The 70404-nt window shown below is 53.1% G+C and overlaps 1 protein-coding gene across 1 annotated transcript; it reads left to right on the forward strand.

Annotated features, from left to right (window-relative positions):
* Positions 1-207: 207 nt before the first annotated feature.
* On the forward strand, positions 208-30326 carry SLX9 (SLX9 ribosome biogenesis factor). The gene is made up of 6 exons (XM_084871917.1): positions 208-451; positions 8526-8634; positions 18477-18545; positions 26611-26761; positions 27750-27815; positions 29087-30326. Exons 1-6 carry the CDS (start codon positions 323-325, stop codon positions 29208-29210), a joined length of 648 nt encoding a protein of 215 aa, XP_084728043.1. The 5' UTR covers positions 208-322; the 3' UTR covers positions 29211-30326.
* The last annotated feature ends 40078 nt before the right edge of the window (positions 30327-70404 follow it).

Consider the following 70404-nt stretch of genomic DNA (forward strand, 5'->3'; position numbering starts at 1 on the left):
ACAAGCTTGCTCCATCCAGCTCCATATTCATCATCCTCTGATCACAATGAGGCTGCCAGGATTCCGGCATTTAGACCGCATCTGCCTGGGAGGCGGGGCGTCCCAGGAGGCGGGGACAGGGCGGGACTAGGACACGAGGCCCCGCCCCTCACCAGCCACACCCTTCTGCGGCCCCGCCCCTCCCAAGAGACTGCGCATCCGCTGCAGGGGGGGATAGCGGAACCCAGCTGCCGGGGCTCCAGTTTCCACCCGGGCCTCTTTTCGCAGGCGCGGTCTCCTGCGCCCCGCGGCTTCCGGTCCACTGTGGGTCTCAACCAGAGACATGGGGAAAGTCAGGGGGCTGCGGGCCCGCGTGCACCAGGCTGCTGTGAGGCTCACGGCTGAGTCCGCGCCCGGCATCGCGCCTCCGGCCCAGGAGGGGGCCCCTCCGCAGACCTCGGCTGGCGGAAAGGTAAACTAGGAGCCAGGAGGCGGTCGGGATGCGAGTAGGGTCGGCGGGGGTTGGTTGGGTTGCCGCACGGTGCGGCTTTGGGGGGGGGGGGGGTCCTGTGTTGGCTTCGGCCCTGTGGTTCCCCAGGCGGGTCTCCTGCGACCCGGGTGCTGCCCTCGCGGTGTTTGCTGTGCGATCTGCGCGCCTTCTCCGCCGGCGAGGTGTGGGGGCCTCCTCCCACGTTGAGATGGCTGGTAGGTTGACTCGTCCCACGCCTTGAGCTGTGTGAGAACCAGACACCCCCCACTGAGACAGGCCAGTAAGCCAGGACAAGTGGATCAGGGAAACGGAGACAGCAATTTGCAGCCATTTAGAAAGCACTGTCAGCTCTCTAGTAAATTGTTTTCCTTAAACCAGGACACTTAGGAGAATACTAGAGGCCCAGTGTACGAAATTCATGCACTGGTAGTGACTCTAGCAGCTGCCAGCTGCCGCCTGGGACCTCCCTTCCTGCTGTTGGCAGGCCAGCCCAGTCTGCCCCCTGGTTGAACTTCCTTCAACTCCTCGTAGAGGGGACAATTTGCATATTAGGATTTTATTATGTAGGACTTGAGGCCCAAGTGCAGGAAAATCACTACAAATTGCAGAACCTTTTCATCACTCTAAAAAGCAATCCCTATTATCAATAATTGAGACTTTCTGTCTCAAAGGATTACCTGTTCTGCACATTTTATATAAAAGGAATATACAATATGTGGCCTTTTATATCTGGGTTCTTTCACTTAGCATACTTTTGAGGGTCCTCATAGTATTATTTTTGTAATATTCATTTCTTTGTCTTTTTTATTAAAGGCTGAAAAATATGCCATTGTATGGGTGTAGTGTACCATACCCACTACATTTTGTCTGATGGATACTTAGGTTGATGGATACTTAGGTTGTTTCTAATTTTTGGCTATTGGGAGTGAACATTCCTGGACAGAGCTTCCAGTGGATTTATGGAGTGGAATTGCTGGGTGGTACAGAATGCTGAGTTTTACTTTTAAACGAATTGCTTGACTATTTCCCACAGTGACTACACTGTTTTACATTCCCACCAGCAATACATGAGGGTTCCGATTCTTCCACATCCTCACCAACGCTTGTTATTGTCTGTCTTTTTATTTTTTATTTTTTATAGCCATCCTAGTGGGTGTGACGTGGTATTTCATTGATTTGCATTTGATGTTGAGTATCTTTTCATGAGCTTGTTGGTTATTTGTATATCTTTAGAGAAATGTGTGTTCATGTCCTTTGCCCATTTTTTAAGTGTTTGTTTTTTTGTTGAGTTTTAACAGTTCTTTATATATTCGGGATGGCAAGCCCTTATCAAATAGGTATGGTTTGCAAATATTTTTTTGGATTTTGTGAGTTGTCTTTTTATTTTCTTGATATTGTCCTTGGAAGCACAAAGGCTTTAATTTTGATGAGGTCTAATTTATCTTGTTTTCTTCTGTTGCTTGTGCTTTTGGTGTTATGAAAAGTTGAGGAAATTGCAGGGGAGCTTGGGCAGTGTTTGGTCCTGGAGAGACTCTTTGATAAAGGTTATCCTCTAGGGGTTGATATAGGCCCTCAATATATTTCAGTATTTATGTCTTAATTCCAGTAAAAGATAGAATCTGTACTGCTCCATTCCCTGCCACCCCTTGTCCTGCTATATTGTTATGCAAATTGTATCTATATATGGGTGGACAAAAGTAGGTTTACAGTGGTGAGTACAGGGAACACAGTTATTGTATTGCTTATTAATTATTGCATTATTTATTTGTATTATTTATCTTCTTGATTTTACCTCGTAGTCTTATGATTCTTGGCAATTTAACCTACTTGTGCCCACTCCTCTATATGTTACGCCCAGCCTGAAGTTGTTATGATTATTCTTTTATAATTACCTACATGTTTACCTTTTCTAGACTCCCTGTTTTGTTTTTGTGGATTTGAACTGTTTGGTATTATTTGCTTTCAGCCTAAAAAATGTCCTTAGTATTTCTTAGAAGGCAAATCTATGAACAATGCATTCTCTCAGCTTTGCTTTTTTTTTTTTTTTTTTTTTTTTTTTTTAATATATTTTATTGATTTTTCACAGAGAGGAAGAGAGAGGGATAGAGAGTCAGAAACATCGATGAGAGAGAATCATCGATCAGCTGCCTCTTGCACACCCCCTACTGGGGATGTGCCCACAACCAAGGTACATGCCCTTGACCGGAATCGAACCTGGGACCTTTCAGTTCGTAGACTGACGCTCTATCCACTGAGCCAAACCGGTCTCCGCTCAGCTTTGCTTTATTTGGGACTGTATTTGTTCTACTTTCATTCTTGAAAGATTGAATGCTTCGAATATGCCATACCACTGCCTCTTGACCTCTATTGTTCCTGATGAGGAGTCAGCTGTTAATCATCACTTCATTGTGATGAATCAATCATCTTCTGTTGGGGTGTGTCTGTGTGTGTGTGTTTTATTGCTTTCAAGGTTATCTCTTTGCCTTGAAGTATTTTGACTAATGTGCCTTGATGTAGTAGTAGATCTCTTTGTGTTTGTTCTGTCTGGAGTTTATTGAGCTTCTTGGATGCGTAGGTTAGTATTCTCCATAAAATTTGGCAAGTTTTCCACCATTGTTTTCTATGAATATTTTATCTCCCTCTCTGTCTCTTCATCTGGTACTTCCATTACTTATGTTGTCATGCTTAAAGGTACTCTAAGAAGCCGTTCATTTTCCCACATTGCCCTTAAGTATAGAAGTTATCTTACTGGCAAAAATGGCTTAATTTGGGAATAGCAAAGCATTGAAATTTGGGAGAGCCAGCTATAGCAAAAACTGCAGGCATGTCTAACAAAGTAGAAGAGTTGTTTTTTGGAGAAAAAGGAGAAAACTGGAAGGGTTTTGAATGAAAGGCCATTAGAGGAAAGAGAGAGTTCAGGGAGGTGATGTTTCTTATAGGCTGAGATGCTAGGGAGTCAATTTCTTGAAGGACAGGGATGGGGAAAGTGCAGCCAGTCCCCCCTGCCAAGGCACTAGGGGTGAGTTAATTAAATGATTTTAATTAACAGGATAACTTTTAAGTTGGTAATTTTGATGTTATAAATATCCAAATGTCCCTTGCACAGAAAAAAGGTTCCCCACCCCTGTTTTAGGAGGGGCAGTGTACAGCAGCGTTTCTTGTTGGGCCTGTAATTGGTGATTCCTTCCTGTGGAGGATTCTTCTGTGGAGTCTCTCATTGACTCTTTTTCTGTAATTGATGTCAGGTGGGTACTGGCTGGATCTCCCTCCCCTTCTGGCCTGGTCACTCCATTTCAGTCAGGTTTTCCCTTCTGAAAGCCTATTCTATAAATTTATTTCTATTGATTTCTCTGTCATGCTCTGTTCTTTTCCTCTCTTTTCTTCAGATGGCATCATCTCTATCAATCTTTCTTTAAATTTGCTGATCCCTTCCTCTGCCAGTTCAAATATAGTTTTGAATCTCTCAAGTGAAATTATTCATTTTGATCACTGCTCTTTGACTCCAGGATTTTATTTTATGTTTTACTAGAGTCTTGGTGCATGAAATTTGTGCACAGATGAGGGGTGGGGGTGGGGGAATCCCCTCAGCCCAGCCTGTACCCTCTCCAATCTGGGATCCCTCGGGGGATGTCTGACCCCCTGATTGGACCTAAACTGGTAGTGAGACATCCCTCTCACAATCCTGGACTGCTAGCTCCTAATCTCTCACCTGACTGTCTGCCTGGTTGCCCCTAATTGCCCCCCTACCCCCTGCCAGCCTAATCACTCCTCACTGGCTCCGTGTGCAGGCCTGATCACCCCTAACTGCCCCCCTGCTGGTCTGGTCACCCCTAACTGCCTCCCGCTGCCAGCCAGGTTGCCCCCAACTGCCCCCTCCCTGCTGGCCTGGTTGCCCCCAACTGCCTCCTCTGCCGACCTGGTTGCCCCACGCAGCCTGCTGTTCAGTCATTTGGTCATCCTTCACTAACTCCCCTGCTGGCCTGGTTGCTCAACACAGCCTGCTATTTAGTTACTGGGTCATCCCTCACTAACCTCCGTGCTGGCCTGGTGGCCCCACTCAGCCTGCTGTTCAGTCATTGGGTTGTTCCTCACTTACTCCCCTGCCGGCCTGGTTGTCCTATGCAGCCTACTTGTTCAGTCGTTTGGTCATCCCTCACTAACCCCTCTGCCAACCTGGTCATAGGCAGCCATCTTGTGAGGGCATGATGGTTAATTTGCATATTACCTCTTTATTATATAGGATAATTATTTTAATCTTTTTGCCTGGCTTCCTGGATCAGCATAAGTCACTTACTATTCAGATTGTGTGAAATCCCTTTTGGTCTCATTAGGTTTTGTGCCCCTCTCCACTGGATGCGTGTAGGGCTCATAGGCTGCTATTACCTTTGGGAGTTTACATTTTTGACTCACCTTCAGTCAGGGACTAGCAGCTTTTCCTCTGATCGTCCTGAACCATCATGGCCTGCCCTGCACTCCTGGGGGCGTTCCTGGGCTAGAGCACGTGACCTTCAGCCAGTGCTAGCTCAGAGCTATGACTATGTCCTTCTGCCCGGGGCCTTCTGCCCTGCATTGTATTTGCTTGGGGCATGCTTTCCGTTGTGCCCATCCAGAGGTGGTTGTAATGGGCAAGGGCTTGCAGTAGATTGCTCCTGAGGGGGTGCAGCTTGGACCCCAGAGGGCTCTTGGCTGTCTCTGTGGTGTTCTCACTGTTACACTATGCTTTCTCTGACATGTGGCTGGTTGCTGCCAGTATTGTGCACTGTGAGCTGCACAGCCTGCACAGATCCCTAGTGTCCCCCTATCAGGGACAGCCAGAGCTTGCATGGTGCTCCAAGTCGTTCTGAGTGGCTGTGAGTCTATATTCTTCTAAATTCTTCTATATTCTTCTAAATTCTCCTATCCAACTGTGCCGGGGCTGGTTCTTCTCGAACCCTGCCCACTGTACTAACTATTGGGGACTTAGTCCAAGTTCCTCCTTTATCCTCTGCCGGCACACTAGTAACAGGTGTTGGGTCTGAGCGCCTCTGCCTGGGGCTGGACCTCCTAGGACGCCAGGTCGTAGACGGGGAAGCCATGATAAGTTGTGGGTGTAAAGAATGAGTCTTTATTGCTGAAGCCAGTGGCCATATAACCATCAGACAAGAACAGTCCTCACAGCAAAGTCCATACAGGCAGGCAGCCGGACACCGGCTAGTGAACATGTATCTTTCCCATAAAGCAGCATCAGTCTCTGTACCCACAGCTACCTGAGCAGCCACGTGCTGCATCCTAGACTCACTGCCTCACATCATAGGGTACCTGAGCTCTCCGGCTCAGCAGCTTCTCCTGTCTCCTGCCCGGCTGCTCTCTGGCAGACTTCTTCACGCACTCCCTTCTAGCTGCTCTCTTCCATACTCCCGCAGACTTCTCACTGCCGCCTCAGCCGACTGGACTGGTCATAGCCTACTTTTATACCATTTAGACAGAGAAGGCTTCATGCCAATAGTTACATCAGTCATATTGGTTACTGAGGGGCACAGTATACCATGTGTCCTTACACCCATCATGGTATCTTGGCCTGATGAGGATTCCCAGGCTTTGGCCATTCGGGTGTACTGATAACAAGGCCTCTGTGCTCCCACCGGCCTTGACTCTCTGGGGACCTGGCATGGTTCCTACACCCATAACACCCTTAGGCATGGGCTTCTCATTCTGTCCTGATAGGGGCAGTTCCCTCCTTGGAGCCTGTCCGTCCCCTGGGCAGGACCTCTGTGCCCACCCTAGAGAAGGGGGCAGGGACAACTCAGCTTCTCCCTGGTGACGGCCCCTCCATGGTGCAGCTGGAGGGTGGCCCCTAATCTCCTTGGCTTGTAAGTAGCTCCACCCTGCAGAGCTGGGTCAGGACCCAGTATTCTAGATCAGCGTTTTTCAACCTGTTGCCTGGTGTGCCGTAGGTGCAGACAAGACAAGAATTTTATAATTTTTCACTATTTTGTTTACTTAATATTTCATAATAAAGTAATTATAAAATACTTTCTTTGTGTTTATTTGATTCCTATTCAAGAGAATTACTTTATATATAGTCAATATAGGCACAGAGTTAAATTTTTTAACATTTTCTAATGGTGGTGTGCCTCATGATTTTTTTCATGAAACAAGTGTGCCTTTGCCCAAAAAAGGTTGAAAAACACTGTTCTAGATCAAGCATGTCACACTCTCAGCCCACGGCTGCATGCGGCCCACAACGAATATTTTTGCAGCCCAGCCAATATAACGATATGTAAGTAACGTCTTAATAAAAATTTCGTAACTTAATTTTTACAGTATCCTGTTATACATGATTATTAAAATAACAAACTACACTGTTCGTTAATGAGTGACTACTATAATTGTGTTGCACTCACTTCCCTTATGCGCCTTATATGCAGGCACACCATTTCTCTCCGCTAATAACACACCTGGGAGAGACAGTGCTGAGGGGCAGGAAGGGATGTGACACAGGAGGGGGCTGTATAAGTAAGAAGAAGTGAGGTTTGGAAGGAGATCCTGAATCTGGTCTAAGATGGCTCTTAGACCAGGAGCACGGCCCACCTGGTGACTTGAGTATTTTAGCAGCTGATTGCCATGGCATTAGTCTTGTACTCATTTGTTTGGTGAGTACAACAGGAAATATTTCGCTTTTGGAGAACAAGAAAAATTGTTTTATTTGCGTTACGCTTATTAATTTGTGTGATTATTCAATGTCTGGTAAGTTAATGTTCAAGAAAAACGACTAATTTTTATTAAAATGTTCTATTATTTTATGTTAACGATTACTCATTTATTTCAGTCCTTTGTATTCAGCATGTCTCTATCAAAATAAACCTTCCTGAAAATTGAAGCTTTTGGTTTTTTGCAGTGCACATTTTGTTTTTTTGCAGGGTCTTGTTCATTTGGCCCGTGTTAGCCTTTGAGTTTGACATGCTTGTTCTGGACTTTCCCTGCCAAGGGTGGAGTGTCTGCTCAACAAGAGGGGCTGGGGGGCAGGGGAAGGAAGTCCTGGTTTTCTGCCCTCACCTTCTTGAAAGGTGGGGAGGGGATTGGGGCCAGGGGGGTTTGGTCATTGAACTTTAACATGGAATAGACAAACAATTCTGATTTCTAGTCACATAATGACATTGTTATTCATGGAAACGGTCGATGTGTCATCAATATTTTTATATTAAGCTCCAAAATGTGAAGTTATGAGAGAGAAATTACCACTGCAGAAAATGTCCAAGTGACAGAGTAGAGAGAAGTTGAGCATCAATGTGTACAGACTTATGTATGTGACCTGGGCTCCCCTTTGCTGGGAGGTGTCAGTTGATACGGACTTCCTCCCCGCCCTGCGTCCCCCAGGGCGCACTATTTCCATGTTGGGTTCTCTGAGGTCTCTTATTTATGGCTCCTGGGTGGTCCTGAGGAGCCAGCCAGCGCTGCTCTGTCAGGTGGTAGGTGGGCGCACTCAGCCAAACACCTTCTTGGCACTTAGATGAGTATCTGCATCATCCCCATTCTGCCCATCGGTGTGTGACTCCGCTGGGCATGGATGCTGAGTCCCTCCCAAGGCCCCTGTCCTGGACATTGGCCCTGGGATGAGCCAGATGGGCATGGGGAGTGGGTTCTGGGTGAGCACGGTGCGATGGGTAGAGTGACATGGAGGGTTTTAAAACTTCGATGTAGGGATGAATGCAGGTCAGAAACACGCCTAGGAGAGAGAGTGCTGAGGTGCAGGAAGGGATGTGACCCAGGAGAGGGCTGTACAAGTAAGAAGATGTGAGGTTTGGAAGGAGATCCTGAATCCGGTCTAAGATGGTTCTTAGACCAGGAGCACGGCCACTTGGTGACTTGAAGCGGGCAGGAGGTGCTGCCCTAGGGCTCTGGAGTCTGAGCTCCCGGGTCCTGGGCTTCCTCGCTGGGGAGTGGGCTGGTTTCTCCAGGTCCTCCTCCTCATAGCCAGTCCTCTCACCCAGGGGTCTCCCTGCCGTGTGACGGGCCTTGCATTTCGCCACAAAGACATGGAGCAAGTCTTACATGGTCTTCTCTCTTTCCTTCGTAGGAGTGGGCGTTTGTGAACACTGACATCTTTGCCAGGACCAAGATAGATCCCAGTGCCTTGGTGCAGAAGCTGGACTTGGACACAAGGAGTGTTGCTTCCATCAGGGGAGGTGAGAGGGAGTGAGGCGGACCTTACGGTTTGCATGCTTCCAGTGCCTGGCTGGCTTTGAGTTGTTCAAGAGCAAATTTCAGTTAACTACATTAAAAAAAAAAATCCTCACTCGAGGATATTTTTTCCATTGATTTTTTAGGGAGAGTAGAAGAGAGAGGGAAATAGAGAGAGAAACATTGATGTGAGAGAAACACATTGATTGGTTGCCTCCTGCATGAGTTTGACCAGGGCCTGTGCCGGGAGGAACCTGCAACCAAGGTTCGTCCTTGATGGGAATCGAACCCGGGACCCTTTGGTCCACAGGCTGATGCTCTATCCACTGAGCCAAACTGGCTAGGACTAACTGTTTATTTTTAAAATGTTTTTACTAATGGAAAAATTAAAAATATACTATAATAGAAAGAATGGTATAAAGAAAATCCTTGTGCCCAGCTCCCATCTTCAATACACACAGACTGCATTATTTTGAAGCAAATGGTTTCTCTCCTGAATTCTATAGTATCTATTTCTAAGAGCTCTTTCTTTCTTTCTTTCTTTTTTTTTTTTTTTTTAAATATATTTTATTGATTTTGTAAAGAGAGGAAGGGAGAGAGATAGTCAGAAACATCGATGAGAGAGAGTCATCGATCAGCTGCCTCTTGCACACCCCCTACTGGGGATATGCCCGCAACCAAGGTACATGCCCTTGACCGGAATTGAACCTGGGACCCTTCAGTCCCCAAGCCTACGCTCTATCCATTGAGCCAAACTGGTCCCGGCTCTAAGGGCTCTTTCTTAAATAGCATACTTACAGTGCCGTCATCACATCTAAACAAATTAGCAGTAATTTTTTTATCAAATATACATCCATTGTTCACCCATTTTTGATTGCCTCATCAAGTTTTTGTAAAGATCAGGGTGCAAACAAGTGCCTTGCTGTGTTGCAGCCCCCGCCCATTTTTTTATGGTGTGGGGCGGGCATTTTTCTGACTGCACTTCCCCCATTTTGGATTTTGCTGGTTGCCTTCTCCTGGTGTCTTTACCATGTTTCTCTGCTCCAGCCCAGTTCGTGGCCAGAGCTTTTCGGCTGAGCTTCCCTAGAAGAGGAGAGCAGCTCTGCTCCCTGTCGCATTGCCCTGGAGGTGGAGTGAGCTCCCAAGGCCTGGCGGGTGCCCCGCCACCGTGTCCGGAGAGAAGCCTCAGTGCTGGTAGCTGTGAGCTGCACAGGCAGCTGAGCATTTGAAATAAGAGAGGAGTGTAACCTTGTGAGGAGCACTCAGGCCTCCAGGGCAGGGCTGTTTGCCTCAGTCTCTGTAATCCTTCTGTACTTTATTTACCTGCACATCGACTTCCATTGGTTTAATTGACCGTACGTTCTCATCTTTAAAGTTGTAAGTAGTTGTCCTTTTTGTCTTACTGCTTTCACAGTCTTTGTGTTCCCGGGGCTCTTACTGCTTTCACAGTCTTTGTGTCCCCGGGGCTCTCTAGTGGATTGATATACAGATTTTTAAAATTATTTCTTGTTGGAGGATTCAGCAGCATCCAGGTTTAGTATCATTTTCCAGGTTTTCACCTGTAGTTTGTAAACAGCTCAGGCTGTAAGAAGTGATTAGTTCGCAGGTCTGACTTACATCAAGTGTCTTCTGTGGGGTTATGTTGTTTGCATTGTTGCTCTGGACATTTTCATGTCACGGGAGATGCACGTACTTCTCCTTGCCGTTCTTCGTGCATTGAAACTGCAGGGAGCAGACACTCTCCCCTCCCCTCCTAGGGATCCTGCAAATTAGGTTCACTGAAGACAGATCAAGAGAAACGCAGCTTCTTAATGTGTGCAGTGCAGTCCACCCAGGAGAGAGGGGAGTGGTGAGAAACTCAGAGGGGTGGTGAGAACTTGGCTTCTGTAGCATCTTAGCAACAAACAGCACGTTTGTAGCCCTGCAGGGCGCAAACCGTGGGAAGGTAGGTCATGGGGGAACGAATGGAGGAAGGTGTTTGTGAGGGTCCATTTTGGCTGCGACCTTCCCTCGCCTTCACAATCCAAGGTTTCCTCCGAGAGGGAATTCCTAGTAGTCCTCGTTTTTCAGAAGTTTCTTTCTTTCTTTTTTTGAAAATAATTCTTTATTGTTGAAAGTATTACATACATCCCCTTCCCTCCCCCCCCCAATTGATCCTCTCCAGCCCACCCTTCCCCCTCTGTTCATAAATTTCTTGATCAACCGTTTTGTATGTTCACTGATGCTCTTAATGCTTGTCTGTGCATTTGGGGCAGTTCTGATCACCGTTCTTAACCTTGGGTGAGTGCTTTGCCTATTATAGAGGCTAGCTGTTTGTCATTTCATACAAAAAACTCTTCTAGGATTTTAAAAATTGCTGAGGAAGTTATTCCCCCAGAGAGCTGACAGATGCTGTTTTCTGACAGTTCCCTATGGCGGCTACTCTCTAGCCTCCTGCCAGTCACCTTGGCGACCTTCCTCTCCTTGGTTGTGGGGCCAAGTTTGCTTTCTGTCCACAGAACGGGCTCTGCCTTCTTGGTCCCGGTTGGCATGCTGCCCTGCCTGTTGGTGGTGCACACACCCTGAGGGAGAAGCTGTCTGTGCTACAGCTGGTATCCCCGAGCAGCGTGGAGGGAGTGGAGGGGACAAAGCGTTAGCTTGCAGTCAGAGGAGCCATGCTGAGGTCCTGGTGCTCTACTTTGTTGGCCGTTGGATTTGGGCATCTGTGTAGCTTCCCAGGACTGTTCATTCCTCATGCATCAAAGGAGCATGGCATCTGCTGGGCAATGTGCTTCGTGGACCTGCCTGGCCTTTAATCATGCCCACTACTGGTGGTAGCTGGGGGTCATCTCCAGGGGGAGCGGGGCTGGTGGTGGCTGGGGTCATCCCAGCGGTATTCCTATGTCAGTGAGGGGCTGGCCCACTCTGTCCCCTTTCATGGGCAAGGATGCGGTGCAGGGGGCGGGCAAGCCCCATCGTGGGTGCCAGCCCCTCCCTTTGCTGAGCTCAGAGCTTTGAAGCCCATCTGGGGTTGGGGGTCCTGATGCCCTCCCTCCAGCACTGCTGGATGGTTCTCTGTGGACATTGTCACAGCTGTTGCAGCTCCCGATGGAGCCCCCAAGGATCAAGATGCCCCAGGTTCCTGGTGGCAGGTGACTGATTATCTCAGTCTCTCCTCCCCCAGAGCCGCCCTCTTCAGCATCTCTTCTGATTTAGGTTGTTCCTCAGCCTGTTTCCTCCTTATTGGCCAGTGCCTGGATCCTGCAGGGGAACAGTGGGTCTTGTAGTCTCCAGGCCTGAGCTGGGCTGGTGGCCTGGGACAGGTCATGTGGAAAGTGGTACCGATGACTCATACCCTGGCTGCTCAGTGTCCTGCTGGGCTGTGAAGGTGAGGACACCTGTCGGCCTGGATTAGCTCAGAGGCTTCCTTTTGCATCTTTGTCCTGGGCTGAGTCACAAATAGAACTATGCCTGTGTCTCAGCCGCTGTGCCGCTGCCTTGTGGGCGGTATGGACTGGAAGAGCTGAGCCCGCTCAGGGGAGCCTGGCCTGGCTGTGGTCCATCACCCTGATGGATGAATGTGCGGCTCCCATGTGCTTGTGTGTGTTCCTCCTTCAGGCAGATGTGCTCTCACACTCCCTGCAGCCTTAGACCTTGTGGACCTGCTTTGCTGGCGGCATTGTGCCAGGGGTTCTGCACAGAGCCCCTGGAGCCCTGCGGCCTTTCGAGTCCAGTCTGCCCCAGTTTCCCTTCAGTCCCCCCCTGCAGGCAGGGGCTCCATACTTCCTGTGGGGAACCACTAAGCTAGAGGCTGTCTCCCACCACTCCCCCTGCAGATGGACCCCAGCCACCACCACCCAGCTCCCCCTGCAGATGGACCCCAGCCACCACCACCCAGCTCCCCCTTCCACCAACACCCAGCTCCCCCTGTGGACGGACCTCACCCACCACCATTCAGCTTCCCCTTCTACCACCAGCCAGCTTGGCTTTGCCTTGAGAGTCAGGGTCCCTGGGCTCAGGGACTGCATTGTGAAGCAGCTTCCTCGCTCCTCTGTGTCCTCTCCTATATGGGGACGTGTGGCTGTGCGTTCCTCCCCCACCCAGATTGCTGCTCTTCCCATCTTCTTCTAGTCCGATGTTCCTTTATGCTGGAAGGGTGCAGAGAATAAGCCCATTCTGTTCTCAGACAAGCACCGGGGGTATAGGGCCAGCACTCCATCTGTGGCCTCAACTGGGCATCACAAGTCCCAGACTCATGCCCAGAGAGGTGGGCAGGGTGGGGTGGGACTGGAGGAGGATAGGCCTGGTTAGGGAGGCAGGAGCAGGAGTATGGGAGGAGAGCCTCAGCATTGCCACCATGCTGGTGGGCAGTATGTTGACGGTCAGCACGCTGGACAACTTGGAGGCCACCAAGGGGCGGCGGTGGAAGCATGTCTGCTGGGCTCTGTGGCAGGAGAGCTCGGGGAAGTGTCAGTGGTGAGTGGATGCCACATTGGAGGGACTTTGTTGTAGGGGCACCTGGAGTGTGTGTACCCGCCTTCTGTGTCTCCGGGACTGCTGCTGAGACCCCTTTGTCCCCTATCAGAGAGCGCTCTGGGCCTCACGGCCATGCAGTTCACAGTGGCCATGCAGACCACAGTGCTGAGCCTGCCTGCATTTTCCCTGTGCCACGCTGGAGCCTCCCCCCTCTGTGCCTCTGACCCACCACAGGGGTTCCCTCTGAAACCAGAGTCCGAAGCAGGTGCAGAACCAGGACTGCTCGGCAGAGGGCGGCAAAGCTGCATCCTCTCTACAGCCCAGCTCAGGTTGGAGAGGCTGGCCCTGCTCTGGAGAGGAGCTGGGGAAGCTCCAGCGCCCAGGGAACCCTCAGGCTTTCCGGGGGTTCAGGAGTTTTCCACTTTCCTCCAGCCTTGCAGTCAGGGGTAGTACAGACCCTCAGACCACTTCCCTTCCCCGCCTCCACCCCTCCCCCAGCTGTAAAAGGGAACCAACAAAGAGGGGCTACGGAGGGGGGATGACTGCCTCAGAGGAGCCAGTTTCTGGACAGACCACCTGGCGGTGCTTGTAGCGTGTGTGGGTCCCTGAGGACAGTGGGTGGCATTTGGAGCCTGTTCCTGCCATGTTTGGGCTGCCAGCCGTCAGAGAGGGCTATGTCCTCTGTGGTTGCGGCTGCTGGTTGTGAGCTCTTGCATGGCTCCTGGCCCTGGTGTCTGCTTGGGGGAGTAGGGCCTCGGTGGGAATGCCTCCACCAGGCCCTGAGGAGGTTAGCCACTGTCTCCAAGGCCATCCTGAAGGCCTGTGTGCTTGGCCGAGTGCAGGACCGGAGGCGAGGACGTGCTGTGGCTCTGACCCCGCAGGGGCATAGCGGGAAGTAGGGAGGGGCCCTGCTGCTGGGTTGCTCTCGCCTGCTCTGCGTGGAGCCCGTTCTTTTTAACAGACAGAAGCAGGGAAGGGCAAGGGCAAGGAAGGAACCCCGGGAGGACTCTGCCTGGGCATTTTGAGAGGGAAGGGGTTGGAGCAGGATGAATGGCTGTGGGGCTGGGCCCGATTGAACCCAGCCCCATTGCAGATAAAACCATAGGGGTGGAATTGCTGAGGCAAATGGGTGGCCATTGAAAATGCCAGTAGATGGTGGCAGTTTGCCTTGTGAAGGCGCTGCCCATGGAGCTTCTACCCATTGCTCACAAGTCTGCCACTGGTTTGTGCCAGCCGGTTCCAGACTCGGTTCTCTGCCATATGAAGGGTGGACAGTGGGGTCTGGTTTGTAAAATGTATTCTTACTGGTAGAATGAGCTTTTTTTGTTGTTAATCCTCACCCAAGGACATTTTTCCATTGATTTTTAGAGAGAGTGGAAGGGACTGGGTGAAACATCGATGTGAGAGAGACACACCAATTGGTGGCCTCCTGTACTTGCCGCCTGCACATGTCCTTGACCAGAATTGAACCTGGGACCCTTCAGTCTGTGTATGCTGACACTTCATCCCTAGTGTAGGGCGTGTCAGAGGCAGCCAGTGGTTCTCTCTTATCACTGATGCTTCAGTCTCTCTCTCCTTTTCCTTTCCTCTCTGATCTCAATAAAAATATGTATATAATTAAATAAAAATTGTGTGTAGCCAAATCTGTGTTTTTTGTAGTACTTTTGTGGCCTTATTTTTTTATTTACATATTAATCTATTGGGACCGTACAGAGGGAGGTAAATGATTCCTGCTTAATTTTCCTCCCAAACCTGTGTCTTAGGTTGTGTTTACCACTGTGGTGAGGAGACCGTGGGCATCACAGATGCCTTTGCATTTTGTGACTTCGGTCACATCAGCTATAACCTGTAGTTGTCTCTCATCGCCTGTGCCCAGGTCCTTTCCCACAGCCTTGTTGATGTCGTTGGTAGAAAGGCTGATTACAAACTGATTTTCCTTATTGTTCCATTAGAGTATGCTCCTGTGATATCCTGTTAACCATATCCTCCCGAAATGCAACACCTGTGAAACCGTATCCTGTCCTGACTATCTCCACTGGTGGCGGCTGTGGTGACTGGACAAGGACTGGGAGTAGGGGTGGGCCTCCCTAGTACAGGGGTGGCACTGGGGCAGGCAGACGGGCATCTCCTTTGAACTTGAACTTTGCATTCCGTTCCTCAAGGCTCCTTTATGAGAACAGAGCAGAAGGTTATTGACCTCATCAACACTGCTGTAGTTGCACTCCTGTTTTCTGGATGCGAAGACTGAGGCTCTTCTAGCTGTCTAAGTTGAGTCTCTACAATCAAAGCTCCAAAGTTCACTCTTTTGTTATGTACAGCAGCATCTTACTTTCTACTTTTCTTGTGAAAGCAACCTGTGCCTGAGTTTGCACCGGCCTTCTCTGTGGGCTGCTGGGTGCCTTTTGGGTCTACACCCAGGGTTCCTGCTGCAGCCAGAGGCCGTGGAGGCACCTCTGGCGGGCTCAGGGCAGGCTCTGGCGCTGGAGAAGCCTGCCGTGCTAAGCAGGAGGCCCAGGGTGGCCAGCCCGCCCTCCCTGCCTGTGCTCAGCTTGGTTGGGTGGTGGTTTTAAATGTTTTTATATTAGGTTCTGGAGAATGTTACTCATCTTTAAGATAAGAACAAACTGCTCGCTGGGTCACATGCACACTGCCGGTACCCGCCCGGCATTCCCGGTACCCGCCCAGGTTCAGGTTGAGCCCTCAGGCTGGGTGACCTGCCCCAGAGTGTGGGGTCACTCTCACTCTGTCATTCAGATGCCTCATCCCCCTCCCCTGTGGCCAGTGCCAACTTGGGGCGTGTCCTGAAGGTGCCATGGGACCTGACACGTAGCGCCTGGCTCCTGGAAAAGGGCGTAATTCCCATGAAGTCATGTGCCCCGGGCTTATTCCCGAGCAGGATCTCCGCCTGGCTCTCCACAGAACTTGTTTCTTTGTTGTCATGGATCTGTTGTAACAGCCAAGCTCATCTGCGGGAAGTAAAGCTGTCAGGATGTGCATCTCATGTAGAACGTCCTGGGCTTAAGCCACCTTATCGCTGGGGACCAAGTTAAGGCCAAAGAAGTGCAGCAGACTGGCGTTTGCTCCATTTTTAGAGCGGGAAGCAGAGAAGCTGTCAGTAGGCCCAGCGTCTCTGACCTTCCGCCCTCCCACGTGCGTGCCCTCATGCCACAGCCCTGACGTCGGGAGAAAGTCGTTGGACTGCATCGTCTTCGTGCTCCAATGGTGCACCTGCCAGCCTGGCACCGTCCGCTCCCCCAGCGCGCATTCCCCCGGGGGGGGGTGGGGGGGTGGGGTGGGGAGACACTGTCTGGGTGCTCCAGCCTGTCCAAACAGAACCCAGTGCCACCTGACATGCCAGCTGGCACAATCGGGCTGTCTTGAGGCCCCACGGCTTCAGACACACTGACTGTCTTTGTTCAGCTGGGACTCCGGTCTGGCCAGCATGGGGCAGTGGCTCGCACGCAGTGCAGCGGGCACCATGCTGCATGTTGGTGGGTCTCCCACCCCGAATGTGCCTGTTGGGAAAAGGACTCTGTATCTCGCTCCCCACCCCCTGCCTGCCAGGGAGGAGATGGCAGTCTGGGGACCAGCGAGGCAGACCTGAGACACTGCGTGCCCTGCAGTTGGGCCATGTGCATTATCTGGGTGCTCTGAGGAGCTGCACCTACGTACACTCCTTGGATCATAGTTTCTTTGGGGGAATAAACCCCCAAATCCCATGGCCCCAGTACTTCCCCAGTGACCTGGTCCCAGGGGTGCTGGTGACGCTTCAGCGGGGTCTAGCCAAGGACATGGTGCTGCGGAGGCCTGATGGCTGTGGGCCCACCTCACACTCTGTTCCAGGCCGGAGCCACAGCAGTTCCCGTGACCTGGCCCCCCTCTAAGCTTTGCTTTTCTCATCTGTAAAATGGGACTAGTCACGGGGTCACTGGCATAAATGTGCTCAGTGCTCCTAACGGTCATCGGGTTTCTCCAGGTAGTTAGCATGTCATATGCTAGTGAGTGTGACGGGGTCTTTGCACCTGGTAGCTGAGTGGGCAAATGAGGGTCACAGGTGGCTGCTTAGGGGAGGTGAAGCTCGGGCCTGCCTGGATGTGGGGAGCACAGTGCTCTGAGTTACTCGAGAGAAGCTGGTGTCTTCGTTAGCTCCGGTGGCCATGACAAAGCACCGTAGCCCAGTGGCTCACACACCAGGAGGGCTGGTTCCTCCTGAGGCCTCTCTCCTTGGTGTACAGACAGCCGTCTCCTTCCTGTGTCCTCACATGGTCATCGCTCTGTGCATGTCTGTGTTCTCATCTGCTCTTGCTATAGGAACACCAGTCTTACTGGGTTAGAGCCCACCCATGTGACCTCGTTTCAACTTAATTACCTCATGATCTGAGGTACTGGGATGAGGTCTTCCACATGTACATTTGGGGAACACAGTTCAGCCCATAACAGTGGAGGTGCACAGACAGCCATGGTGGGGAGGACAGGGTCACGAAGGAAGGGGAGGCCACACACCTGGGCGTTTGAAGTCATCACAAAGGAAGAGCAGACAGCGCTGCGGGACGGGACAGGAGCCGAGGGGAGTAGGGTGGGCAGTGGGAGGTCAGCTATGTGGCCAGTGTTTAACGACAGAGCTGGGAACAAAGGAGAAGGTGTGTGTTGTACCCCACACATGCTGGGGGTGAGGCCGGGGCCATCCCCACATGGCAGGCGAGATGGACAGAGGGCTCTGGGGGAAGGCACCTCTGGTGGGAGTGGGTTTTACTCTCCTGGTTGATTCGGTGACAAGATGTGGGACCACCACTTGCTTAGACTGGGCTCACCTGCGTCCTCGGCTTCCCGAAGCACCTGTGCAGAGGAGTTCCAAGCAGTCGGGGACTGTGCTCAGGTCCTGGGCTCAGCAGAAGGGGAGTGTGGTGCTCTGAGGTGCTCACCGTTTTCGATAGCTTGTGGGTCCTCCTTGAGTAGTGTGGCCCTCTCTTGTCAGCATGCTTAAGCCCTCCAGAAGGTCATACTGGGTTGGGGTGGCGAGGAGGTGGGTGAAGGCCTGCCTGGCGTCCTGGGGCAGCCCCGTGTTAGTGCCAGGCTGTTGTCTCACAGGGACCCCTGTGCTTAGGGCACCCTCCTGACATTGTGCTGATGTGCAGTGTCGTGTCCCCAGCACTGCAGGAGCCGCTGCTCCATCTTTCCCTGGGGGCTGTGAGAGGCTGGGGCTGGCCTCGCCTCTGGGTGCAACCCAGCTGCTGTGGGCACCGTGGTCTGTGGGGGGGGGGGGGCAGTGCTGCCTGGCACTGTCAGAACCTGCCCAGTTCTGTTCCCAGGCTTTGTGGGTGGGGAACTTTAGACTTTATCCTGCGGGAACGGGGACGCTCCTCCACTCACTGCACGTGTGCTCTGTCCTCAGGTGCCGAGGCGAAGACGATTTTGCCCAAGAAGGAGAAACGGAAGCTGAGGCGTGAGCGGTGGCTGCAGAGTAAGTACATCTCCCCCTGGCGGTGACATGGCTCCCTCATCGCCAGGGGCACAGGCTTCCTCGCCCTCTGCACCTTTCGAGGACTGGGGTTGGGACTCATGTTCAACGGCTGGCTCGGAACCCCTTTAAGGGGACTGGGTCTCAGCAGCATGCCTGCCGATGGCCTGTGATGTGACAGGCAGAGGGCCCCAGAGGAGGTGGCTCTGTATGAGTTTCTGCAAAGCCTTGGCTTACTTCTCCCTCAGAAAATAGTCTCAGGAAGGTGCTGCACCCAGCTTCTTGCATGTAAAAATGGTTGCTTTTAGTTCTATGATGAATTTGTAGTTAGAGAAGGACACATGTTGGTCGTGAGTCCTTTAGGACACAGTTCTATCTAAAGTGGTAGATAGCTGAAACCGGTTTGGCTCAGTGGATAGAGCGTCGACCTGCGTACTGAAAGGTCCCAGGTTTGATTCCGGTCAAGGGCATGTACATTGTACCCCAGTAGGGGGGGTGTGCAGGAGGCAGCTGGTCGATGTTCCTCTCTCATCGATGTTTCTAGATTTCTATCCCTCTCCCTTCCTCTCTGTAAAAAATCACTAAAATATATAAAAATAAATAAATAAATAAATAAATAAATAAAGTGGTAGATGGAGTCATGTTCCTTTGGCGAGTGTCCTTTCAGACCTCCAGGCACGCACCCGTGCAGGGCATCTGGGCGGGGCATCCTGCGTGATCCCAGGACTCCTGGGTCCCGGGTCTTCTGGGATCAGCGGGCCTTTCTCTCCCAGCACCTGTCTCTAACGGTGGGTTTCCTTCATGCATTGCTGGCTAAACGTCTTGTGACAGGTCGAATGCCACTCTTCGCACTAATTTTGTTTTGGAAAATATAGTAGTTATTTTTCATGATGCTGAGTATTTGCTAATGTTTTTCTAAGTACTTTCTTGTGAAGATTGTTTGTAATTTTCTTCCTTACTGTTTTTGGTATGATTCTGCTGACTTTCTGTATCCGGGATCTGCATCCTTTGATTCAACCCACCTTGATTGAAAATTCAGTCACATGCCACTTGATGGGACAGGTCAGAGAAAAGCCTCATTAGGGAGAACATCACAGAGGCAGTTATTCACATTTAATGGCGCAGACTGTACTTGCTCCTGGACTTCAAGCCCGTATAGGAGATTACTGTACAGAACTAGGTTAAATCAAGCACAGAGAGATGACATAATTGAGATGAGATAAACACCTCATGTATGAGGCTCCTGCAATGTGACACAGCTACTGCTTTACAGGAAACTTGTTATTAATCCTCACCCAAGGAAATTTTTTCCATTGATCTTTTTTTAGAGAGAGTGGAAGGGAGGGGGGAAGAGAGAGAGAGAAACATTAATATGAGAGACACATTGGTTGCCTCCTGCATGCACCCGGACTGGGGCCGGGGATCGAACCTGCAACCAGTGTATGCTCCCTTAACCAGAAATTGAACCCAAGACCTTCTGGTGCCTGTGTTGATATTCTAACCACTGAACACACTTATTTATTTATTTATTTATTTATTTATTTATTTATTTATTTATTTATTTGAAGTAGAAAGAGATACTTCTAAAGTAATGTAGTAGCCCTAGCTGGTTTGGCTCAGTGGAGAGAGTGTTGGCCTCCAGTCCAAAGGGTCCTGGGTTTGATTCTGGTCAAGGGCACATGCCTCTGTTGCAGGCTCCTCTCAGGCCCGGCCCTGGGCAGGGCACATGCAGGAGGCAACCAATTGATGTTTCTCTCACATCGATATTTCTCTCTTTCTTTCCCCCTCTCTTCCATTTTCTCTGAAAAATCAATGGAAAAATATCTTTGGGTGAGGATTAAAAACAAAACCATAAAAGAATTAGTAAATGCATACTGTAGTAACAGTTGTTTATTGTCATGATCAGGTATTAAGTACTATACGCAATTGTATGTGCTGTAATTTTTAACACTCTTTGTCATATATCTGTTCATCTGTTCAGTCATGTCTGCCTATCCATCTTCCAATCCATGTTTTATCTTTACATTCCTAAGTAAGTGCAGACATCAGTACACTTTCTCCCAAATAATGTGGCTAGAATTCAGTATATGTTTATGGTCTTTTTTATTTTTAGATAAAACTTACAATTCAATGCAGATCTTAAGTGTGCCATTGAGAGATTTATGACAATTGTACACGACCAGTTTAGCCATAATCTCTTCCACTTCAGAACCTCCCACCCCATTATGAAATCCCATGACTGCCCAGGGGTGACCTCTGCGACTCTTTCTGGGTCGCAGTTAGGGTTCACTGCTCCGGACCTCCTGTGAATGGAGCCATGTAGGATATGCTCTTTCTGTGTTTTTAAAATCCATCCGTGCTGCATGTGGCTGAGGTCCATGCTGGTCTGTTGCTGAGAAGCGTTTCTTTATATGGACATAGTATTCGGTGCCCACTTTCCTGTTGATGGACACCTGGTCTTTTTTCTCTCTTAGCTGCTATGACTAAGGCTGCTATGAACATTCTTTACAAGTCTTTTTGTGGACATATGTTTTCATTTCTCTTGGGTAAATACTTGGGAATGGAACGCTGGGTCATAGGGTAGTTGTATGTTTAGTTTTACAAGCAACTACCAGATGTTTCTCTAAAGTGGTTGTACATTTACACTTCCACCAACGACGTGGGAGCTCCGGCTGTGGCATGGCTTTGCCGGCATGTGGTGGTGGCTGTCTGCTCAGCACAAAATGGTAGCTCATGGTGGGATTCATGCTCATTGCCAAGAAACAGCCTCTTCAAGTCTTAGCTGCCCGTTGATGCATCCTTTTCCCTTGAGTGTTCCCTGGGGCTCTTTGCCTTTTTATTACTGAGCTCTAAGGATCCTAATGTCCTACACACCAGTCCTTGGTCACCTGTGTTTCACAAATAATTTTCTCTCTGACTGTGACTTCCTATTCTTCTAAAAACTTCATCATTTTGGCTTTTATATTTAGGTTTTTGATCCATCTTGAATATTTGTCTGTGGTAGATCTCCCTCCCCCCAATGTGGATATTCAATTGCTTTGGTGTCTTTCTGACAGACAATTGCTGGGCAGTCTGAATGGCTGTACCTCAGAGTAAGTCTTGGACTTAGATATGGAAGTCCTTCTGTCTTAAGATTGCTTTGAATATTCCAGGTCTTTGGCATTTCTGTATAAATCTTAGCATTGGCTAATCAATTTTAAAAACCACTATCCCCACCGAAACCGGTTTGGCTCAGTGGTAGAGCGTCGATCTGCGGACTGAAAGGTCCCAGGTTCGATTCTGGTCAAGGGCATGTACATTGGTTGCGGGCACATCCCCGGTAGGGGTTGTACAAGAGGCAGTTGGTCGATGTTTCTCTCTCATCAACATTTCTAGCTCTCTATCTCTCTCCCTTCCTCTCTGTAAAAAAATCAATAAAATATATTAAAAAAATAAAAATAAAAACCACTATCCCCAACAAAAATTTAGTTGGTATTATGATTGAGATTGCTTTAAATCTATTGGTTAACTTTGGGAGGATTTTTGTCTTAACAATATTGACTCTTTGAGTCCATGGACATGGTATATCTCCCCAGTTACTGAGATTTTTCTTTAGTTTTTGTCATCAGTGTTATATGGGTAAAGATCTCACATGTTTTTTTTTTTGTTGTTGTTTTTAAATATAAGGTTTTTGCTGTTTCATAATTTAAATCTATTATAAATGGAATCTACATTTTCCAGTTTTTGGTTAGTACGTAAAACTACTTTTTCATACTAATCTTGTATCCTTTGACCTTGCTAAAATCATATTAGTTCTGGTAGTAGCTTCTTTAGAATTTCTTACACTAATACTCATGTGACTTAAAATAGAGACAGTGTTATATCTTCCTCCCAAGCTTTGTTTCAGAGTTTTCTTGACCTCTGACTGCTTTGATCAGACCTTTGGTGCAGTGATAAAAGCCGTGAGGTTCGTTCCTGATCTTCCTGGTTTTGGGGGCCAGGGGCTGAGGCCATGCTGGAGTCCTACCAGCCTGCTTTGCTCAGGAGGAGGAATCCCAGGCACGTGTTGCATAAGTGCTTTGTTTCAGGCCCTATTTACATGGAACTTCCCTTCAGTCATTTGTAAATTAGCAAACATGGGCTGGGGAGTTGGGAGGAATGACCGGGATGTTCTGTTGTCGCCTATCTTCTGAATTCTGTTATGGGCATGGCTGGGCTTTCAGGGAGCTGGTGCCAGCCATCCTGGGCACCATATCAAAATGCAGGTTCCAGCCCATAAAATTTTTCCATGTTCAACAGAGCCAATGTGGTTGGTTTTAGAGACCTGATTTGCATATGTTTGCTTCCCCCAACCCCTTTTTTTGTTGTTGTTAATCCGTGAGGGTAGTTTTTCCATGGATTTTTTTTTTTAGAGAGAGTTGAAGGGAGGGAGGTAGAAAAGAGGGAGAAAGAGAGAGAGACAGAGAGAAACACACATGTGGGAGACACAACGATTGGTTGCCTCCCCTGGCCAGGGCCTGGGATGGAACCTGCAACCCAGGTACATGCCCTTGACGGGGAACGAATCCGTGACCCTTCGGTGCGTGGGCTGACACTCTAACCACTGAACCACACCGGCCAGGGCCCTGTTAAGCTTTCTTCTTTGCACCTCCAGCTAGTTTTAAATTAAACCTCTTAGGATGAACGGCGTTGTCAGTCAGTGGGAACCTTCCTGCACTGTCTTAGGGGAGAGAATGCAGGGGCAGGACACAGTGCCCCAGCCAAGCCCCCGCAGATGCTCCCCACTGTCACTGCCTCAGATCTTGCTGCTTTAGACCACAAAGTTGACAGGAGGCACTTTTTCTTGTCCCCCTTTGCTCTCGGGTGGGCTGGCCATGAAATCCTGCTCTGGGGGGCAGACATCAGCACGTGGGTCAGTTCAGCCCGGCACCCTCAAAGGGTTTCCTAGAGAGAAATTAATGAGGGGCTCTGCATGGATTAGGTACAGAGGTGTGGAGGGAGCCAGTGAGGGATGAGGCCCCGAGGCCTGGGAAACCAGCACCAGCTTGGTGTGCCTTTTGGTCAGCATGTGCCGAAGCTGTGCCTGTTGCCTGTGGGTTTACCCTCTAATTAACTTTTAGGAGCAGCAAAGGGGAGGGAGGGAGTCACTTTTCCGTGGTCAAGTGGTCTTCTGAAGCACTGCTTTGGTCCTTGTCTCCCTGGGAGGCCCTCTTGCATGTGGTCTGTTTGAATTTCTGTCCTTTCATAATCTGCTGTAATATCCAGTAGGCCCACTCTTGTGTCATTGCTTGTATTTTTCTAAAACTGTTTTAGAAAACTGTTTTGGCTATTATGCATTTGGTCTTTTTTTTAAAAAAATATATATTTTATTGATTTTCCACAGAGAGTAAGGAAGAGGGTTAGAGAGCTAGAAACATCGATGAGAGAGAAACATTGATCAGCTGCCTCCTGCACACCCCCTACCGGGGATGTGCCCGCAACCAATGTACATGCCCTTGACCGGAATCGAACCTGGGACCTTTCAGTCCGCAGACCGACGCTCTATCCACTGAGCCAAACCAGTTTCGGCTGCATTCGGTCTTTTTAAAAAATCAGATGTAGAACTAGTGTCCCCGGTTGGGTAAGACTCCTGTGGGCTCTGACTGACGTGTCAGACCTGGGGTTGGTGGGCGGCGGAGCCGGCCCTGCAGGCTGTCGCGGCAGCTGGAGTGTCCTCAGGCGGAGCCCTGCCGTCCACCCCTGCCTGGGACCGCACCGACCACCGGGACGGCACGGAGCCGCAGTCTCCTTTCCTTGCTCTGCTGCATGACGAGAGTGGCTAGTGCTTCGCCAACACGGGTGATACAATATTTACTACCGGCCTGTCTGGGAGGTCGTCTGAGGCAGATTAAGGCAGTTCCTCGTCTGTGGTTTGTCGTTGTCATTACGAGTGGCGGTAGTTCTGCTGGGTTCTTTTTGGCCTTCCCCTCTGAAGCAGCCGCTGCAGTGGACTGCCTGGCAGCTGTCCCCAGGCCAGTCAGACTTGCCTGCCTCTGACACGCCCCAGCTGGGCACCTCACATTAATTTAAAAAGCTTTGGCTTTCATTGGTTTAGTGCTTGCTTCCGTCCTCCTGAGAGCCACGGGCTCTGCTGGTCCTGGTGTGGCGTTGGTGCCCTGCCTGTGGTCCAGGGCACCCCCCTCCTGTGTCCTTCCCATCTCCTTCCCCTGCCTGAGGTCTCCACCCTGAGACTTTAAGGTTCCCCCCTGGGTGCATCCCCCCAGGGTGCTTGGCTCTCTGGGAAGAGGCATCTGGGGTGACAAGGTGCTGGGCAAACAGTTTGTCCTTGACCAGAGAGGATGGGAACAGCTGAATTGTCACCTAATAACTCCGCGCTCTGAGGGATGGTATGGGGCTTGGTGCACCAGGACCCAGGGGAGTGGGTAGTCTGTCCCCTGGACTCAGCTGTCTGGGGCAAGAAGAACCCTCTCTCCACAGGGCCCTTAGCGGGGCGGGGATGGCCAGCATGTGTCCCTGATTGGTCTCGGTACCTGCTCTGTGCCTGTTCCGGCCATCCCAGTGCTGCCTCGGCTGCAGGCTGGGAGAGAGCTGGCCTTGGGAGGCCTGCCAGGCACTTCTCCCTGCTAGATGCGTAGTGTCAGTTTCTGGAAAGCTGCCTCTTGAAAACGCCTGTTCGGGCCATCACTTTCACACCCTTGTTGGGAGCCCTGTGCGATGCACACTTCCTCTGCACTGATCAGCGGGCTGCCTGAGTCTGTCCTTATGCATGGGGTTTCCCGGCCAGGACCCTGAGCTGTACCTGCTCTGTGCCTGGTGGCCATCACTGTTGCGCGGAGGCCTCCTGCATCCGCCCTTCGGGCTGAGGGCAGCCACAGCGCTCTGACGCCCTGGCCATGGAGGCAGAGGAATGCACAGGGGAGCAGGCCGCTCCTTTCACTGGGCACTGGCTGCCTCTCCTCCAGGGGCACCTTGTGCTCTGCCAGGAGCTGGCTGTGAATTGTCCTGGTCCTTTGTCAGGAAGGGGTTTTAGTTCCCGGTTGGATGTGATTCAGTCTGCACCCCGTTATTTATAGCCCAACAAACCAGGGTGAGATGAGTGTCAAGCCCAGGTCTCACCCCAAGCCCGTCACTGTCCTCATTTCCAAGCGTTTGTAGTAGCAGAGCCTTTTTTTTTTTTTTTTTTTTTTTTTTTTTTTTTAAATAAAACCTGGTGCAGAGCCCGGTGAAGATCAGTGAGCACAGGTTCAGTCAGCAGAGCGGCCTCTTGCCCTCCCTGGGCCCATCTAGGCTGCCAATGGGGGGCCTGCCCCTCCCTCCCTGGGGAAGGGAGGGCCTTTGTGCAAGATCCGCATGCCCACCAGCGAGCCAGCGTTTTCCACAAGCCACACTGGAAACCACATTTTTTTATTAGCAATTTCAGCATCTATTTTATTAGCAATTTTGAAATAAATATATTTTTAATGGAAATGAAATTGCAAGGCCATGCTCCGTTCAGGCCCTGCCCAAACCTCTTTCTAGGACACAGGCCGCTGCATGCCCCTGACCCAGCCTCACCCTCTAGCTCTTCTACACCCTGCTCTGCCCCACCATCTTCTCCTGTCCCGCTGCCCCCCTCCCAGGGCTGTGAGACCCCCGCAGCACTCGGCCCCTCACCCATTTCCGGGTTAGGAAGCTGGCTCCCCTCTCCAAACTGTCACCTCTCCCCACCGGGACTCTCCCTTCAAGTGCATCCCTCCCCAGGAGGCGCCCGGGGAGCGAGCAAGAATGGGATGCGCCTACCACCTTCTCTGTGACTGTGTGGCTCTCCGCAGCCACTGAGAGCCTAGGTCCTGCGACCAAGTCCCTTTTCAAGAGGACAAGTCCTCCGTGTCTCATCACCAGCCCTGTAATTTAAGAGCACACCTCTCTGATGAGGGGAGAAATAGCTCGGAGCCAGATCGCCCCCCAATTCCCAGGGCGGCTTGGAGGTGCCAGCCAGCCGGAAACTAGGGGCCTGCTGTGGGCAGGAAGGAACAGCCCAGACTTGGCTCAGATGGCGGGGCTCCTCAGCCTTCTGCTCCCTCGCTAACTCCTTGTCTCCCTTCCTCAGAAATCGAAGCCATAAAGCTGGCTGAGCAGAAACTGAAGGCGGAGCGGAGGCGGCGGGCCACGGTGGTGGTGGGGGACCTGCAGCCCCTCCGGGACGCCCTCCCCGAGCTGCTGGAGCTGGAAGCCGGCGCCCGGCGGCCGCGCACCCGAGGGTGAGTTCCGTCTCAGCTGCCTGGAGAGCTCCACGCTGCGATGGCCCGGCTTCGAGGGCGTCAGCCCAGCCAGGGGTTCTCCCTGGAAAAACGTCCAAGGGCCGAAGCCCAGACCTGCCAGGACCTCGGGGCAGGACTGGGGCTGGCACCGTGGGTGAAAGCTGCACCCCATGCTACCGAGTGAGGGATTTACCCGCCTGGCTTTGTCTGCAGAGTCCTTCACTCATGGGAAGCCCGTTGGGGAGGAAGTCATGTCTGCCTTGGGAGCTGCCTGAGGCTGGGGGAGGGTCCTGCTCCCTCTTGCCTCTTACTGACGAGACTCCTAGATTTGTCTATATCACGTTGGGGCTGGGAGGAGCTGTGGGAGGCCTCAGCCCACCTCCTATTCTGCCTTAGTAAGGGGGGTGGGGGCATGGAGATCCAAGGCCATAGGCCTCCGGCCAGTAGCGTTATGCTAGACCCTGTTTCCTGGACCTCCCAGCGCATGGCCACCTTCTGGGAGCTCTGGCTGGGGGAAGGGAGCCCTGACCCCAGTTCCGCACATGCAGGCCTGGGAGAGCTGTGGGTGGTCAGCAAGGGACTCACACCCGGGTGGACGCGGGGACTGGGTCAGTGGCTGGAAGAGCAGAGCAACGTCCTGGACAGGCAGAGTTGGGACCAAGTCGGGCTGAGCCAGGGTGACAGTAGCATGTGGTGCAGGTGCTGCCCTGGGTGGGCCAGGAATTTTTTTCATTCCTACTTAAAAAAAAAAAAATCCCAATTAAAGATAAGGGCATCTGAGCTGGAGCTGAGTTGGCCAGGACTGGGCAGTTTTTCTTTCCCTCCCCCCTCGCCTGGGTCCTTCTCCGCGAAGCCTCTCCTGCTCCCAGAGTCTTCCTTATCCCAGCACCGTCCCAAAGCCTTACCGTGGGCTGCAGCCTCAGCGAGGCGCTCTGGCAGACATTCCAGGGGACCTGGGCGTGGCCCTGACTCGGCTCTCTGTCCACAGAACCAGCAGCAAGCCCCGGCCGGCGGAGCTCAGCCGGATGAGCGCGGCGCAGAGGCTCCAGCTCCTGTGAGTACCGCCCCCACCGCACTGAGGCTCTGGCAGGGCCCCCAGCCTCAGTCCACTCGGGTGCCGTGGGCAGCTCAGCCAGCCCACCTGGAGGCACAGCCTGGTTGGCGTGAAGTAGCTGTTTCCAGGGGGAGGTCAGGAAGCCCCTTTCCCTGAGTGGGGAGGGGAGCAGCTGCCGGCTCTTGGGGCTGCCCTCAGGCCCCAGTCCTGGGTTTGGGGCGGGGAGGGTGTCCCAGATATTGTCACCTGGCTCAGGTAATTACTTGTCCAGTGGGTAATTACTTCTTCAAGTTCTCCCGTTAATAACCAGGAGAGCTGGGGCCTGGCATGGCATGGCCTTGCCCACAGTCACACATGCACAGGCTTTCCCCCCACGCCCCTCCCCCCTCCCCCCTCCCCCATTCCCACCACCGCAGGCCCATGTGAGCTTGTCCTGGAGCTGCCACCTGAGGTTTCTGGCCGGGTCACCTCTGTTTCGGGGGCAGGTGTTGCCAGGCAGCGGGGACCATGGCCGGGCTTCAGGGCCTGCGGAGCTCGAGCTGCCCCCGCGCTTCCAGGAGGCGGCATGACCGCGCGCACACCCAGGGGCCGGCTGGGCTCAGACAGGCGTGTAGGAAAGCAGCCTGCACTGTGGAGTCAGGCTCAGGGCTCCTGCAGGAGGAGAGGATCCCTCCTTCTCTGTTGCGAGGCCGCAGTGCCACCTGGGGCTGTGGGCACGCAGAGCTCCTGGCCCTTGGTTCCTGCAGTGGCCGCGTCTGTTTCGGCAGCGCGGGAGGGAGGGCGCCTCTTATGTAAGGCTGTGCGTCCGCATGGTGTGTGCAGGCTGCTGCCTCCCTGCATTTGGCAGCCTTTCGCTTTTAATAGCTCCTTGTCAAGGTTGGGGACGAGCCTAGAATCCCCTCCTTGGGAAAGGGGCAGGGATGCTAGCACCCCAACCCCATGTGTGGGCCCACTGGACCCAAGTGTGACCAAGAGGAGCCCAGGGCAGCGTCTCCCCTCCTACCCAAAGCCCTGCTCAGCCCTAGTCCCTTTGGCCTGACCCGCCCCCTCAAGAAGCTCAGGCTGCCTTCCTTAGGCTCCACCCTGTGCTCAGCCCTTTGCTGGTGGGCCCCCCCCCCCATGGTGATTCGGCCTCTCCTGTCTAATCCAGGGCTCAGCCTGCCCTGCCCGCCTGGGTGTGGGTGGCCCAGCTGAGGTGGGTCCTGGGTGCTGAATACTCATCCCACCACCCCGGGCGTGGAGTCTGCTGACCTCCAACCTCAATTTTTCAGTGAGGAAGAAAGGACCCGCTTCCGGGATCTGCTGGCCAGTCCCGCCTACAGAGCCAGCCCCCTGCAGACCATCGGGCAGCAGCTGGCCCGGCAGCTGCAGCTGGACAGCGGTGGCCTGCTCTGACCCGGCCTGGGGTGTGCCGTGAGCTCCAAGGATGCACATGAGGCGCCAGAGAGGGCCGAGTCCTCGCCGTCATCACCTGGATCTTGGAGGCGGCCTCCTCGGCTCTTGTTAGGGCCGGAGGGCAGCCCCTCCCGCCCCCTATGGAGGGCTAATAAACGCCGTGTGAACTTGGGCAGTGGGACCGCGCTTCCTTCTGTGCCTTGGCTGTCCCGTGAGCAAGACAGTAATTGTTACAAGTCCCGGGTTTGCAGGTTGGGCTGTAGAAACATTGACTTAAACCTTCAATCTGAGCATGTGGAAGGGGGTGGGTACCTTTCTCAGACCTTCAGGAATGAGATGGGGTTTGTGCTGTGCGGGGACCAGCTGACCTTGTCCTCGGGGGCAGTGGAGGACGTGTGGCTCAGGAGGCTGTCCTCTGCTCGAGGTCCCTGGTCACTGGTTGCTGGAATTGCCTCGGAGCCTTGGCTGCTGTGTGGGTCCCACCCTCAGACGGCTGGATGATTAGACCGATGGCTGCCTCAGGGTTGCATGTGGCCACCTTCCTGGCATTCACCATGCCTGACGCATGTGCCAGCCCTCAGAGGGACTCAGACCCCGTGTGTGCTCCATGCACTGGCTTTCTCCAGGTTTGTCATGGACAGAGAGATGCCTGGAGCCCATGTAACATCTGCCAGTGGGGTGAGCCAGGCACAGCAACTGCACCCCTCAAGTCCTGTGCTGCTTGAAGCCAGTGCTGTACAAACGGCGGCTGTGCTCCTTCTGGAATGTTCCTTGTGCAGCGATAAAGCCGGTGCCGGCAGTCTGGGCTGAGGTCATGGTGCTGAGACTGGGGCCCAGCCCCTCATGCTTCCATGGGTTCTCACCGATGACTGGGGTTTTCCAGGGTGCCTGCTTCCAGCATATCGGAGAGCTGGCTGGCTGGCGGAGATAGCAGGACGCCGGCCTTCCGGGCCTTTCTCTGATGGATTCCCAAGGCAGCTGGTCCCCTGCCCCTGGGTCTGGGACAGCAGGTCTGCACGAAGAAAGAAGCCTCTTAATTTCAAATCAGAGACTCGGCCAAACAGTTTTCTTCTAAAGATGTTCCAATAATGTTGGTTAAAATGACAGTTACATGTATATTCCTGGTGTTGGCCTGTGTTTCTTAAGTTTTTCTTAAGATTGGAGACACCTTACTTGTAAGATTCTTGGTACAAAAACAGTGATTACTTGTGTTTCTGAACCCAAGTGTTTTTCCTGGTGCCAGAGGCCTTGGACCATGGCGCCTCCATGGGGCCTCACGATGGGCCTGGAGCCTGATTTCTACTTGTCCCCTGTACCCAAGGGGTGGGGTGGGCTGGGCACTGTCTAGGACCTTCTCTCCAGAGGGGAAACTGAGGCGCAGAGGGGGGAGCCCCCCACCCCCTCCCGTGACAGACTGAGTGGTGGCCGGGCTCTGGGAGCTTCGGTGCTTTTCCCGATGCCGTCCTCAGGGCCTCCTGATGCCCCTGACCACCGTCACACACTGAGCTCACCCTCAGCTGAGGTCGGCAGAGAGCTCAGGGTGCCCTGGGAGGAGTGCCTTCTCCCTGCGTTCGTGCCTGGGCTTCTAGCTCAGCGGTGATAACTCCCACCTCGGCGTCTCTCCTGGGCTGGGGAGCGGATTCTAATTACATCACAACGTTTAATTAGAGAACCCAGTACCCATCAGCCCTCGGGTTGTCGGGCTCCCTCGGGACCAGCCACAACCTTCCCTCTGCCTCCTGCAGGTGCCCCCCTCCAACCCTCACCAGCTAATGTGCCCCTCGTGGCCTGTCACCTGGCAGGACCCATCATCAATTCCGTCTCATTCATTCAGAGAGACCCCTGTTCTATCCAAGTGTATTTTGGGCCCCAGCCCTGGGGCCAGGGTCAGCCCGAAGCTGGGCCTCCTAACGGGCCTCAGGGGCTCCAGGATCATGTGCTGCCTGTTCATGTCTTTTGCTTGATGAGAAGACACTATAGCACAGAGGTAGGCCCTGCTCCCCACTCCCCTCCCCAGTTTGGGGAGGGTCCACATGTGGGGTCAGCTCTGCATCCCCCTGGCAGCCTTTAGACCGAGCCCAGAGCACCTGACTCACCGGCTCCTCAGAAAGCCTACCCTTTACGCATATGGACGTCTTTTCCAAAAATGGTCCTTGCTCCTCGGAGTACAGTCTGAGTGTGTCTTTTAGCTCTTCGTTGTGTAGGTGTTAGGCACATGGAAACCAGAGGGGTTTAAGGTGGTCCTGCGTGTCCAGCCTCCAGGTCCAACCCCAGCCCCCACCGAGGAGACCCAGGCATTACCTCTGCCACCGGAGTGTTTCCATATCTCAAAGGCAGGGCTCCTGAGTGACCACAGGCCCCGTATCAAACCAAACAACACGAACAACAGTGTCTATGGTCTGTCTTCTGCCTCCACGCCTGAGTGTCCCATCGCTTGGCCAATGCTGGGGTCACTTCGCCATGTTCGAGTCCCTCGGAGCACCTGACTCCACTCCCATCCATCAGCTGGCTTTCTTCGACTCATTTGATTTTTAGGGGTTGCTTCTCAAACATTTAATTTTGTTCTAAAATTATGTAAAGTGTTACACGTATCAGAATGTCAAGCCTTCAAAATGAAATGCAAACCTCTAATAGCAGTGCTGGACAGTTAGGAATTGTGGTTTTGTCCTATTCTGGGGGAGTTCCCATTTGAAAACAGCTCTTGTTGCACCTATAGGGGGTGACTAGGTTTGCTTCCGAAGCCTGGAGCCGCCCTCCTCACTGGATAAGGATGGCAGGCCGTGGGTTGGGGGCCAGAGAAACCAGGGTCCACCCAATGCCCCATCTGAGGGGCCTGGTCAGTTACTTGGGCACTGGATCCTCGGTTTGTGTAGATGGGGAAAAAACAACAACACTGTTGGATATAAGACTTGGGTGAGTGTACTGGACACCCTGTCATGTCTAGCGCCATGTCCTCAATCCTGGTACCCAAGCAACCTCACATCCTTATACCTGCCCCTCGGGGATCCTGGGCAGCACAATCCAAACAGGAATGATGGAAAAGAATGTACTGGGATTAAATGAGGGAGAGAGGGAAGACAGCTCCCTGGGAAGGGTGGCTCCTGTGGGGAAGCTGATGGCTGCCCTGAGGGGATCAGGTACCCCACGGGGGCCATACAGCCAACCCCCTCACTGCTCCTGCATGCAGAGGCCCCTGGTTTAGATGAGAGGGCTGTGTTCCGTGACCCCAACCCACACCCCTGGAAACAGCTGTGGGGTGTGTGTATGAGCACATGTGTATAATCGCACACCTAAGGGTACCATGTGTGTCGTCGTATAATCTCACATTGTGTGCACATATGTTTCACTTGTGTGTGTGTGTGTGTGTGTGTGTGTGTGTGTTCAGGGGTCAACCCAAATAGATAGTAGGAAGGCATTAGTGTTTAAGTGGGTGCTCTGTCTGAATAGGAATGAAGCCTAAGTATAAAGCACTTTTATCGAGAAGAGACGTTGAGCCCAGGGAGGCAGGGGCTGGGACGTGGTGGTGCCACTTGGCGTGGCATTCCTGGGCTCAGGGCGGCCTGTGTCCTCTGCTCCACCGGGACTCGGGCACCGCCTTATACTTGACCTGCCCACACAAGTGTATGTACACGACATGTGACACTTTGGGGAAGCTTCCTGAGTCAGCACATGATGCCCCGTGCTTGCATGGTGAGCGGCAATGCTTCACACGGTGGCCTGCCCTGGGTCCTGCTAAGAGGACCAACTCCCAGCCGGCAAGAAGTCAACATCAGCCGCGTGGTAGTGGTTGTTACGGCAGCACATCCCAGCACGTGGTGATGGAGACACATCCCCTCTGGTTCCCACTGAGATGGAGGAATAGTCACTCTCCATTCTGAGGGCAGGGGAGGTGCCATCAGCAAGTCAGGCCAGAGGACTGAGAAACAAGAACTCTCTGGAAGAAACATTAAGTCAGGCCTCCCACCCTGGCCCGGCACATGCTGTCCCCTATGCAGGCAGCTCAGAGACAGCCCTTGCTTGCAGGAGCCGTGTGCATGGGCAGACACTGGGCCCTGCTGCACCAAGGACGATCGGAGCCGGACGTGACCTCAGCCTCCCTGAGGCCAGCAGACAGCTTGGGAGAGGAACGTGCTTCCAGATGACAATGGTCCAAGCAGAGGAAACACCGCGACAGCCCGTTCAGGAAACACTAATACAGAATCCGCTGGCCAGCGGGCCTTCAGGAGGGACCTCACATCTCAGATGTCTTCATTATGTACAGGAGCATAAATAGTACATGAGCTCAGCGCTCACTCCCAGACTGCAGAGAAGAAAAATGAGATAAAGCCCGCGGCCCAAGGAGGCAGGAGGAAGATGGGGGAAATGAGAGAAGTGGCCCGTTTGGCAAAGAGGAAAACGGTAGAACTTAGAATCCATCAAGCCAAGACCTCATGGCCCCTGGGAGTTGCCTGTCGAATCTCATGACCTTATTTTTCTGACCTGGGGGCCGTGAGGAAAGTGGTCCTTGCTCTGCCGGGACCAGCCCTGGGGCCGGAGGACCACAGTCCAGTCTGCCCCTTGCAGCCAGGCAACCCCTCTCAGTGCCTCACTCAGCCCCCGTACACCGGGGCGGTGACGGGTTCTACAAACGTCATTCCTGGTCGTACAGCATTGGCTGGGAGGAATGCCGTGGGCCTTCCCCTGACACTGATTTGCTGGCCAGGAGCGCTCTGCTCCACATGCTGGGAAAGGGCAGACAGTGGGCACCATTTCTACCGAGGAGAAGGGTTGGCAGGAAGTGGGAATGGGGATGTGTCAAGGGCCTACGCTGCTCAGAGGGGTCGTTTCTCACAGCCAAGTGGCCTCCCAGTGGTGTGGGCAGAGAGCGGGGGGCTCTGATGTCAGAGCATATGAATGCCTGAGGGGTCACAGTGGAGCTATGGACCAGGAGGGTTCCCTGTGCACCCGCATCCAGGGCCAGCTGGGGTAGGGCTCAGGTGGAGGGGGGGAGGGGAGCTGGTGCCCAAGAGTGCCCGTGACAGCCATGCCACGGTGAGTCCTGGGACCCCATCTTCTCTGTTCTGTCCAGGAGAGCTGCACAGAGAATCCGTAGGCCTCCCAGCAGCTCCAAAGGTCCAGGGACCCCCACACTGAAGGAAGCAAGGCCCCTTCTCTCCTCCCCCCAACACCAAGATTGGGACTTGCTCAGAAGCACCACCCCTCCCCCTCAGGAGAAAGCAGGGGTCTCTCCAGCATTTTGGGGGCTACACTGGCTGGGGAACCCCGTGTCTGTGCTTGTGGCTCCTCTCCCAGCTGAGCAAATGGCCCTGAGCACCGCTCTCCTTTGCCTGTGTCCAGCTCAAGGGCCTGGAGCGGAGAGGCCAGCAGCTGCCCGGAGCGCAGGGAAAGTGTTTAGCTGAAACTAAAACAAGACTGTCATGTATTAATGACGACTGTAGCACAGAACTTAGCCTTGTAATAATATTTTGGTTCTGTTTCCACTATGGGCACCTAGAAAAATGCGAGCTCGGCCTCAGCCCAGTGAGCGTCACATTCCAGGAGCCTCACGGCATCTCTGCCGTCATTCAAGACCCGACCCCACGTGCCCCAAGCTCCAAAGGCCGCTGGAGCCACTGCTCACCGTGGGACTGAGAGGAGGCGGAGTACAGTCCCGGACGTTAACCGGTGTCGTTAAGAGTGATAAGTGGGTGCCGGGATCTTGACTGAGTATCCAGAACGCTGTCGGCCCCACAGAGTGGGTGTCATTACTGCTGCATGTTACAGATGAGGAAACTGAGGCACGGCGAGCCTGGCGACCTGCCCTGTTGCCCCACTCCCTAGTGCGGTCTTTCCCATGCAGCAATGACGCAGGTCCTACGTGAGCCTTGGCCAGGTCATGATTGGCCCCGGGGAGACCTGCTCCCTCCCAAGGAGCCCTTCCTGCCTGAGCGAGGTGGCTGTGTCTTGGCCTGTGTCCCCGAGGCTATGTGCTGTAGGTTGGGGGCTGGGGCACCTGGAGAGAAGGAAAGTTAGGGGCCAGCTGCCAAGCATTGTGGGTCGGTGATGGAGATGTTTGCCAATGTAGCCTGCATTCCCATGCATTCTAAACACGATTTTTCATTTATGGGCCTTTATTAACAACTTACATACATTTCTGCCCAATTATTTATTAGGGGTTTAGCCAATCCTATATAATAAAAGCCTAATATGCTAAGTGTCCGGTTGACTGGTTGGCTGTTCAACCAAAGTGTAATATGCTAATGATATGCTAAGGTCTCTCAACTGCTCACTATGATGTGCACTGGCCACCAGGGGCAGACCCTCTGACCAGTAGGTTAGCTTGCTGCTGGGGTCGGGCCAATCGGGACTGAGCGAGAGGGGCCAGACACGCCCTAACCTTCCGAGTCCCTCTCTATAAGTGCACTACATTGCTGAGACAGCCCCACATGCATATGCCTGTATGCACACATGTGTATGTATGTCCCAACATGTACACTGTTTGCATGTGGGTGTGCACACAGTACACAAATGTGCCCCTTGTATGCACATGTGTATCTGTGTGCATGTATACACATCCACGTGTGTGTATTTTTAGAGAGAGAGGATCAGGGAGAGAAACTTCAATCAGTTGCCTCCTTTATGCGCCCTGAAACCTTGGTATGAACTTGCAACCTTTTCCTGTAATGGATGACATCCCAACCAACTGGGTCACCCGGCCAGGGCAGGCCTCTCTTGTTTTTGAACTTGAACTCCTGCGCTCTGGGCGCTCATTTGCTTAAGGGGGGTGACCTGCAGAGTAAGCATCTGTAGTGGGTCAATGGCGGGTGAGTCCCGGAGTTCATGTGTATTTTCTCTGAGAGACTCCCCAGTTCCTCCTTCTCCCTGTTGACAGCCCCATCTCAGCCGGGAGGGAGCTCAGAGAGTAGTGGCCTCTCCAGCAGCAGGTCCCGGGGCGCCCACAGCCTCTGACTGGCAGGCTGGGCTGAGCCTGTTGAATCAGATGGTGTTTCCAGGATCCAAATAACAATTTCCGGAAGCAGCAGGAACAGCCCGTCTTTCAGAAGAGGAAGGTAAACAAGAAGCTGCCGGCTGCCACACCTAGGACAGCTGGCAGCCACCTCGGTGACCGGGGCCTGGGCTTGGCAGCTCTGGACATGCAAAGGCCCTGCGAATGTCAGCGGCAGACTCGGTGCTGCTGCCTGGGCTGGGGCCTAACCGCGGCCAGGCCAGGAGCAGGTGGCCATGAGGCCTGCTCCCGTCTCGGCTCCACCAGCCTGTCCCCTGGGGCCAGAGGAAGGATAAGCAGTAACCGAGCTGACATCTGGAAAGAGGTGGCCTGGGGCAGAGCTGGGGCAACATGGAGACCAGAGGACCTGCAGTCTCTGCCTCAGGACCTGCTCCTGCTCAGAGGGGCCTCTGCCTCCGCGGTCCCTCCAGCCCGGGCCCTGTGCAGGGCCAGGGGGCCTTGCTCCTCGGATGGGACTGTGGCCTCCTCCCTGGACCTTGCCTTGCTGGTGGCCTCCCAGAGGAGGACGATGCCTGAGCCCTGTCAGGACGCATCCAGGACAGACATTCTTTAGGGGTCTTCAAACTACAGCCCGTGGGCCACATGCGGCCTGCAGAGGAGTCTGATCCGGCCCGCCAGGTTTTTTGGGCAGTGAGCGCAGCCGAGGTGTTACAGTAGGAATTAGTAGTTCATATAGTCCGGCCCTCCAGCTCTCTGAGGGACCGTGATCTGGCCCCCACTTTAAAAAGTTTGAGGACCCCTGCTAGAAAATGGATTTTTCTAACCTTCAGCCCTGCTGGGGAGACTGGAGGCTCGGCCCACACACAGCTTTGCCTCTTCTGGGCATTGACCTTTGCTCATTTTGCACATGAGCCACAGTTCTGACCAGCAGGCCCGCTCTGCTTCGGCCCCGGGTCTGTCTGCTGAGGCTGCAGCCCTTGGCAGCTGGAAGCCAGCGGTGGGAGCGGAGCCTGGCCCAGCTCTCCCTGGAGCTGCTCCTGTGTGGGCCCAGGTGGCAGCGATGGGGAGGGATGAGTGAAAGGTCCGGAAGGTCCTGCAAACCGCTGTGCTCTGCACTGAGCCCCAGGCTGGGAGGACCTCCTTGTCCGCGGAGTCAGTCAGTGAGGGGCTGCTGCCTGGTTCTGACTGCTGGCATTAGTCCGTACCCTTACCCCCTCCTGGCCTTTGAGTCCCACGCTCACCTGGCGTCTGGCCAAGGCCCCAGCTCCCACTTAACTCTGGTGGTCCGGGGCCGAGGTCCTGATCCCCCTGGGGTTTGGGTGGGGACCGGAATCCAGATTTGAACCCCTCTTCCCAGTGAGACTCACGTGCAGCTGCATTAGAAGCCTCCTAAGCCAGGGGAGGGGCGGGGAACGCGCCCAAGTGGCGCTCCTGGGGGAGGTGACTGTGAGCCCGGGAAGGGCCGATGCCAGAGCGGCTGGGCCGGGGCCTGTGGCGGTCTCCCAGCCTCCAGTGCCACTCCGGGTTCGCTCTCTGTGGGTCACATGGTCCCCGAAGCCCCTTTGAGCACAGGCCCTGTGGGGCCCAGCAGCTGGCCTCGGTGGGGGCGGCATCGCAAGTGTGGCACATTCAGAGAAACACCTTTATTTTTAGGCTGTGCTTGCAGCTTTGCTGGGGTGTGAGGACTGAGGCGGCACTGCTGCAGGAGGCTGAGGGAGCTGTCCCTGTGCTTCCCCCAGTGCTGACTGTCCCCTCCCTGCCCTTCCCCTCAGCTCAGGGATCTCCCTGACGACCCTAGGGTCATTTGCTCCCTGAGGTCAGGCAGTCCCCTCAGCCTGGCCTAGCCCATGGGGGGGAGGGCTATTTGACAATCAGACAAAACCCCTCATTCCCTGCAGGACACACCAAACACTCTCCTTCCATGCACAGGGCTGGGCCACCAGGGAATTGCTGGCCTCTGCTCGCCTCAGTCACCTCCAGTCACTTCGCTTCTGCCATGCACCACCCTGGTGCCCTGGGACCTAGGGCCACTGGACCTGCAGGGAGGGGCCAAGCCGACCAGGCCTGGGAAGCTGGGGAGAGAGATGAGGCCCACACCAGGAAGTCTGGCTCCAGGTCCTGCGTCGGCCCCCTGTGCTGGCAGCCCTTCCTGCCGCTGGGGAGGGCTTGGGAACAGGGATGGGGTGAGCAGCTGTTTTGTGTGTAGATGGGTGCTTCTTAGAGATGCCTTTGGCTTATGGGCACACAGGCTCTCTTGGGCGACGGGAGCTACCAAAGGTGCTGTAGAAGCTCTGAGTGTGCAGAGGATGGCACAGCCAGGCCAAGGTCTGTGGTGCCACCCAGCTGTCCCCAAATTCCCAAATGGCTAACTGGTGTAAGATACAGCAACCTCGGGTTCCTTCTGTTTATAAGAAGAGAATCGGGCTCCTCGGCTCTTTTTGTCTGCCTTTTGCCAGAGTTCACGCCTGTCTTCATCTGTGCAGGTGGCTGGGACAGATACCACAGACCAGGCATGCAGACTGGGACCTCACAGCAGGTGGCTCTTGTCTCCCAGTCTGGAGGCTGGACATCTAAGATCCAGGGGTCAGCAGGGCTGGTTCCCCCTGAGGCCTCTCCCTGGGTTGTAGACACGTCTTCTCCCTGTGTTCTCAGGTGGTTGTCCTGTGTGTGTCTGTGTCCTGATCTCTGCTCCGAAGGACACCAGTCAGATTGGATTAGGTCTCACCCTAAAGACCACATTTTGCCTTAATCACTCTGTAAAGACTGTATCCAAATATAGTCACGTTCTGAGGTGCTGGGGTCCAGGGTTTCCACATAGGATTTTGGGGAACACAGCTCAGCCCATAAGAGGGGCGTTGGCAGACTTATGTTTGGAGGTCTCTGGCTGCCCACCCACCTGGTCACTGGCATCTCTCTGTGGATGAAATGAGGGGACGGAAGTGTCACTTCTGGGCAGGGGCATGAGGGCCCTGGTTCCTTCTGGTTCTTTCTGCTGCCTGCATGTGTCAGGTGCTCTACTCTGGCCACTTGGGCCTGGAGTGAGTCCCGGCCAGCCATGCAGGCAGGGAGCGAGTTCGAGTGCGACCCAGCCCACCTTGACTGACTCAGGGATTGAGGCAGCGGGGTCAGGAGGATGGGTGCATGGCTCCGCCTGGCACTGGGGCCCAGAGGCACAAGGGTTTTCAAACTGAAGGAAATGAGACACTATCTCCCTCAGAGGTGCGGGGAGCTTTGGACTAACATGGTCTGGACTTCACTGTCTTCTCTCTCGGAAAGTTTTTTGGCCAGTGGATAGTTGTGTGAAATTTTTTCCAGGCCAGGATAATCTCGTTATTCTATGATATTTGCAAACTCTGCAATAGCAAACAGATCTTTGCTGTGATGTTTTCCAAGAAATACACTCTCTCCAAGCAGCCTAGCCACTTTCTTGCAATGCTGCAGAGAGCAGGGGACCCTCTGTCCGGCTCACCTGGCATCAGCACTGAGGACATGGCATAGCCAGGCGGGTGCAGTGCTGGGAATGTGAACCCCCTGGCACAAAACACCAGCCCGAGGGTGATTTTACAGTTCCCTCCAAAGAACTCAGAGGTACCAATTTCACGTTTGTGCAAATAAAGGGCTTGTTCTGGTGATCATCCCCTAATAAAGAGACTCCCTATCCTGGTAATTTAATTCCTGGTATAAAAAAAAAAAATCTTAGAGAATTAGGCATGAGAGACGCCCTTTAAGATAGTGTGAAAATCCACCGTGAGCGGTTGGCCCGCATCACAGTCACAGAGCGCGTCCGGGTCAGACGCAGGCCAGGAGTTGCAGCGATGCCATCAGCCAGGACAAATGACGGATGAGTCGTTGCTGCAGGCTGGATCCCTGCGAACTCCAAATGCCCAAGAGAACTGGCTGAGAAACACGACTAACACACAAGGTCAGCAAGATGCTTTTACAAAAGTTTAAGCAGCCTCTTTCCTCTCCAGTCGAGTGTCCCGGCCCCATCGGGCCCACCAAGGCTGTCTCCTCACCCACAAGTGGGATCTCTGGCCATCCCCACCACACTGTTGTGGGGTTCCACAAGGTGAGACAGGTGTTACCCTCCATTCTGCTATTGTCCCCTGTCGACAAAATGAGACTGCGGAGGAATGAGAGACTGTGGTGGGGGCCATGCGTATAGGGCTGGGACCAGCCGCTAAGGCTTCTGTCTGCATCCTCCTGCAACCAGAGAGATGCCCCTCGGGGAAGGTGGGAACTTCCAGGGCACAAACGGAGGCAGAAAAGGAAGGGGTCACAGATAGGGCTAGCACATGGTGGATTACCGAGGCTGCCCTGTCTGCGTTCGTGCCAGAAAGAATAGAATTTATAGAGATTAAGAAAGTTAGTTATGACCCAGAAAGAAGGTAAGACAACCAAGGAACTGTGGTTCCCAGATACTTAAGAGTCAGAGGGATGATTTCTTAAAACGTGGGGATTTGAAGTCCTCTTGTCCCATTTCCCAGGAGTGGGAGCTATGGCTTGGGTTCCAGGCTGACTGCCCAGCCCCAAGGACCTGGCCACGTTCCTGCCTCTCTCCTTCCATTCTTTCTTGAAGGGATGAACGATGGTCCTGGGGTCCCAGTTCTCATGCCCCCTAACCTGGTAGGTACCCCAAAACCTCTTGCACCAGGTTGTCCAGTGTGAAGCCACGGCCCACGTGGACTCGGGTTCAAAGACTTGGAGAAAGGGCAGACATGCAAGTTAATATACAAAGCAAGAGATATAAATTTGGAAATTATGGGGAAAGCCAGTCGTGAGCTTGGGACAAGGGGCCAAGTTCCACTGAGTCTCCATTCCCATCAGCTTTTTGTTTACTAGAATACACAATTGCCTTTTAGGAATGCAAACAGACATATCAAAGGTGATGTTTAGTAAACAGCAAAGAGATCATCAAGTTTGGGGGATTGCCTTGGGCTGTTGAGTCAGCAGCAGGTAATATAATGCAGGTATTCATCCCTGTGAATATCAGCCCCGGTCAGCCTTCTGATCAGGCTTCTCAAATTTGTATTAATTACTGTTGATCTTGGCTCCTGGCAGTCCAGGACTGAGGTCCGGCTCTCCAGGTACAGGCACAGTTACCAAGAGTCAGGAGGTACCCAGCCTACCACCTTCCTCACCCTGAGGACTGACTTCTAGAATTTCCTGCAGGAATACACTCACCTCACCACACTGTAAACACAGCATCCTCAGAATCAGAAATCGATAGCAGATGAGAGTGAATTAGGCCTTGGAGGGTGGAGGAGAGGGCTGGGAGCCTGCCAGACACTGCTGCTGCTGTAGCAGGGTGCCAGGGCTCTTGGCACAAGGGTGTCCGAGGTCAGGATGGGGTCAGCTGCTCCTTGAGAGCCACAGGAGAAGACCAGCTCTGTGGTCCCCTCTGTGCTCCTGGACGAGCGGCCACATGCTGCCCATCAGCCTGGGTATGTAGGTGGATTGCTCCCTTGATGTCAGGCATAGCACCCACCCGCTGGGACCTCAGAGCACAGGGGCCTGGCCTGTCATTGGTGCATCCCTTTAATCATAGTTACCTACTAGTACTTAAAAAAAATGATCTCTTATGGCATTTAAAAAAATTGAAGTATAATCTTTAAATTCACCTGAATGTATATGGTTCAGTGTCATTTAGAACATTCACGCACAGGTACGCAGCCATCACCACTATCTCATTCCAGAGCTTTTTCATCACCCCAAACACAAACCCTGTACCCATTAGAAGTCCCTCCCCGGTGTCTTCTTCTTCAAAGTCCCTTAACCACGAATCTCTTGTCTGTCTCCGTGGATTTCTCTATTCTTGTTATTTTACACTAATGCACTCATATAGTATGTGATCTTTTGTGTAGAGTTTCTTTCACTGAGCAAGTTTCTGAGACTCATGCATGTTGTAACATGTCAGCACTTCCTTTTCATGACTGAGTAAGATTCCATTGCATGGATAGACCATCTTATGTTTATCCATTCATCAATTAGGGACACAGGTTCACTTCACCTTTTCACTTTTATGCATAACGCTGCAACAAAAACATTTTGTGTGGACATTTTCATTCTCTTGGGTGTATGCCTCAGAGTGGAATTGCTGGCTCATATGGGAACTGTTAACTCTTGGAGTTTACAAATGGAAAAAAAACCAAACATTTCCAGTGTCTTTTATATTTACCTCTGAGTTACCTATACTAAAAATGCTCTACATTTCTTCCTGTTGATTCTTGTTACCAAGTGGTGTCCTTTCATTTCAGCTTAAAGGCCGCTGTTTAATATTTCTTACAGGGCAGGTTTGCTAGCAATGAATTCTCTCGGGTTTTGTTTAATTTTGTTCATTTCATTAAAAGTTTTATATGTTTTCATTTTATATATTAACAGTGAAAATATAAGTAAAATAATAATTTTGTTATATTTTGTAATTTGTTTCCCCTTAATTTTTTTCATTTCTGAAGAACAGTTTTACATATAGAAGTCTTAGTTGACAGTCTTATCTTTCTGTACCTTGAATATGGCTTCCCACTGTCTTCTGGCCTCCATGGCTGATGAGAAATCAGCTTTTGATCTTATTCATGATCCCTTATATGTAATGAGTCACTTCTCTCTTGCTCTCTTAAGATCTCTGTCTTTGACTTCTCGTAGTTTGATTAAATTGTGTCTAGGGCCGAAACTGGTTTGGCTCAGTGGTAGAGGGTCGGTCTGCGGACTGAAAGGTCCCAGGTTCGATTCTGGTCAAGGGCATGTACATTGGTTGCGGGCTCGTCCTCAGGAGGGGGTGTGCAAGAGGCAGCTGGTCGATGAGAGACATCGACGTTTCTAGCTCTCTATCTCTCTCCCTCTCTGTAAAAAATCAATAAAATATATTTTAAAAAAATGTGTCTAGGTATGAATTAATTTGTATTTATCCTTCTTGGAGTTTGTTGAGCTTCTACAATGTATAGATTAATGTTTTTCATCAAATTTGGGGAAATATTGGCCATTATTTTTTCAAATATTATTTGTGCTCCTTTTTTTTTTTTATTTATTTCTGGGATCCTGGTATGTGTACTTTGGTCTGCTTTGTGGTGTTCCACAGGTCTTTACTCTGCTCATTGTTCCTTGTTATGTTTTTGTTCTGTTTCTCAGACTGGGTAGGCCGACCTTTCTTCTTTCTTCTGCTCACTCAGGTAGGGGTGTCGAACTCAATCAGAGAAGGGGCCAAAATCTAAAATCCAGCCTAAATCGCGGGCCGAATGGTTTACTCAACAGTCATAAACTGACAATGTCATAAACTGACAGCGGAGTGCAGTGATGATAGCGCGGTGCGGGCCACATTGCAAGGCCTGGCCGGCCGGATTTGGCCCGCGGGCCTTGTGTTTGACACATGTGCGAACTCACTGAATTTTTGCCACTGTTCTCTTTGCTTTTATGAATAAGAGGCTCTTTGGATGTTTGTATTCTGCCATTTTATGGATGTCATTATTCAGAATTTTAAAAACAGCTTTATAGATATAAAATTGACATATAATGAAGTACACATTTAAAGCACACAATTTGACAAGTTTTGACGCATGTATACACCTATGAAACCATTATCACAATCAAAATAATGACATCTCCATCACCCCCAAAATCTCCTTGTGTCCCTCTATGATCCCTCCCTCTGCCCTCAGTACCATCCCTTATCTCCAGACAACTACCCATTTGCTGTCTGTCACAGTAAATATATTAGTTTGCATTGCTACAGTCTGATATAAGTGGAGTCATCCTGTCCCTCAGCATCATTACCTTGAGATCCATCTATGTTGCTGGTGACTCCATGTTTCACTCCCATTGATTGCCGATTAGAATTCCACTGTATGGATACACTACTGTTTGTTTATCCATTGCCCCGTTGGTGGACATTTGGGTTGCTTTTAGTTTTTGGCTTTTACAGATACAATTGCTATGGACATTTATGTACAAGTCTTTCTTTGGAAGTGTGCCTTCATTTACCTTAGGGAGTAAAATGGCTGGGTCATATGGGAGATATATGTTTTAACTTTTTAAGAAACTGCCACACTGCTTTTAAAAGGTGTACATTCTCACCAGCAGTGTATAAATGGCTCCACATCCTCACCAATGAGACTGTCAGTTTTAGCCGTTCTAGTAGGCAAACAGTGATATCTTACTGTGGTTTTAATTTCCCTGATGACTAGTGATATTGAGCATTCTTTGTTGTTTTAATTTATTACATTGGTATCTTCTTTGGTAAATTGTATATTCAAATTCTTTGCTCATTTTTGAAAAGGGATTATTACTTTTCTTTTTATTATTGAGTTTTGAGAGTTCTTTATATATTCTGGATTCAATTTTTATCAGATATATAGTTTCTAAATGTTTTTTTTTCCAGTTTGTGGTGTGTCTTTTATTCTTTTACTAGAGACTTTTGAAGAGCTGAAGTTTTAGCCCTGGCCAGGTGGCTCAGTTGGTTGGAGCTTCATCCCATACATCAAAATTCCCAGTCAGGGCACATAACTGGATTGCAACCAATTGATGTTTCTCTCTGTGTGTCTCCATTCTCCTCTCTCTAAAAAGATCAATGGACATGTCTTTGCGGGGGAGAATTAACTTTTTAAAAAAGAACAGAAGTTTCAAATTTGGATTAAATCTAGTTTATCAGTTTGTTCTTTTAAGGATCATGCTTTTGGTATTGAATCTAAGAAATCTTTGACTAACCCAAAGTCACAAAGATTTCCTTCTATTTTTTCTTCTAGAAGGAATAAAAAACTACAGTAGGCTTTACATTTAGACTGGTGGTCCATTTTGAGTTGATATTTGCATATGGTACAGGGTGCAGATAAGTTTATTTTTCCTCCTATGGCTAGCCAGTTGTTCCTACAGCGTTAGTTAATAAGATTTCCATGGCTGGTATAGCTCAGTTGGTTGGAGCATCGCCCCATACACTGAAAAGTTGCTGTTTTTTTTTTTTGTTTTAAATATATTTTATTGATTTTGTACAGAGAGGAAGGGAGAGAGATAGAAAGCTAGAAACATCGATGAGAGAGAGTCATCGATCAGCTGCCTCTTGCACACCCCCTACTGGGGATATGCCCGCAACCAAGGTACATGCCCTTGACCGGAATCGAACCCGGGTCCTTCAGTCCCCAAGCCGACGCTCTATCCATTGAGCCAAACCGGTCTCGGCTGAAAAGTTGCTGTTTTGATTCCCAGTTAGGGCATGGTTGGATCCCCCGTTCCAGTGCATTGGGAGGCAACTGATCCATGTGTCTCTCTCATATTGATGTTTCTCTCTCTCTCTTCCTCTCTCTCCAAAGGAAAAATCAATTAGAGAATAAAAGGCTCCCCTTTCTCCACTGGACTGACTTGGAAGCTACAGCTCAATTTGTGAAGAACTGATATCTTAAGAATGTTGAGTGATCCAACCCATACAGGCACAAAAATTTTCTTTTCTTTCTTTTTTTTTTTTTTTTAATGTTTTCTTTAATTTTTTTCCAGCAGTGTTTTATTGTTTCATGTGTAGAAATCTTATGCATCTTTTGTCTGATTCATCCTTCAACGTTTCACTTTTTAGTTAATTATAAATGGCATTGTTCTTTTCCATTTTCAGTTGTTCATTGCTAGTCTATAGGAATACAGTCGTTTTGTATATTGATCTTGATCCTGTAAAGCTGTTAAACTCACTCATTAGCTCTAGTTGCTTTTTTGTAGATTCCATTAAATTTTTTGCAGAGATGAAAATGTCATCTGCAAATAAAGATCGTTTTATCTCTTCCTTTCCAATCACAGTGCTTTTTCTTCTTTCCTTCCTTCCTTATCGCCCTGGCTAGGATACTAAAGGGAAGTGGAGAGAGCAGACATCCTTCTCTGGTTCCTGATCGAAGACAGAGAGCATTCAGTCTCACTAGTCAGGAGTCTTTTTTGTAAACACCCTTTATCAAGTGGAGGAAGTTCCTTCTATTTCTAGTTTGCTGAGAATTTTTATCAGAATGAATGTTGGATTTTTGTCATGTGCTTTTCCTGTGTCTACTGAGATTATCGTATTGTTTTTCTTTTAGCTTGTTAACATGGTGAATTCTGTTGATTGAATTTTGAATGTTCAATCAACCCTGAAATTCTTGGGCTAAAAGTTCACTTGGTTCTGATGTCTTATCTTGTTTGCATATTGCTGGATTCCATTTAACACGTGTTTATTTAGAATTTTATTTATGTCATGAGAGATATCCGTCTGCATTTTTCTCTTATAATTTTGTGTCAGGAAAATGTTGGTCTCATAGGATGACGCGGGAATTCTTTCTTCCTTTCCAATTCGGTGAAAGTGTTTATGTGGGATTGCTACTAGTTCTTCCTTGACTGTCTGATGGAATTCCCCAGGGCAGGCATGTAGGCCTGGGGTTGTCTTCCTGGGAAGGTTTTTAACTGGGTTTGCTGATGGTCCTCTGCTGCTTAGTCGGGGAAACTCTGCTTCAGCCTGAGTGCACCATGCTTCTCTCTGGTTCTCCATCTTGCAAACTGTAGCTGCCTTGGTATCCCTGATTCTCAGCATCCCCAACTCAGGAAGTCCACCAGGACCCCTCCCTGCCCAGGCTGGGGGACTCACCTCCTCTGTTCCCTTCTCTCAGGCTTCCTTGTGTCCAGCACCTTGAAAACCATGGTTTCACATGTTTTGTCTGTTCTTTGGCAGAAAAAGTAAATCCAATACCTGCCACTCCATCCTGGCTGAAAGCAGGAGCATTCCTGAGCACAGCAGTGATGCATTTGTCTGAGAGCTCTGAGGCAAAACTTACCTTTTCTTTGTCTTTTGTGGACAGGATGCATGACCTCAGCCTGTCTCCTAGGAGTCAGCTGTCCCCTAGGGAGGCCAAGAGGCCAGATGTTGAGGGATTGGCCACAGATGGCCTCGCCCGCAGGGCAGCTGGCCTCAGGCCAGTGGCTCCCTGAAGATGCTCTGGCCAGGAACAGGCTGCCAGTGCCAGCACATGCTCTCTGTTCAAATTAAGTATCTCCATCCATTTGCTTGATGTGAATCTTAAATGTAAGCAGTGGGCCTGCTTTACAGTGAATTATTCATCAGGAAATGGAAGGAGCCTCCCAGGAGATCAATACTTGGGTTCTGAGTTTTTATTTTCCTAAAAGGACCGCTAATTGCTGGCAAGCAGGGCCTGCGAGGAACCACTGAGGGATCCTGGGAGAGGCTTTGAGCCGCAGCCCGGGACCAGCTAGGGTTTAGGGTGACTGCCCCCTGGAACTGTGGGCACCAAGGGGAGGTGGTGTGTGTTGTGGGGTGCATTTCTGGGGAGATAACCAGGCCTTCCACTGTTGGGGGGCTGTCGGGGTCAGGTTGGCTGGGCCCTGCTGACACAGCTCAGCAGCTCTTGGGTGACAGTGGGAGGGACAGTCATGGGGAACCTGCCTTCAGGTTCAGGTGGGACCGCTGGACTGCCAGGTGAGTCAGGGAGCAGGGAACCCCATGACCAGGTGGAGATGGGCCTTTGTGAAGCCCCTTGGGCCTTGTCTGTGTGGGAGGATGGCAGTTAGCGGGCAAGCTGCTCGAGCGTCCACTGCAGCCCCCACGTCACGGGTGAAGGCAGAGCCACAGGCTCCGCAGAGGGGCACCCAGTCCTGTGAAAGCCAGGGCAGGGCCAGGATTCCCTCCTCCCCAACCCCAAGGTATTATCAGTCGCCTCGTTCCCCTTTTTATTACAAAATGTGTGCGCATTCCTTTTAGAAACTTGAGAAAGTACAGATTGGCCAAAGGAAGACAATAAAACTCTTCGGTATGCCAACCACTCAGACAGAATCCCCTGATATTTGCTTTATCACGTGGCATTCCAGATATGTGTGGACCACACTGTTTATGTCATCTGGCACCATCTCCTCACTTCATGACATGAGCATCTGTGTGTCCATCTGCACTCCTGCGGTTGTAATGGGAGGCTCCATTCTCCATCGGGTGCCTGTCCCTGAGTCTGTGTGACCCAGCCCCATGGCCACACACTCCGTTTCGCACTCTGTGAATCCTGCAGGTCTTTTAACTGCTTGACCTGTCACTGGAGATCGCCATTCTCAGAGGTGGGTGTGCTGGACCACTCCTCCCGGAGGTGGATCAAGGATGGTCATGTGGCCTGAGCTCAGCCATCAGAATCCTCCTGGGAAAGAGGTGCCCATGTTCCTGGAGCATGCCAACCATGGGGGCACCTCTGGGCCACCATGGAGGGAGAAACACCCTGAGTGTGAGGGGACAGGGCCTGGTGACTTCGCAGGGCCCAAATCAGAGTCCCCGTTGTGTCGCTGTGGCAGCTGCCAAGGGCACTTGTTTGTTGTCTGAGCTGGCAGGAGACACAGCGTGGACCTGGGTCTGCAGTCGGAAGCATGAGGACACATGTAAGGTGGTACAGGAGTGGGGTGTTGCATATGGAAGCGCCGAAGGGGTCCTGGCAAGGGGGGCTCCTTGGCCCCAGGTCGTGGCAGAGTGCGCCTCCTGCCACATCGCTGGGCCTTGGCCTCGGCCCAGGGGCTTACCAAGGAATGTTCTCTTGGCCGCTTCCCGGAGCCTCGCACTCCTATCTTCCCAGCTCCGCTCAGGCGCTCGCGGGGGGAGAAAACACGGCCACCAGGGAGAAGTCCCTTCAGAGGACTGGGGCGGGAGGGTGGGGTGAGGTGTGTGGGGGGGGTCCCAGCTGATGGGGCAGGAGTGACTGTGCCCTTCAGGTGGGAAGCAGGTGCTCTTCCCCAAAGCAGGGCAGGAAGCCGGGGCCCAGAATGAGGTCAGACCCACCCTGTGGACAGCCTTCCCCCAAGTCCCTTACTGTTCCCAGTCACAGGCCACCCTCTGGAGGCAGCCGGGGCAGCGAGAGTGGGGCCTGCCCTCCCTTCCCAGCCTGTGGCCCCTCATCTCTAGGCTGAGGGACATGGCAGGGCCTTGGGGTCTGCCTGTGAGAGGAAGCCCCTCCATCAGCGGTCAAACACCATGTTCTCCTTTTGATAATGGCCCCATCTCCCACTGAGCCCACAGAGTCAACCACAGGAACCCCAAGTTCTACAAACAAAAGGCTGTTCAGCTCCAGGCCTGGGCGGCCTTGGGCCCCTGCCCCCAGGGTGAGAAGTGGACAGCTAACTTTGCACACAGCCCCTGAGAGGACTGAGGCAGAAATGTTGGGGGCCCCTCCTCTGACCATCCAGCTGGGCCTTTGGCTGCTCCTGGCCAGGCTGTGGCCCTGCCCCCTTCTTGGCAGCGCTGGGCCTGAGTTGCTTCATCCTGACCACATTGGGGTCATGGGTCACCAGGGCCAGCCCTGAGCGCTGGCGGCCTCTGAGCTGGGGGTAGGGGTGTTGTGGGGGCTCAGCCTTCCTTCGTGTGGCAACAGGGGGCTGCCCTGGGCAGTCGGCAGTCACTGCACCGTGACCTGGCGAAACCCAGAGCCAGGAGGAAGACAGCGTGGGGCTGGGGAGCACGGATCCAGGCGGGAGGGGGGCAGGAGGGATGGAGGGATGGCAGCTGCGGGGGCAGGGGCCAGGCAGGCACCGTGGGTTTTCTCCTTGGTGCCGTTCACACTTATATGCCCATGTGCTGGTATGGCTTTGACACACTCAAGTACAGTAAAAGCAGACACCACAGAAGGCCCACCGCCAGGAGCTGTGCTATGCCCGAGACCCACCTCAGGGTGCCGGGCCCTGTAAGCCTCCTGTCCGGTCCCCCGTGAGCCTCCTGTCCTGTCCCCCATGAGCCTCCTGTCCTGTCCCCCGCCGGGACTCAGGCTGCAGCTCGTCAGCAGACCCTTCATGGCCAGATAAGGGTCAGTGGCTCCATGTGATGTGATGGGAACAGAGCAGCAGAGTGTGAGGGGTGGATTGGGTGGGGTCCAGCCCCCAGGGGACCCCCTTCTTCCTGTGAGTTGGACCCGGACGTGGAAGGTTCGAGCTCCCTCCAGCCTCCAGCCCCCACGCGTCCCCAGGGCCGGTCCCTGCGTGGGCGCCGGCAGCGCCAAAGTCAGCAGCGGGCCCGGAAGGCAAGCGCGCCGGCCTTATCTGGGACTGTTTTCCCGGAGGCTCGCTGGAAACGCTCACCCCGGCCGATACTGGACATTCCCAGACAGTTTTTGGGCCCCTGGCCCCTGGCATCCTGGTGGGTGGTGCTGGGAAGAGGGCCCGGCTCCGGCTCCCACAGGCCCGGCTCTGTCACCGCTGCTGCCATTGGTCACTGCTCTGTTTTTGTGGGCAGCACAGCCAGGGGCTCTGTTCCCACCCTGCGCCCCGGTCCCCTAGCCCCCCAGCTCCCCCGGCTGGCCTGAGGAGCCCTGTGCAGGGGCCACCGCTGCCTGGACAGGCGGGGGACGGCTCGGAGGAGAAAGCGGCTGGCGGGAGCTCCCACGGGCCTGGGGAGTGGGGCTGGCCGGCCCGGTGCTCAGGCAGCTGGGCACTTGGCAGAGGCTGGGCAGTGCTCTGCAGCTCCTTCCCCTCCCTGGAGTCCATGGAGGGAGAGATTAAGCCGCTGGCGTTGGAGGGAGGTGGGGACGGTGGGAGGCAGGGACGGTGGGAGGCAGGGACGGTGGGAGGCAGGGACGGTGGCCTCATGCACTCTGTGGTGCCTTTATGTAAAGGAGTCTGAGGTCCTAGTGGGACCTAGCATGACATCAGGAAAAATCCTCAGGGAAAACACAGCCCTGGGAGGTGCTCTGGACAGGAAGACCTAGTAAAACAGAAATACGCTCTCTTCCAAAGTGCAATTTAGCCACTCTCCGGGGCTGGCCTGTACCTCGTTCCCCGGGACCGGCCTTCATCCTCATCCCGGCCCAGCCTGTGGGCAGTCATCCTGTGATGTCAGCAGGGCTGTGGGCACATGCTGCCACCACGGGGGCGGGCTGTCTCCCTGTGGGGCGGGTGTGGTCCCCGAGGTGTTTGCAGCAGGCAGCCCTATTCCCGAAGGCTGTGGATGCCTGAGGGTGGGGGCACTCAGGGCTTAAAAGGCCACCGTTCCTGCCAGTCCCTGCCCTGGAGCTGGTGCTTTCTATGGCCCCATTTGTGGGTCACTGGCAGGGAGCCTGGGGGGCCCAGGCCAGGGGTTGAGGGCTGCGCTGCCGCATGGCTCCTGGCAGGTATGTTTGGGCTGGGCTTTTTGTGGGGGTGGGGTGGGGGGTCGGGGGAGACTGAGAAAGTAGCCTGGGGCTCAGGGAGTGGGTCCCGGGCGAGCAGAAAGTCCCCAAGCAGAGGTCAGCTGGGGAGCCTCCTGCTGGTCAGTTCTGACTCCAGATCGACTCCGAGTTTCCTGGCACACTGAACAAGCCGAACAAGCCAGAGCCAGCGGCCCAGACAGCCCCCCGGGCTGACAAGGGGCTGTGGGCAGGCGGCTCCAGCAGAACCACGTCCCCTCCTCCTCCTGCTGCTGAGGCTGCGGTGTCCCCCTTTGGCTCACGCCCCCTCCTCCTTCTCCCGGCAGCCACCTGGGCGAGCCCTCTCCTGCCTCCCTCCTCCGTCTCAGCACCTCCATCACCGTGGACAGGGTCCCCCCACGGTCTGCTGATGGCAGTCTGCCCTCCCCTTGGCCATGGACCTGACAGGTTTACAGCTTCCAGGAACTGGGACGACGCTGTCTCGGGCTGCTATTCTGCTGACTCCCTTCCTCAGGGCTCTGCCCTGGGGCTGCACGGGACCCGGGAGTGCCGGCCTTGGGACCTGGCAGAGGACACTGGCCATCGGGAGGGGCTGAGACCTCACCCATGGGCCCCAGGGTGCTGGGCCAGAGGAGGGGCCTTGACAAGAGCGCAGTGGCCGCACCGGCGCCTCCGGGAGTGAGGGTCCTCTCCAGCCCAGTCAGATGGCCCGCGTGCTTGTCAACGACGCGGGTGACGCTCAGTGTCCCTGGAGCGCAGCTTCTCGAGGTGACGTGCGGGTCTCCTGGGCCCCATGCGGATCTGATGGGGGTGCGGGGTGCTGGGAGGCGGGGTTTCTAACCAGCGCCCGTGGTGCCGGTGCTGCTGCAGGAAGCCTCCCTGCGAGCAGGCAGGGGTGGAGCAGGCGAGGCGGCCAGGTGCGCCCAGGAAGGTCGGCGGTCAGAACCAAGGACAGCCTCCACGCGGTCCAGAGCGTGTCTGAGACTTGGCCTCGGGCCCGGCTGGCCGCTCTGAGCCTGCACATCCGCCGTCAGCAGTTCTGCTCCGGAGCCTCTCCCGAAGCTGGGACAGGGACGTGCTCGCGGCAGTATCACTGCAGTAGCTGGACCTTGGAAACAGCCTACTGACAGAGAAATCAAACACTGGCTGCAGAGCCCACCCCACTGCCACCAGCGCCTCCCAGGCCAAGCCACCTCTGCTCTGCCCTTAACCCCTGACCCCCTGCCACCCTGGGTACAACAGCCGGAGAGGCCCCTTCCCAAGGCTGCTACTTCCCAGGAGAACCTGCCCCATCGCCTCTCAACCCTTTCGACCTCGCACCCCCACTCCGGCCTCACTCCCGCCCGCCAAGCACCTGTGGCACTTGGTAACCCTCCTTCAGCTGTCTGCTCACATGTGAACTCACAGGTGCTCTTCCCGGGCCCCCATCCAGCACAGGCTCCAGCCCGGCCCACCCAGCACCCCTGGTGCCTCAGCGGCTCCACCTTCTCCAAACACTTTCCTCCAGCCACCGGTCTGCTCACGCGCTGTCCGTCTCTGGCCCCTGAAGTCCTCCGGGCGGGAACCTGGACGACTGGGCGCGTAGCGGCCGGCAACCCATGGAGCGTTACCCAGAAGCCCAGGGCACCACCTGGACGCCACGTGTTCTGACAGAGCCGATGACAAAACATGATGCTGATGGGATGTGGTACTGGCCTTGACCGTCACGTGGATGCCAACCTCGGCGTAGAGAGAAGGCCACACACCCGTGGCTCATGGAGACGCGTGTGTGCAAAGGAAACAGCGAGGGGCTGGCACGTCACCGAGGGGCCACAGGACACGTGCCCAGCAAGAGGGGACAGGAGACAGGGACAATGAGACGATGAGGCGGGGACCCGAGGCTGGCCAGTGTGAGCAACTGGGCTCCTGCGGTGAAAGGTGAGAAGGCGACGAGAGAGATGCAACAGTCTGCACTGCCTGCTGGGGACGGCAAGTGCCCAGACAGGAGAGACGCAGGGGTCACCGTGACGGCCCGGGAGGTCAGGTCCATCTGCACCGCCTCACAGTCTCGCTCCCCACCCCGTCCTCACTGCAGGAGGGCTCCGCCTGCCTCCTCCTGCCCTGTTTTGGCGGGCGGTGGGGTGGGGGGGTGGGGGTTGGCGGGAGGGGCACTGAGGCTGGGGCTGGGGAGAGTGTGATTTTCCAGGCACATTTAAAGAGGACTCGTGGAGGCTCCCCCTCCTGATTGCTGAGGACAGACGCACGGATCAGTGGGACAGGACCGAGTTCAGAAATCAACGCTCTCATCTGTCACGTGATTTTTGACAAGGACGTCAGGACCATTCAGAGGGGGAAGGACAGTCCCTTCCATGACGCTGCAGGGAGAACGGGAGGCCCATATGGAAAAGTGAGGCTGGACCCTTCCCTAATATTGATACAAAAATGAACTGAACACGGACCCAGACCTACATGTAAGAAATAAAACCCGGAGGAAGCACAGGGAGAAGCCTCCTGACATTGCACTTGGCGCAGGCAGAGGAAACCGAGACCAACGAGGTGCGGAGTCTGCAAGGTACCCAGTGCTGATGCCGGTGTCTGTGCCACTCACGGTCTCTGTGCTCAGCCCTCCCGTGGGGAAGTCTGTTCTCGCTGTGCACGCCAAGGCCAGATGCCACGCGGGTCCTTGGGGTCTGTGTGTTGGTCCTTGGCCACTAGGATGAGCCCCAGTGGGGACTGTGCGCAGCTAAGCCCACCTCACCGGACAGGACAGCAGGGAGCTGTGACGCCTGCAGCACCGAGCAGAGCAGCGCCAGGAGCGTGAGCATCACGGGGCAGTGCTGGCGACGGCTGGCAGCTTGTGGCCTGAGCTGCCGGGGAGAGGCGGGCTGTGTCCCAGAAGCAGCACGTGCGGGCCAATGTGCGGAGTCCACACGCCGTCTGAGGTCACCTTCCCCGGGGTCTGCACCTTTGAGACACCCGCAGTCCGTGCTCGGAGGGACATGGCCCTCGCGATGTCCACGGGGAGGTCCGGCCGGCGGCTCCCCAGGCTCCTTGGTGATGTGTTCAGGGGAGGGAGGAGGGAGAGGCGTGGGGCAGACCCTAGCGTCTCACACGTCCTACCGGACATTCTGCCTTCGGGGAAGGGCGCCAGGGTTTCCCTGGGGGAAAAAAAGCCCAGGATGGGAGGCCACAAGGATGCCGACTCTGGAATATCAACATGTGACATTGACAGGAAATGTAGGTTTTGTGTTCATAAGTGTCACCGACACGCAGCTGCATTCACTCGTGTGCACCGTCTGCGGCTGCTCTTGTGCCGCAGCCATGCCTGGAGAAGCTGCGAGAGACTCCGTGGCCCCCGGGGCCTGAAATACTGACCTTCTGCCCCTCCTGGAGGCACTCCATGCTGGAGTTGCAGCAGAGGCACCCCGCTGCTGTTCGGGGAGCAGTTCGAGACTGTGTGGGCATTCCTGCTTGGCCTGCCCCAAAATGGCAGGAATCCGCATGGGCAGCCTCAGTGTGCATCGCCCTCCACCCCCCTGCAGGCAGATAGCAGGCTGGGCCTCGGCTCTTCCTGAGCCTGGAGCCCACCCCACCATTACCTCCTCCCCTCCCCTCTGCCCAAGGTCCCTGCCGGTGGCCAAAGGAGGAAGGACAACCTGTGCACGAAGGTCCCTTGAGGCACAGATGTTTGCGTTACTGTTTGCCAAAGGGACTCCTCATCTTGTGTCATGGATCTGTGTCTAGATTTACCCCCTTTTCTGTGACAGATGCAGAATCAGAATTGGGTCATTGGGATCCACAGTGTCTCCTGTCTCGCAGCCCTGCGTGCACCTCTTCCCAATTCTCCCCCAAACACCAGTGAAGATGCAAAAGAGGCCACGTGCTAGGTGGGTGGTACATTTATTTTTAAAATAAAATGGCTAAACTACAAGAAATAAATGTTTATGTTCCCCCAGAGTGAAGAAATACGCTCTAACACAGCATGAAGGCAGAAATGATAAGGATTGAGATTTAAATTATTAATTACATTTTTTTGGATGGCAGAAGTATCCCATGAGCAAAGTAGAATGGCACACGACTTTGTTTGGGGGCAGGAATTCCAGCCTTTATGACATAAAAGGAGGATGCAATCAATACCGAGCTATAAAGAGAGCTTTCAAACAACCAAGAGAAAGACGAGAATTAACACCCCACCCGCCCACTTGCCACCAGCCCCCTGAGCCTGGGCCTGCCCTCTGCTGGCCTGAGTCCTGGGTGTATGTCCCCCACATCCCCAAACCAGCAGCCTTAACAGTGCCTGGCAGAGTGGGGGGTGGGGTGGGTGTCAATCCCCTAGCTTTCTCACTCTTGGGAGGGATGTCTTAACCCAGGGGGGACTGGGGCAAGTGGCTTCTAAGAGCCCTCACTGGTTTCCTTCTCTTTCCAGCTCATTTTCTCCCTGCCTGGGTGGGTCCTGGGACCACCTCCCAAATAAACTACTGACAGGCAAACCCTTCGAAGACTCGGGATCTAGTCTGGAGGGAATCAAACAAAAACATATCTCCCATTTAAAGTGACAAACAGAATGTCCCAAAAAGAAACACAAGTAGCCAGCAACTGTACAAGAATGCTTAGGAAAATAATTGCACATTGTAATGGGACGTCATATTTCACCCTCAAGATGGGTGGAGTCTTAATGTCACAAGAAAGCGTAACCGGGCCCTGAAGCCTGTCATCTATGGCGAGCAGTAGACACACGTGATTCCACGTCTGTCATGAACTCCTAGGGATTAATCGCACAGATATGCAAACTGATGCAGTTACAAGATGTTCAGAGTGAAAACAAGGAAAAGCAACGGAACTCAAAAGCCCATTAACGATGGATTGTTCATGTAAATTATTGTTGCTCTCCGCAATGAAATCCATGTAGCCATTAACAATGATGGCTGCATGATATCCTTGCTGCCATAGAAAATGCTCGTGATACATAAAGTGAAAAGAGTGGGACCATAACACAGCATGCAGAGCAGTGACCCGATTCTATAAATACACGGATGCTGACAGGTGTAACGCTTGCACAGGAAAATGTCTAGAAAGGGCAAGCATCAACCATTGTCACTTTGAAATGGTGATGGCCTTAAATATTTTGCTTTGGTTGGCCTTGTTTTCTCAGTTTCCTATAACAAATGTATATTCGTTGTATGATTTGGCTGAACTTGTTCCTGCCAGGGAGTGTCGTTGCTGATGGTGGAGTGCTCTGACTGTTACAGGCCGTACGGTTGCTCATCCACTGATGTTTGGTGTGTGCCTCAATCCAGAAGCGAGGTCTGCACACCACCACGCTGACCTGTCACGGCAGGAACATGAGACCCTGGATGCTCACACTCAAGGCAGGGATGCTATGATCAGCTAATGCACTCTACCCCTGGCCCCACCACTGTGATTGGTTCAGGGGCACTCTCCCCAGGAATAGATGTGCCCTCACCCCAGGGGTCCTCTGTCTGCTTCTTCCTTGGCTCTGGTAACTTTCTGTTAGGCTCATTCTCAAAAGCCTCAGCCAGCCCCAATGTCCCTCCCCCCAAGAGGGCAATTCTAGTGGAGAGGGACTCTTTCCTTCTGGTTCTAGCTAAAGTCTCAGGGAAGAAGCTCATTGACCAGGATTGAGTCACATGCTCATCCTGAGCCAATCACAGTGGTGAGGCCAGGGGTAGAGTGCATTGATTAATCAGGCCAGGACACTGCTCATCACTTGAGCAGAGAAGGTGGGGTCAGCCCCAGAGAACCTTATCAGGTGAGAGCGGGGAGAAATGCCCATGGGAATCAGGGTGTTGGGACTCACAGGAGGGGCGAGGACACGGCCACCACGTGTACTGTGTGCTTCTCACTGCAGGAAGGTACTGTTCCATGCTGGCCCCACTGAGCAGGCAGAGCTCCTTGTCACTCATCCTGTGAGGAGGGGCTGCTGTGACTCCTACCCCCATGAGGACAGGTGACTTCCAGGAGAGTAGACCCGAGCCATAGTCAGGTGCTGGGCCCTGGGCCAGGCTTACATGCATCTGGGTCTTGCCCTGCCTCTTCTTCCAACTCAGGAGGCCCAGGCCAAAGGCAGGAGAAGGAGGCTCTGGGACCCCTTGGTCAGGCTTGTGGGGAGGGGGCTAGGGAAAGGAGGGAGGACCCTTTGGTCATGTCTCAGGGTTCTGGCTGATGCCCCTGGAGCACCAAGGTCAAGTGGCAGCCCTGGGAGAGGGGATGGATTTCCCACCAACAGAGGCAAAGGGCCAAATGAAGGGGACATTGTGGGGCCAGTGCCAGGGGCGCTCAAGAGTCCCCACTCCCTACACTCCCCTCCCTGGGCCAGCCAGCCCAAACCAGTCCCCCAAACTCAGCCACATTCAACTGGGGGACAGCAGAAGGACAAGTAAAATATTATAAAGCCAAAACCATCAAACTGCACCAGCTTAGACTGGTGGCCATGCACATACAGGACACTGAGGACAAGGACTGGCAAGATGAACGGCCGGCTGGACCTAGCAGGTAGCCTTCGCCCATGACAGCCCACATACACCTGCAGCCTCTTTGGGCATCCCCAGCCAACAAGCATCCTTCCTGGACATGGGTGGGACCAGAGGAGAGAGGTGGTCTCCGCTGGGATTGCCCACGGGGGGCATGACCCGGGGGCTATTGCAAAGGGGGCCTCCTGGGGAGTCTGCCAAGGCTGGTAAGTCCTTGCCGAACAGCGAGGAGGGGTGAAGACAAAAGTCCCTGTGAAGTGGCTGTAACCACCAGTGCTATGTGTGCAGAAATGGTTTTATTTTTATCATCGAGCACCCTGCTGTGCCGGCTGCACGCCTCTGCATTTTGTGGCTCTGCCTTTCCCATCTCCCAGGTAGGGCGGCCCCTACCTGGATCACTGGAGCCCCCCTCTGCTCACCCGGTCACTTCTCAGCAAACGGGGCTCCGTCCTCTGTGGCCCAACATGGGGGCTTTTTGTCCAGTTGCCTTTGCTGGTGATTCAAGGTCATTCCCTGACTCACTGGGCTGTCTCAGGAACAGAGAGGCTGAGGCTGGGCGAGCGTCTGTCCCCACCGAGTGGGATCCCAGCAGCAGGCATGCAGCCTGTGGGGACCTAGGGCCACTGTGAGGTGAGAACAGCGACAAAACCCCCGCTCAGCACACCTACACAATTACAGTGCGTGCATTTTATAAGGCAAAGCTGGCCTTGCACTCTGCACGTGTTGTATTAAGGGGCCTCTACATTTTCTTCTGTGGCCACAACAAAGAGTGTTTCTGCCAGGAACATCCTTGATTCCAGCGGCACAGGTCACCTGGGGGCAGCGGCAGTCCTCTCCCCTCCCCCCGCCCACCCAGGCAGGCAGGGGAGCCCTTGTCGCACCAGGGATCTCACACTCTCAGAGGACTGCTATTTCTGGCACATCTGGGGACTTGGTTCCCTGCCCGTCACTCCCACTGGAAGCAGAAGTGCTGAATAAAACATGAGTGGTGTTTTCTCAGACCCTCGAGTGAGCTGGCCCGCAAGGAATGAGCACTCACAGGCTGGCCCTGGGGTGTGTATAGGAACTTGGGGGGTTGGGGGGAGCTCTGAGCCTGAGGGGCATTTGCTGGACTGCGAATTTGAATTGAGCTTGGCCTGGAGGCCTCCTTAGAAGATGACAGGTCAAAGCCAACTGGAGGAGGGCAGGCTCGTGGGAGAGCCTTGCTGCTCAAGGGACCATGCGCTCTACATAAGGATGAACTAGAGCGGCATCCTGACCCCGCCTGCCAGGGGATGTCAGTCCCTAGGTTTGACATTGGGTGGGGGAGAAAACTTCTCTCTTGAGATCTGTGACCACCAGCTGGTCCTCGTGAGGTTGGCATCTCAAATTACAGTTCCTGAGGGTCCAAAGCCCAGAATTTCAATTCAAGTGGTTTCCTGTAGGCAGTGATAGTGGGAGGACCCAACCTCAGTCCCGTCTCAATCACAGCAAATAATCCTAAAGCACACAGACAATAAGGCATCACATGTGAGCCAGAAAAGCCATAGGCAACAGAATGGGACTCACAAATACTTTGACTATGAGATTTTTTTCAGAGCAGAACAGCCAATAAGCGAGGTATGCTTAAGTAAATCCAAAGGGATTTAACATATGAATAAGAGTGTGTGACCATTAAAAGAAAAATGTGATCAAGCCAACTTAAAAAAAAAAACAACACACAAAAACACCTAGAATTTCTTGAAATGAAAAATATAATAAATGGAGATAAAACTCAATGGATTAAAAAGTAAAAGAAAATTTTAAAAAATATATAGATTCGTTGATCAGTGGATTGATTTAATTGCAGTTAGATACAGTTAAAGAAAGAACTAGTGAAATGGAAAGCAGATCTGAATAATTTCAAGTTTATCAGAAACAAAACATGGGAAATGTGGCTAATTCGAGAGAAAATAGCAAACATGTACAGTTAATCCTAAAAAGTAGACTAAGACAAGAGCCACAATGCCCATCCACCAAGAAAAGCGAATATAGAATGCACAAGAGCACAGATGGCAGGGGAGAGCCCACTTTAGATCTTGGAGAGTTACATAACCAGTAAGAACCTAATGCAAAGCACACAGCTTTGACACTTGTTAAAGGGAAGTGGCTGCAGGGAAGGCGTGAGAACAGTGTCATTATTCACAGATGGTAAACAGGAGAGGGGAAGAGGGGGGAAAGACACAGGGAAACGGAGACAAACAACAAGTTTAAGATAAACATGCAGTATGGCGTCAACAGTGCTAAAAGCTGATCTCTGAAGATGGCTGAGAAAACGGACAAGCCTCTGGTGAACCTGATGAAGGGCGTGAGGACAGAAGAGGAAAACAGCAGCTCCGGAGAGACGGTGGCATTTTATAATTAACTGTATGCTGTGGTAGTTGGACACTTGGGTGAAGTGGACAAAATTCTAGGACAGTATCACCTAAAAGCAAACCAAAGCCGAAATTGGTTTGGCTCAGTGGATAGAGCGTCGGTCTGAGGACTGAAAGGTCCCAGGTTTGATTCCGGTCAAGGGCATGTACCTGGGTTGCGGGCACATCCCCAGTAGGAGGTGTGCAAGAGGCAGCTGGTTGATGTTTCTCTCTCATCAACATTTCTAGCTCTCTATATCCCTCCCTTCCTCTCTGTGAACAATCAATAAAATATATTTAAAAATATAAATAAATAAAAGCAAACCAAGAAGAAATAACTAACCTCAGTAGTTCTAGAAACAAATTAAACTGAATCAGTGTTGAAAAAAACAAACAAAAAACCTTTCAAAGAATACCTAAATGGTTTTACTGGCAAGTTTTACCAACATTTAGGAAAGAAATAATAATTTCAGAGTACATAAAAAAGATTTTTAGAAAAGCATATAGCATATGTTAATGGTAAACTTTTTTTTTTATTATAAATCTTTATTGCTCATATTATTACAAATGTTCCTCATTTTTTTCCCCCTCTCCATTGCTCCCCTCCACCAAGTTCCCACCCCACCCTCTGCCCTTTCCCCATCCCCCATTGTCCTCATCCATAGGTGCACAGTTTATGTTCAGTCTCTTCCCACACCCCCCACTCCCCCTTTCCCCGAGAATCGTCAGTTCACTCCTCTTCCATACCTCTGATTCTATTATATTCAACAGTTAATATTGTTCATCGGGTTTTTTAATTCCCTTGGTTTTTAGATTCACTTGTTGATAGTTATGTATTTGTTGTTCATAGTTTTTATCTTTATTTATTTTCTCTTCTGAAAGAACCCCCTTCAGCAATTCATATAATTCTGGTTTGGTGGTGATGAACTCCTTTAGCTTTTTTTTTTTATTAGTGAAGCTCTTTATCTGGCCTTTGATTCTGAGTGATAGCTTTGCTGGATAGATTATTTTTGGCTGTAGGTTCTTGCTGTTTATCACCTTGAATATTTCTCGCCATTCCCGTCTGGCCTGTATGGTTTCTGTTGAGAAATCAGCTGACAATCGTATGGGTGCTCCCTTATAGGTAACTACCTGCTTTTCTCTTGCTGCTTTTAATATTCTCTCTTTGTCTTTTGCTCTTGGAATTTTAATAATGATGTGTCTTGGTGTGGTTCTCTTTGGGTTCCTTTTGTTTGGGGTTCTGTGCGCTTCCTGGACTTGTAAGTCTAATTCTTTCCCCAGGTGAGGGAAGTTTTCTGTCACTATTTCTTTCAGTATGTTTTCGATATCTTGCTCTCTCATCTTCTGGGACCCCCATAATTCTGATGTTGGTTCGCTTGAAGTTGTCCCAGAGGTTTCTTACATTATCTTCAACTTTCTGGATTCTCTTGTCTTCTTGCTTCTGCGGAGGAGTGTCTTCTGGCTCTTTATGTTCCAAATCTTTGACTTGATTCTTGCGATCTTCCATTCTGTTTTTAGGACTCTGTATAATATTTTTTATTTCAGACTATGTATTCTTTATTTCTTGTTGATCCCTTATTATTTGTTGTTGATTCCTTATTATTTCTAGTTGATCCTTTTTCATATCTTTATAGGTCTCATTTATTTTATCGGCCTTTTCTAGGAAATTATTGAAAAACCTTATGTGGTTTTGAACTCTATATCCAGTTACTTTTTGTCCTCCATTTCTTTCGTTTGTGATCTGTTTCTTTGTCTCGGCATTTTCACAGCTTCCCTGAGTTGGTAGCCTTAAAAGTCCTGCCCTGCCCAGGAGCTACACCATGCGCTGCCATCCACTGCCCACCCACCTCCGGACCCTTTGCTGGGCTAGGGCAGGAGGCCAGGGCGGCCATGTGATGGAGGCGATGGGTCACAGCTCTGACCTGGAATGCAAGACGCCATGTGGCCTCACTGGTTTCAGTATCGCAGAAAGAGCAGCTATTGGGGCAGCTGTTTGCCTCGGGTCCGTGTATAGGCAGGAGGGCTGTTGGCAGGTTTTCGCGGAGCACGGTTGTGTTTTGTCATAATTCTGGTAACTGTCATTTTAGCTTGAGGCCCCAGGAGCAGCCTGACTGTGCAGACCAGAGCCTGGGAGGTGCCACTCGAGCCCAGGCACCAGCTGTAGGTCCCCCTGAGGCCAGACAGTGCCCCATCGGAAGGGTCCACACCAGCGGTCTCAGGGGTCTGTCCCTCACTCTGGAGCGTGATACATGCCTGCCAGACAGACGGGCCCCACGTCACACGGAGCGGGGGCTGTGCCTGCCACAGCAGAGCAGAGAGGACCGGGAGGCCGCGTGGGACATGGGGACATGCAGAGGTAGAAGGGGCAGGTGGAGGGGGAGAGACCTGGGAGCGACATGGGCCTCAGTCGCCCTTTTGTAGAAGAACCCCTGTCCCCACTGCAGGCCCAGCAGGAAGGGCGTCTGTGCAGGGAGCCAGTGGGCCGCAGCCTGGCACATTTCCTGAGTGTTGGTTAAAGATGGGGCTGGTGTGACAATCGGGCACTGGGAGGAAGGGGCTCTGCCCTCAGGTCCCACAAGCAGCTGGGCTTGTCTGTCTTGTGCAGGTTGGATCGGAGAGGGGCCCTGTGCGGCCCAGACTCTTGGATGGCGTGGTGAACCCACGCGTGGAAGCTCAGAGCTCAGGAGGCCAGGATAAGAGCAGACGGGCAGGGGTCATCCAGTCACTTGGAGCGAACCGAGTCCCACAGAGGCGGGAGGACTGAGCCCGCCGCCCAGCTCAGGACCCTGTCTCTGGCTTCTGCCACCCCCCACCCCCCACCCCCTACTCCCCAACCCCCGCCCCAGAGGCCTGGCCTAGGGTCTGGAGGTAAGAGGCCCCACACTCAGTGGGGGGCAGCGTGGACCCTCCATAATCCTGGGGGACTCTGTGTTTGGGGGGGCCAGGAGCTGACCTTCTCATGTAAGGACTTAATATTGAACACAGAATCCAGGGCACAAGGTGGTAATGGCCTTGCTTGCCCCCAACCCCATCACCCCATCAGGCTGTATCCGGTCCCCTATCCAAGGATGCAGCTCTCCTCCCCACGAACAGGTGTGATGGGCAGCCCCTCATCTCAAATACAGCCTGGCCGTGGGGCCCCCTAGCCCCTCTCCTGAATGGACACGTCTGAGCTTGTGCCCAGGAGGAGCGTTCACCCACCTCCCTCTGTCCCCATGAATGTAATGAGGCCCTAGACGGCAGAAGCTGCTGTGTGACAGCTCAGAAAATGGAACTAATGACGGCTTCGCCGAACAAGGGTGGCATTCAGCACATCCGGGGCAGCGGGTCCTTCTCGGCTGGGTGGTCAGCCGTCCTGAATGCCCATTCTGCAAGGTTCCCCCCCCCCCGCCCCCCGCCCTGCACTTAACGAGCAGCCCCTCTGCTCGGGCCCCGCAGGGCCTGCGTCCGGTCACCTCGCCTGAACTGGGTCAGGGGAGCCCGGCCCTTTATTGGAAGTTGCCCGTTCCCATGAGGCTCCAGCCCCAGCCTGGCCTCGCCCCATGGCGCCTCCAGTGGTGGCAGATGCTCTGTTTGAGTCTCATCTTCCTGGTAAACTGGCACAGCAAGGAGGCGGTGGCTTCTGCAGGCTGGCAGCTGTTGCCCCATTAGAAACAGTTTATTTTTTATTTTTATTTTTTTAAATGTAACTCATCTTAATTTTATTAACATTTTCTTTTCTCTAGCTTACTTTATTAGGTAGTGTATAATACAATATAATATAAAATGTGTTTCAATTGACTGTTTATGTTATTGGGAAAGCTTACAGTCAACAGTAGGCTGTTAATAGTTAAGCATTTGCAGAGGTCAAAAGTCACAGGTGGATTTTTTAACCGCATGGGAGGTTGCTTACTTATCCGTGGCGGAGGTGCAGGAGAAGGTGTGGGCTTGTGGGATCAGGGAAGAGTAGGTGTTGATCTAGGGGAGGTGGTGGCGGGGCTGAAACAGTCTAAAGGAGTGAAGGGCAAACTCAAAGGTGAAGGTGTAACCAGGAGTCGCTGATGCCCCTCCCGGCCCAGGCACCAGACACGGGTCCTGAGTGAGCCAGGCGGGTAGGCACCATGCCCCTTCATGCTCCGAAACCAGCAGAGCTACGCTGGAATTACAAAGGTGTCCCCCAGAGGTGTGCCAGGTGTCTCCACCTCTCCCCGAAGCAGTGGCTCCCCACCTTTCTCATGCAGCGACCCTTTAATACAGCTCCTCACGGTGTGGTGACCCCAAACCATAAAATTATTTTCGTTGCTACTTCGTAATTGTAATTCTGCTGCTGTTATATCATAAATCGTAATCTAAATATCTGATATGCAGGATGTCTTAGGCCAATGGTCAGCAAACTGCGGTTCATGTGGCTCTTGAGCCACAGTTTGCTGACCACTGTTTTAGGCGACCCCTGTGAAAGGGTGGTTCGAGCCCCAAAGGGGTCGAATGACCCACAGGTTGAGAACCGTTGCCCTAAAGGTTCGTGTCCCGCTGCCCCGCACAGGTAAGCATTTCTCGAGCTCTGATATGTGAATTCTGAAACGCGCATGCTCTGATGAGCCTCTGAGGGGCTGGATCTTGATAAAATGCAGTTTCTGGCTCTGGTTGGGGTGGGACCTGCATTTCTGAGCAGCTCATGGGCCCTTGGCCACACCTCAGCAGAGTCCGTGTCCAGGGGCTTAGGGGCACACCAGCTTCCTGTTGGACAGGCATGGGGCGGCATGTGGAGGCGGAGCTCTGGCAGGAGATGCAGATGCTGCTGTGGGCGGGTGTTGGGCATGGGGGTGGGGGTTGGGGTGGGGGTGGGGGAGAGGCAACAGGAAGGACCCTGTAGAGGCCGTGGGCAGGGCGTGGGAAACTGGTGTGCTCCTTCTGTGCTTTAGGTGGTGATGCTGGCCGTGGAGAATACAGGACATCAGGAAAATGCAAAGAGAAGTCACACCAGCCTTTTATTTTACGTTATTTTCTCATGTGATCCCCACATTGTCCCACAGCCTGTGTGTGTTATATAAACACAGTCCAGATTGACTTAAAATTCTGTCCAGGGTTTGGAATCTCACCTAAATGGATGCACCTGCAGGAACTAGGGGTGGGCAGGGGCGGGGGGGGGGGCGGGGAGCAAGTGTCCAGTGGGGTCAGTGACTCAGGGAGGCAGGGTTCGGGGAAGGGGACCCAGGGAGAGGTGTGGTCGGGAAAACAGCTGTTTCTCCAAACCCGTAAGACATGGGGCAGCTGAGAGATGGGGCGCCGGAGTGTCCTCTATAGTGCTGTAAGTTGCTTGTATGAATGCTGGGGGCAAGAGCCCACGAAACCTGGGGTTCCCAGTACCTGAGACTCTGAGGCTGTGAGACTTGACAACAGGCTCTGCCCACCTCCTACTTATCAGCTGCTTTGGAGGTCAGGGGTCAGGGGTCAGGGGTCAGGGTCTTCCTGGAACCAGTCCCTTGGACATCAGAGCTCCATTGTGTTGCTGGAGCCTGGAGGAAGGAGGGAGAGGAAGGAGACAGGTTGGGGCCGGATGGGAAGAGATAAAAGGAGGGTAAGGGGGCCAAAGCCAGCTCCCTCCAGGCCCTTCTGCCCTGAAGCAGTCGGCTGCGCTCCTGTTAGATGGGCCCCTGACGTGGGGCCAGGACACAGTAAGGCTCCATTGGTTTTCGATGGAAGAGCTTAATGTCTGAGGAAGGAACCGGGAGGGAGGGATCGAGACAGACATCTGGGCTCTCCCCAGAGGGGGTCCCACAGTCGCCTGCAGGGTCCCCAGGGAGTCAGCCGGGCACAGTGAGGACCCTCTGTGCTGGCTCCTCAGGGTCCTCTTCGCTCCCCCAGGGTACAGGGTGCGCAGTCCCCCTCCCAGCCCGGGGTGGGGCAGGGCAGAGGAGCAGAAAGCCATCCTTGTCAATGGTTCTCCATCCGAACTGGAGAGTAGGGCAGGCTGTGATGGTGTGTGCAGCGGGGCCTGGACTCTCACACGGCTACGGAGCCGCTGCCGGGAGAGCCGCTGCCCGGCTGGGAGCGTTTCTTCTTGAGTCACACGTGTATTTATAGCCCGAGAGATGCTCCAGGGCGGGCGAGCGCTCCTGGAGGGAGCGGCTCCGGGAGGGAGCACACCTCTCCGGCCGTCCTCTGCACACAGCTCGCCGTCCACCCTCCACCTGGTGGGCCGGTGGCCGCTGATGCAGGACAGTGACTGCTGCTCCCCATCGCTTACCGTGGCTGTCACCCACACCCCGGCTCCTCCCAGGCTTCCTCGCACCCTCGTCCAGCAGGACCCCTCTGGGGAGGGGCTGTGTGACAGAGACCCCCGCCATGAAATGTGTCCATCGACGCCCCCACTCCCCGCTCTGGAACTCAGGAGAGATTAAATCTGGTTTCAGAGAAAGGACTGAGGTGCCCCGTTCTTAGGGAGTTCGCATTCAGGTTCGGAGAGCGAGGTCCTGCCTCTGGGCAGTTCCGTGGGGTCAGTGGTCGGCAGGGACAAGAGAGGACCCCAGTCTCTTTCACAGCCAACCCGCGGTCATTGGGCGGGAGCGTGTCCACAGGAGCCTGAACTCGGGGTGCAGGGGCCTGAGGGCTCTGGGAGGGAGAAACGCAGAGAACATCTCAGGTTTGGTCTCGCCAGGACCCCAGAAAACTGTGTGTCTCCCCGCCCCCCCCCCCCCCCGTAGGATCCATAGGTATGACCATGTCCACTCAGAGGCTGGGGTGGCTCTGGGCACTGACCTCCCTGGGCGGAGAACCCCCACACTGCTCATGCTCTCGTGGGGCACGTCACACCAGGGCCTGTTTGTCGCACTGTTCTGCGCACTCAGGGTCCCTATGCCCACTCTTCTGCGGGCCCACGCAGGCTCCCACTGCCCCCAAGTGTGCCCGGGCCCCACATCACACTCCTGGGGGGGGGAACCCCACCAGTGACACTCTGTCCCTGTCTCCCCTTAGCTCCAGCTTGCTCTGGCCCATGGACCCTGTACCCATAGGCACCCCGTCCTCCCACACCGTGGAGCTGCCAGCGCAGGCTGCGGCCTAGGGCCCCGTGAGGACCCAAACGGCGGATAAGCAGACAGCAGTTTGCGTGTGTCTCCCAGGAGGCGAGAGCTCATGGACTCAGCCCCAAATAAACGAGCCTGATGTTTAAGGATCTAAACGTGCAGCTGAAACCGTGGCCCGTTAGAACAAGGTAGAGTGGTGGTCTGAGATCCTGAAGCGGGGCAGGACTTCAGTGAGGCCCTAAGGCTGAAGGTCATAGCGCGAGTGGGACCTATTTGATTGTCTAAGAATCTGAAGTTTCTCTGGAGCAGAACACGCAGTGGCATAGCTGGAAGGTGAAGTCAGGCTGGAAGAGGGCTCTCCCCAGTCCTTCTAAGGAGCTGACGGTGGCTCAGTGCCTCCGCTCCCGGGGCACTGACTCCGTTGGTCTTGCGTGAGAAGCCACTGGGCCGCCCTCCACTCCCTCAGAAGTGAGTTCACCCCAGGGTTTGTCCTCATCAGGCACATCTGCAAACACACCCTCTCCCCAGACCAGAGGGTGCTGCTATGCTGAGGCCCAGAAGCAGGCTGGGTTTGACCCTTTTCGGATTGACCTATCATCACCAGCAATGTGCTTCCGGAGGTTTCTTTATTCCAAATCATTTAAAATAGGTCTGTCTTGCCCTAGCCGGTTTGGCTCAGTGGATAGAGCATCAGACTTCAGACTGAAGGGTCCCAGGTTCGATTCCGGATGGGGGCATGTACCTTGGTTGCAGGCACATCCCCAGGAGGGGGTGTGCAAGAGGCAGCTGATAGATGTTTCTGACTCTTTTTCCCTCTCCCATCCTCTCTGTGGAAAATCAATAAAATATATTTAAAAAAAATAAAATAAGTGTCTTTCTGTTTCTCTCTCTCTGTTTCTCTTTGTCTCCTTCTCTCTCATTTTTTTATTTTACTTATTATTTTATCCTCACCTAAAAATATGTTTATTGATTTTAGAGTGAGAAGAAGCAGGAGGGGAGAAATCAACTCAAGAGAGAAATATTTTTTTAAAAATATATTTTATTGATTTTGTACAGAGAGGAAGGGAGAGAGATAGAGAGCCAGAAACATCGATGAGAGTCATCGATCAGCTGCCTCTTGCACACCCCCTACTGGGGATATGCCCGCAACCAAGGTACATGCCCTTGACCGGAATCGAACCCGGGACCTTTCAGTCCGCAGACCGACTCTCTACCACTGAGCCAAACCAGTTTCGGCTCAAGAGAGAAATATTTGCCGAAACTGGTTTGGCTCAGTGGTAGAGCGTCGGTCTGCGGACTGAAAGGTCCCAGGTTCGATTCCGGTCAAGGGCATGTATGTTGGTTGCGGGCACATCCCCGGTGGGGGGTGTGCAGGAGGCAGCTGGTCGATGTTTCTCTCTCATCAATGTTTCTAGCTCTCTATCTCTCTCCCGTCCTCTCTGTAAAAAATCAATAAAATATATTTAAAAAAAGAAAAGAAAAAAAAGAGAGAAGTATTTATCGGTTGCCTCCTGGATGCGCCTCAAACCCAGGGACGTGTCCTGACTGGGAATTGAACCACAGCCCTTTGGTGTATAGGACAGTGCTCTATCCACTGAGCCACCCGGCCAGGGTTATATTTTATAATCAGTTCTGTTCTTGGGGATCCTTCCAACCCGAGACCCACGTCTGTCTCCAACATAGAGGAAAGTCCTCCGTCTCCGATTTCCCCTCCGCAGCCTGCCCTGTTTGTGGAGTCGCGGTGTGCGCCCAGCATCCCAGCTTCGTCTCCAGGTCTCTTGGTCCTCTTGCCACACCCACCTTTTTACGGATTTCTGAGATGATCTCTGAACATCTCCAAATATTTGGGTTTGTCTTCCTGGGGTGGCTAAGCCACATGAGCTGTTCCTGTTGCATTTCAGAGGTGACAAGCCCATCTCTGCTCTCCAAGACCCTGTCCTGCCCTCAGAGCGAGTCCTGCTCAACCGTCGGCAGTCACGTCATAGACACAAGCTCCCCGTGAGACGTGCTGGGCGCACGGGTGAGGTTTCTGAGCCCTGCTCCCGTGTCCTGGAGGGGCCTAGTCAGAGGTCACAGTCCTGCCCCCTTGGACGGGCCCCCTCTCTCCCATGTGGGGGTTCCTGCCCCTCCCTCCTGAACCCACCTGCATTCCTGAGTGTGAATAATTATGGGGTCAGCCCGCTTCCTCCATCACGCTGGGCTGTGCGTATGTTCTAGAAACTCTGAGTCACGTCTTCCGTGGGAGACACTTCCCCCACAGAGGTTCCTGTCCCCTTGGGTGATTCCAGCGAGAGCTGGGGAGGCGGGAGGAATAAAGCCAGAGGCGTCCACATCCTGAGTCGGGAGCCTGTCCAGCCTTCATGCTTCGCTGTGGAGTGTGCAGCCCCTCTGAGTGAGGACATCCATATTCTAGGACTCGGGGCATCCTCGAGGCCCCATGGCGAGGCCAATGCCAGGCCTGCGGTGGGCAAGGGGGGACTTGGGTCAAGCCAGGCCCAACGGACGCCTGAGTGGAGAGGTCCGAGGACTGGTTGGGCTGCAGACGTGTATGAGGGCACAGGCGGAGTTCATAGGAGCCCAGTGACGGCAAAGGGCCGGTCCGCGTCTGATGTGGAGCACTGTGATTTATTTTCCTGTCTGAGTCTCACTTTGCAGTGGGATTTGCAGCCACGAAAGTTCTTGGCCAGGACGTTTGGGCTTAGGCAATGTCGGCTGCACTTTTATTTTTAGCTTTAGGAATGCGATGCTTGATAGGATTTGGATTTTTTTAAGATGGGCCAACTTTAAGACGAGAACTATATCCCTTGACCCCAGGCTGCTCCTGTTTACAGGGGGGTCACAGCTCCACGCTGGAGGACAGGAGCTGCCCATGCTCGGCTTCCCGTGTGTTCGGAGCCCTGACCACCGGCCAGAAGGGACCAGGCTCTGTGGGACCAGACAGCAAACCGCTTTCCAGGCTGGGGCAGAGGCTGGGCTCTCAGGCCAGGGCACAGATTCCCCCATTGGAGGAGCCACTCTGTGAGTGGTGACCACCGCCGACCCCAGGGTGATGGGTTGCAGACCAGGAAACCGCCCCACTCGTGCCGGCAGATGAGCATGCAGCAGGCAGGCTTCTCTGGGCTTTTGGGTTTTCCTGGGATCATAGAGTGTGGAGGGTCTGAGTCAGGGGAGCACTGCCCACAGGGCAGGGTTACAGCCCGGACAGAGCTGAGTGTGGTGTCTTTGGCCTCAGTCAGGGCCTCCATACTTGCACACAGCATTCTGCTGTCATTAGCAGACACTACAGTGGGATCACGCCCAGACCCCCAACACA

This window comes from Pipistrellus hanaki, assembly GCF_964339955.1.
Source record: "Pipistrellus hanaki genome assembly, chromosome: 2".
Classification (NCBI taxonomy): domain Eukaryota; kingdom Metazoa; phylum Chordata; class Mammalia; order Chiroptera; family Vespertilionidae; genus Pipistrellus; species Pipistrellus hanaki.

Coding starts and splice junctions, on each gene's coding strand:
- SLX9 (XM_084871917.1), top strand. CDS start 323: ATGGGGAAAGTCAGGGGGCTGCGGGCCCGCGTGCACCAGGCTGCTGTG. Junction 8,635..18,476: donor TGTTGCTTCCATCAGGGGAG/GTGAGAGGGAGT, acceptor CTCTGTCCTCAG/GTGCCGAGGCGAAGACGATT. Junction 26,762..27,749: donor CGGCGGCCGCGCACCCGAGG/GTGAGTTCCGTC, acceptor CTCTGTCCACAG/AACCAGCAGCAAGCCCCGGC.